The sequence below is a fragment of the Lycium ferocissimum genome, chromosome 4 (genome assembly GCF_029784015.1).
Source record: "Lycium ferocissimum isolate CSIRO_LF1 chromosome 4, AGI_CSIRO_Lferr_CH_V1, whole genome shotgun sequence".
Lineage (NCBI taxonomy): Eukaryota > Viridiplantae > Streptophyta > Magnoliopsida > Solanales > Solanaceae > Lycium > Lycium ferocissimum.
In genome coordinates, this window is record NC_081345.1 from 35,084,254 (window position 1) to 35,156,342 (window position 72,089).

The 72,089-nt window shown below is 35.6% G+C and overlaps 6 protein-coding genes, 1 long non-coding RNA gene and 1 other non-coding gene across 8 annotated transcripts; 4 read left to right on the top strand and 4 right to left on the bottom strand.

Moving 5' to 3' along the window:
• Nucleotides 1-3,537: 3,537 nt before the first annotated feature.
• On the top strand, nt 3,538-5,860 carry LOC132052539 (mitochondrial import inner membrane translocase subunit TIM8). The gene is made up of 2 exons (XM_059444128.1): nt 3,538-3,696; nt 5,426-5,860. The coding sequence occupies exons 1-2, from the start codon at nt 3,649-3,651 to the stop codon at nt 5,612-5,614; spliced, it is 237 nt and encodes a 78-aa protein (XP_059300111.1). The 5' UTR covers nt 3,538-3,648; the 3' UTR covers nt 5,615-5,860.
• Nucleotides 5,861-6,149: 289 nt separating this feature from the next.
• On the bottom strand, nt 6,150-12,832 carry LOC132052540 (probable protein S-acyltransferase 7). Its single transcript, XM_059444129.1, has 5 exons — nt 12,510-12,832; nt 10,373-10,555; nt 8,462-8,758; nt 7,101-7,334; nt 6,150-6,943 (listed from the first exon to the last, which is right to left on the bottom strand). Exons 1-5 carry the CDS (start codon nt 12,606-12,608, stop codon nt 6,431-6,433), a joined length of 1,326 nt encoding a protein of 441 aa, XP_059300112.1. The 5' UTR covers nt 12,609-12,832; the 3' UTR covers nt 6,150-6,430.
• Nucleotides 12,833-17,377: 4,545 nt separating this feature from the next.
• On the bottom strand, nt 17,378-17,449 carry TRNAQ-UUG (transfer RNA glutamine (anticodon UUG)). Its single transcript has one exon. It is a non-coding gene; the product is annotated as a tRNA-Gln (tRNA).
• Nucleotides 17,450-19,668: 2,219 nt separating this feature from the next.
• LOC132052542 (bidirectional sugar transporter N3-like) lies at nt 19,669-21,704 on the top strand. Its single transcript, XM_059444130.1, has 6 exons — nt 19,669-19,834; nt 19,997-20,033; nt 20,155-20,365; nt 20,455-20,616; nt 21,020-21,139; nt 21,246-21,704. Exons 1-6 carry the CDS (start codon nt 19,789-19,791, stop codon nt 21,534-21,536), a joined length of 867 nt encoding a protein of 288 aa, XP_059300113.1. The 5' UTR covers nt 19,669-19,788; the 3' UTR covers nt 21,537-21,704.
• A 17,962-nt stretch (nt 21,705-39,666) lies between these two features.
• LOC132053985 (uncharacterized) lies at nt 39,667-41,467 on the top strand. Its single transcript, XM_059446072.1, has 2 exons — nt 39,667-40,554; nt 40,706-41,467. Exons 1-2 carry the CDS (start codon nt 39,667-39,669, stop codon nt 41,465-41,467), a joined length of 1,650 nt encoding a protein of 549 aa, XP_059302055.1.
• A 1,298-nt stretch (nt 41,468-42,765) lies between these two features.
• Nucleotides 42,766-45,120, bottom strand: LOC132052541 (uncharacterized). The gene is made up of 2 exons (XR_009414005.1): nt 44,149-45,120; nt 42,766-43,054 (listed from the first exon to the last, which is right to left on the bottom strand). It is a non-coding gene; the product is annotated as an uncharacterized LOC132052541 (long non-coding RNA).
• A 1,442-nt stretch (nt 45,121-46,562) lies between these two features.
• Nucleotides 46,563-47,577, top strand: LOC132053986 (bidirectional sugar transporter SWEET12-like; the record flags this gene model as incomplete). The annotated part of the gene is made up of 3 exons (XM_059446073.1): nt 46,563-46,745; nt 46,847-46,966; nt 47,078-47,577. Coding segments are annotated over 3 exons (591 nt in total), but the record flags the coding sequence as incomplete, so codon positions are not given.
• A 19,947-nt stretch (nt 47,578-67,524) lies between these two features.
• LOC132053987 (uncharacterized) lies at nt 67,525-68,139 on the bottom strand. The gene is made up of 2 exons (XM_059446074.1): nt 67,816-68,139; nt 67,525-67,671 (listed from the first exon to the last, which is right to left on the bottom strand). The coding sequence occupies exons 1-2, from the start codon at nt 68,137-68,139 to the stop codon at nt 67,525-67,527; spliced, it is 471 nt and encodes a 156-aa protein (XP_059302057.1).
• Nucleotides 68,140-72,089: the final 3,950 nt, after the last annotated feature.

The following is a 72,089-nucleotide window of genomic DNA, read 5'->3' on the forward strand; positions in this document are numbered from 1 at the left end:
CAGTGAATTTTGGATACAGCTAAATATCCCTGTATTTTTTTTTTGCATTTATGTTGTTTGAATACAACCGAATTTAAATACAATAAGTTGAATACAATGTAAAAGTTTTTATGAATGAATACAGCCAAATTGAATAGATCCGAATTGAATACGGCGAAATACAACCGAATTTGAATACACGTTACTGTAGTTATGAAATGTAATTAGCAAAAGTATAGCTATGCCTAAAAGTATAGTCATTTGTGTAAGTTCCCCTTAAAAAAAATGGATTCTTCCGTCTTGTGTCCTGCTTGCACACTATGATGTCTGAGTTTTTGTCCTTTAAACTGTGTTAGTCTAGGAGTGGCAAAATTTTCGATAAAAACATGAACCGCACGAGTTTGAGAGGATCAATAGACCTGCCCATTTATCAACTAAGTCCATTTATATTCGCTTATTTCAGTTTATTTAAATATTGAGTTGATATATAGCTCAAATTGATTCGTAAGAAATTTGTCAAAATATTGTCAAAAAGACTTACTTCGTTTTGACATGTTATAGGACAACAAACAAATGAATTAAAACTTGGTAAGAGATGAGCAGGTTGGGTTACCCATCATAAAGAATTGACATAAATAGCCGCCCATCAAAATAATAGCCAGCGAATGTATACATTTAGCCAACAAATGTTTATTTTTTGTTATTCAATTTTTATTTTGATATTTACTTTCTAGTTTGATTTGTTACTTTTATTTTGATAATTCCAAGAATCTATTTGTTGTTCAAACTAACTTGTTTTTGAGTCCTTTAATTATTCATCGAGATATCTTGGTATATGATCTATAATTTACTGCACAAAAACAAATTCATCGTAAGAACTCTTTTTTTATTCTTTTATTTTGTATGTTCCTTGAAAATGGCTAAATTCTCAGATGATGTATACAAAATTTTGGAGAAAGTAATATAACTTGATTAGGTTTATATTTCTTTATTTTCTCATATAAGAGTAATTGATTTGGAAGTGCTATGCTAGAAAATAGTCAATTTAATATGTGCTTGGACGTATATTGTCATATATTTAAATAAAAATCGAAAAAATAGACAAAAACTGAAGCAATGAAAAATTGACTTAATTGATTTGATTTGATTCTAACATTTGAAAAACCTACTAAGTTAATTTGATCATCTTTTAGATGGTACCGATTCAAACCGAACTATAAACACCCTAGTTCGACATAACGAATTAATAGAGATGGCAAATAGTAACTCTTATTTTGTGGCCCATGAAGAACTAAAGAGCCAGCCCTAGTTGGAGGAAGTTTTTGCGTGGAATTTTACATAAATGACTACACTTTGGGGGTTTAAAATTTTTGGCCATACCTAGATTAATCGCTTTTAATATTGTAGATAGGCGTATAAACTTACAAGGTGACCGGATGCACGTATTCAAAAAATGCTTTTCAAGTTTTCATAAAACAAAAACTATATTTTTCAAACACTCACAATTTTCATGGCCAAACAAAAAATTATCACAAAATTCTTTTTTAAAATCAAAAGTCATATGTATTCAACGCTTATAGACATATAAATGTATTAAACCAATGTATTCATCTATAGCTTTTACATTGTATTCATTTTTTTTTATTGTAGTTAAAAAACAATAACTTGGTATTCAAAAAACATAAAAAAAAAAAAATTGTATTCAACTTGTTGTTTTCTTAATTTGAAATTTTTTTTTAGTGATTTTTATTGGTTAAAGTTATTACACTAAAAATTGAATACATAAAAAAACATAGATGCACTAAAAATTAACAAAAAACTCCAAAAAAGCGAATACAAAATAATAAAATGATTTTTGAACGCATTTATTATATTGTGAAAATTTTCTATGTACTCCATTTTCCATTTGCATTTTACAAAAAAATATTTTGTGATCACACAAAATTAAAAACACACGGTTACACTTTTTTTTTGTCACACTTTGTTTTTGTGAGTTGGGTTATTAGTGGCGGCACCGATTTTGGAATTTCTACCTCATTTCGAAAGGTAATCGCTATGGGAAGGGAAATGAGCCTTAATTTTTGTTTTATGTTTTATTTTTGTCCTTGCAGCTTAAGAGAGAGAAAATATCCAGAATCCACTTCACACGGTATAAGTTTTGAAGAACTTTGAATATTTTTCATGGCAAGAGAGAGCTGAAGGGAGGGAGAAGGTGTAGGGAGGAGAGTGAGAAAAATGGAGTTATGCCTTTTGGGGCATATGTTCTTTATATTTTGTAGATATTTTACCATTTTTATGTTGAGTTTTGAAAATTTTATCGTACACATCGAATTTATGCTTAGCGAAAATGAAGTGTAAATTAATTAATGGGGACATTTGTGCGAATGACTAAATAAAAATAAGATCAATGTTCCAAAACTTCGTTTTTTTTCGGGGATTGCCACTTTGCAGATTTCCCAAGTTTTTGTCCTTCGGATTTGCGGAAGTGCCCTTCTTTTAAAGTGGTCTTTAATTTTTGCATCTCATATTTGTAGTCTTTATTTTTTGTCCCTTCTGCTCATTTAGTGAAAATATCCAAATCCGCTTCACACGGTATAAGTTTTGTAACGGTTATCTTTGGAAACTGAACCTTTGCTTCATTCGGCATAAGTTCTGTAGGAATTATGTTATCCGACATAAGTTGTGTATTATTTTTAGAATTTATTGTAGTGTTCGAAAAATGGAGTTATGCCTTTTGGGGCATATGTTCTTTATCCTTTTTCGCAGAGCTTAATGTGCTTTTGACCATTTTTTGTTGAATTTTCAAAAGTTTTTGTCGGGGGCATACTTTTAATGGGCAAAAGTCTTAAAGTGCAAAAATTAAAGACCACCCCAAAATGGGGACATTTGTGCGAATGACCCACTCTTGAGGGGCCGTCAACTTACGGAGATCAATGGGCTTAGAAGTCCAAAACTTCATTTTTTTTTGGGGATTGCCATTCTTTCGCACTTGGGTTTATCAAAATTTAAAGATTTCCAAATATGGTCTTTAAATTTGTCCTTCAAATTGCTAGTCTTTAATTTTTGCCCTTCGCTTAAAAAGGTGGCCGAAAATACCTTGAGGTTCTGAGTTCAAACCGCCGCTCAGTAAAAAAAAAAAATTTCAAGGCAAAGGCATAACTAAAAGTTTAAAAGTCCTCATTATAAGGCAAAGTCTGCCTCCTCCGGCAGACTTTTAGTTATGCCTTAACTAAAGTCTGCCGCATAAGGTAGACTTTTCCTTAAGACATAACTAAAAGTTTGCCTTATATGGTAAAGTCTGTCGTATCCGGCAGACTTTTAGTTATGCCTTAAGGCAAAGTCTGCCGCATAAGGCAAATTTTTTGTAAAAGCTTGCCTTGCGAATTTTTATTTTATTTTTATGACTAAGTCGGGATTCGAACCAAAAAACGTCGGAATATTTTAGGCGAAGGACCAAAAATTTAAAAAGCAGCAATTTGAGGGTCAAAAATTAAAGACCACCCCCAACGAGTGACAATCGTGCAAATTGCCCTTTGTTAAAACTTATGGGCCAATCCAACACAAGTGTCTATCTAATTCTTGTTCATCTTCCGATTGAATCAGTTAGGGTTTTGTATAAGGTTGCAGTCAATAAAACATCCGTAAAATTAGATTTGAGTGAAAGTTTGGATGGATCCTTCAGCTCTTCAGTCCCCAGAATTGCAGAATTTTCTCAATGTGAGTTTCTTCTGATTATTTCTATGACTTTATTAGTCCATTCAGCTTTGTACTCAACTCATGAACCATTTGTATACTTTTTTTTTTTTTCCGATGTGATGTAGTTTTAGCTATTATGATGCGGCTTCTGAGTTTGTTTTTATATGCTTTACCTTTAATTGTACTAGCATCGAACTAAGTCTTCTAAAATTTCTTTTGGATATTCAGTTTTGAGGCCATAGGAGAAAGCTGTCTCCTGTATTAATGGTATTATAGATTAAGGTAGGTCACTTTCAGAAAGGAACCAATCTTGATATTTTCCACTTTGTGGGATTTCAGTCTTGTTGTAAAGGATTTGAATGAGTACTTGATTTTTTTTTCCTTCTTTTCGAATTAAGCTTTTATGCCAATTTCTAAACTGATGCATTCAGACTTGGAAGTGGCTAAATACTTGAGTCTCGGACAAGTGCTTTTTTTTTTTTTTTTGGGTGCTCCACTATTCCACCGAGTAATTACTATTTCCCATCGGCAGAGGTATCAGATAATTCTAGTCACCAAGGCTTAGGTAGATGGAAAGAAATCACCTAGTGTTTTTTTTTTTTTTGGTCTCTGTTGGGAGTTGAACCCTCGTCTCCAAAGTTTGTGCCCACTAAATTGACTGGTAGGCTTTTCTTTGCACTTCTACTTGTCACCCTTTGAGATGCTTGGAGCTTTAAATGGAATTCCATTGTGTTCGGACGACACTTGACTGATTTAGTCAAATGGTTTAAAGAACACAAAAGTGTCGTTTTTGTTTTTTTTATTTTGAATCTTATTACTCTAATATTAGAAATGTGCTGGTAGCTCTGGTTAGAGTATTGTTGTTAACTCACATGGATCTCTCATCCTGAAACAATTTTTATACTGGCAAGATAACTGAAAACTAATTGTGGCATTCTAACTGTTAAAGCAAGATACTATGGACAAAGAGATCAAATAATTTAACACAGCATTGTTTTAAAATGGTGCAGTGCTCAATAATCTATAAATATTGGTCTAGTTAGTTGAGAAATTGTTTCCTAGTTTTGTGGAACTGAAGATAAGGCACTAGCAATCACCAGGAAAACCCTCTAAGCTCTAACATGAGGTGGTACTGTAGAATAATCATCTATTTCAGAACATACAAAGATGATTTGATACTTGTCTAACTTGACTGCTCACTACCGTATTTACATGCATGCACAATAAGATTGGATGAGGTGAACCATTATTTGACTCAGTTAAATTTGTGATTTTGATGCCACGTTTCTTTTGGACCTTAGCAAAGCTTAAAGAAGACTGGAAGACTGTATGTGTGGCCTATGTTACTCGGACTCCTCAAAAATGGACATAGGTGCGGATCCTTCATCATTTTTGAGATCCGAGCAATATGGCATCATTTTTGTGGCAAATTCTTAAATGGACAGGATTACTGAAACCACCCAAAAGTTTCCTATGAAGCTATTTGAATAAATTTTGAGCTCATTTATCTTATGAAGCTCTTTGAATAAATTTGCAGCTTTTAAGCTAGTGATAAGATAACTTTTGAGCTCATTTATCTTTATCATAGTTTGATCGTACTATAGCTACATGCAAATTTCATTTGAGCAACTTATAAATATCAGTTCTCCAGTAACTGTTGGGTTTTGCTTTTCTTAGTAGCCCTAGTGTTCTGATATGGTCAGTGTCTTCATCTCACTAATATTTGCTCCTCAATTTTTAATTTCTACAGCAAGAGAAGGAAAGGGCCATGATCAATGAAATGGTTGGAAAGCTTACAAGTGCTTGCTGGGATAAATGTATCACTGGAACACCTGGAAGCAAGTTCAGCTCCAGTGAAACTAATTGTCTAACCAACTGTGCACAACGCTATATGGAAATGAGCCTCATGATTGTCAAACGGTTTCAGAACATGCAGTGAAGAGCAATTAGCTGCATAATACGCACACTTTCCCATTCCTTTGTGCCAATGAAACTAAAATGTACTTCCATTTTAGGTGGTAGCAATTACAATTCTCACAAAGAACTATTCTCAATACACTTGTTGTGCGATTTATGGATGTTTTCTGTTCCGAGATGGTTAATTTACTAACAGCAGATGGATGGCATCTCTCTTTTGGGAATTTGAAGTGTAGATTAATAAATTGATTAGTTCAGTTTTTTTGGAGCTTACGTGCAAATCTGCTAGGTTTTTTCGCAAATTCTCTATTTGAAGTTAAATAACCTATCTTTATTCCTCTGGCAGTCTGAAAATAATCTAAAATTCATTGTACCCCTTCATTCTATAACCTTGCTGATGGAGGGCGTTGAAGGAAAACGGAAGACGTAAAGTATAATTCTTTTCCTTCCTAATATTGCCTTCTTATCGAAGACAAACACGGTCAAGGAGAGTGCACATCTGGAGCACAATGGTGATAACTTAAGACAATTACCCAAAAGAGAAAGAAGGGACAAAGTAGAATAGAATTTGAATCTTCACAATATATCACATATAACAGTTGGAAGCCATTACTGGTAAGAATATTTTTTTTTCTCTCTTTGCAGATTAAGCACATTCCAAATAACTTTCCAACAAAAGAAAACTAAAAGTAGAAGAAAAATAGAATTATACACACAACAGCACACCTCCTCAAGGATAACCTGATCCCGTGCATTTACGGAATCATCCTTATGGCTTAAGATCTCTACTTGTCAGTTCGGTTCTTCTACAATAATTTAACAGCATACAGCCCAACTACTATAGCTGGTTTTCAATCCGGTAAGCACTATCACTGACAGTAGTCCGATTAGACTCTCCAATTTCCGATGCCATGGCAATTACATCAGGTGGTATATTCAAAGTTCCACTTCTTCTTCCCCAACTAGAGCGCCTGGGATGTAGGATACTACGTCCCTCAGCCAAGGTGGTGTTGTTTAGCTCTGGGGATGCAGCCGAGACCTCTTCATCCTTATCTAATTGATTATCGTATCTCGGTTGTCCTTCAAAATCACCGGTTGCTGCTGCAGTCTCATGCCAACCTGGCTTCCTTCCCATTTCTAAGTCGCTCATTGTTTTCTCCAAGTTTGGACTAACAAAACCACCAGCCACTTCACGAGCTGGTATCCCAGGTTCTCTCTGCACTTTGGCCCTGAATCTGTTCTTGGAAGGAGGAATACTGGTGCAGAATATCTCTAAGAAGTTCTGGAATACACCTTTGTCAAAGGGATTGATCCGCCGATCATATCGATATCTGAAGTTCTCATATGTCGACTGCAAGTAGATAGAATACATCGTCAAAAACATCAAGTAATCAAATCCTTGAAAATTGAAGGCCTTCACGAGTTTGAATCATTTAGAGAACTGAAGAAAAAAAGAAAAAGAAGGGAAAACATCTGAAACACTCCAGCTGTCAAGAAGAATATATTACCTGGTTTGTGCCAATAAGATAAAGATGGAAGACAGTCAGGCCACCAACAAACCAGACTGATATGAATGTATAAACAATTAACACAATGGAGGCAGGAGTTTTGCCCATTGCTTTCCAGACGTTGGTCTGCTCACCATCCATGATCCTTCTAATATAGACCCAGCAGAAGCCATGGACGTATAAGCAAAGAAGAGTTGTTGAAAAGACAAACATGAAGAAGAAACGGTAATTCCTCTGCACCACCAAACAGAATATAGTTACAAATATGAAGGCTAAAGCATTTCAGTTGGAAATTTGCATGAAGGCGCTTAAAAAGTAGAACCTTTGTTCAGACTAGCAAAATAGTTTCCTGCCAAAATTCGGAATGAGTTCTAGCAACATATTTCAGAACATACAGACCAAGATGTCCTCTATCGCAAAAAGGGAGAAGCAAGATTTTCTACCAGGATCAAGCGAGAAGAAGATGTGCAGATGGCAATCAGAAATATTTTACATAAAATATTATGTAGAGAAAAATAAAAGAATAAAAAACAAGAGCAGTGCCCACCCAAATCACTCATTCTGTAATCTCAAATTAGCAGTTAGACAATTTTAAGTTGATACACTTGATCATTGCAAGGCTTCTTCTTGTCTGACAAGAAAACTATCAAATATCTTTTTTGTTAATAGAAAAAGAATCCTATATTATAGAACTAACTTGGCTATGAACTGGCCAGTACGGTTACCCTCAAGAGTGCATGGATTGAAAAAGTTCATTACAGATTGACAGCTCGGTCAAGTACCATTCTAGCTTGAAACTTTTGAAGAGAAGAATTTTATGACCCAAAACATGTTCTTGAGGCTTTATGGATTCAGGCAGAACAAAGAGGAGAAAAATGACTTGAGAGAAATACTTTTGGGACATAGGCAAACCCACCAATGAAGGATACTGTTACTCATGAATATAAAATTAACTGTGTATGTTTGCAGATATCAAATCACTCCGAACTCAGAATCCAAGGCAACTTTTGGGCAACAATCATAGTATTATCCGCAAAAGGGAGAATTATAAAACCAATTATTCACAAATAAAATGATGAATAATCATCACAAATTGTTCAAAATGCCAACAATCGGACTTAAAGAAATTTTTGGAATACTGCCTGCTGAGAAGTTAAAGTTATGAAACTAATAAAGAAAATAAGAATTTGAAGTGTGTTTATTACTGCACTAAGAAAAACGAGGGGCAAGACATCAACAACCATCCATGCAATGCAAAGATATGTTTTTTTAGAGGAAAATAAACTGCAAAGACATGAACATATTGTAGGGTGCAACAGTAAGGCGGAAAATATCTTCAGACACTAGGATAAAGTGCTCACCAATCCAATACATTGCCCGACCCAGGGACAGTGATGGTCAAATCGTTCCACGCAGTTATTGCAAATTGAACAGTGAGAACAGCGTGGAGGCCTGTACAGCATGCAGGTATCACAATATTTGACTTTTACAGTTATTCCATTGACATTCACGTCCTTCATACGGGGCAAATGTAATTGTGGAGTTCGACCAGGTCCAGCTGGAATACTTCCTTCAAAGTTTTCTAGCTCTGGAGGGTGAGAATGGCGAGGAACTATACCAGGATCTCTTCCAGATGTCACTAGAAGCAGGACTAAGACCTTTTAAGAAGAAGAAAAAAAACCTTTATTACATTCTATTTTAACTCACGAATCTATATTCCCTCTTGGCCATAAAATAAAGGTTAAGGAAACAACCCAATTAATAGTTCCTTTCTGTTATAGAAATTAGCAAGAAACATCAGAAATCCTTTTTCATACGAAGAATTCAGAAGGTCGTCTGTATTAACATGATATACTTAGTAAAACAAGAAAACAGGCCATCCACTTTTTTATGATATCTAGGAAATGAACATAAACCTGCAAGAAACTAGAGTCATTCTCTAGTGCAGAAGAAAATAAAGGAATATCCCAACTTCCATCACCACCCAACTCACTATCAAGTGTCCCAAATACCAGTACTAAGTAAAAAGAACCAGTATAATAAAAGTTAAAGAGTTTTTTTTTTTTTTTTTTTTTTTTTGGATTAGGTAAATAATTTTATTGAATAATAAAAGTTAATTAAATCCACCAACACAGTAAAGAGGGAAGGAATAAACGCCAAAAATTTGCAATTAATAGAAATTATGCAAGTAGTGAAGGCAAGAACAAATCTGGCAAATTAGTAAAAGTTTTCTGTCTTTCTTTTATTAGCCTCTTGAGAATAGATGAAACCACCCTGCTCTCCATGCAAAGACTTTCACTTTTGTTTTTGAAATAGACTGCAGGACATCTTCCACTTGTTATGCATTACTTAGTGCCTCTTCTTTGTTCAGTAGATTCTCAAAAGTTGATCCACACTGCATCGGATCAGGTAATTTATGAAACAAATCCATCTTTGTTTAGTAGCAACAATTCATTTAGTTCAACTACAAAAAATTGGGAGAAGACGGACTTGGTCTTTGAACCCAATAGCATCTTCAAAATATTATCTGCATCGTACAAAAAAGTACCTAACCTCTTGTTTAACTAACTAAGCATGCTATGGCCTTTTTTTTCTTCACAACGGTGGTGTACGGGATGCTCTGACGATTTTATATGTTTGACATAATTATTCATGAAATCTACATATTATGGAAGATGATACCTGCTGCAGCATCTGGAATGAAAGGAATAGGAGATCCATATGGAATATCCTCACATTAAACGGAATCAATACTTGTCCCCAATAGATTCCTGTTACCTTTATGAACTTTATCAAGACAAGAGGCTTGATGCCAGCAATGTACTTTATCAAAAAAAAAATCTAAACAGACTAGAACTAGTATGTAAAGCCAAAAAGTTAAGCAATGGCAGATGATCTTGCGATTAGTTCACAGTTAATATATCATAAATACCTAGGCTTTTTTGACACGTTTTCAACAGTTATAATTATTGTGCAAAGGAAACCTGTTTTCATTCATAAATCACCAGACTGACTTAAGTGCCCAAATTGAATGCATTTGCAAGAAACAAAAGGAACGGCTAAGTAAATGACACAGTATTTACATAATTAGATAGAAAGATAGACAAGTGATCAGGAGAGACTTGCATTATCTGAAAATGATCAAAAGGCATAACACTTGCTTTAATTCAACCAGCTAAGACGACCAATGTAACCATAAAATACAAGAGGTATATTATTTTATTTTATTTTTGATGACACATTTTTCAAGGAAACAGAATATAAGCACTTACATATATTGTAAAAACAACAGCTACGACCATGATAGACCACCCCCAGTGACCAGCAAAATCATCTACAAGTTTCCTTGCAACAAAGATGCAAAACACAGCAACTGGGGCAACTATAAGGAAGATAGTCATAAAGAGCGACCTCACATCAGGCCCAAATATGAACCTTCCTTGAAGACAAAATTTCTGCACAATCAAAAGGCAGTACTTAAATTTAGAAAGAGTAAGCAAATCATGAGATGTGCTAATTAAGACAACCAGAAATGCAAAAAGAAAAGAATGTCAAAATTTTAGCAACAAACAACAATATAGCTAACTGGGATAACATGCCAACTATACATGCTGCTCTTTATGGCAAAAGGCAATGTCAGTAAAGTTCTGTTAGCAGTAAAATTTTCGACTTAATGTATTTGTATGTACCTAATTGGTTTTGCACAAGGTTCTGGAAATAGATAGTATAGTACTTCCCTTTTTTGGGGTAGCTTATGGTTTTTTCCCTTTCTTTGATAAGTTGGGATAGCTTATGTTTTTTCTTCTTTTCCTTTCCTTTCCTTCAAGTTATTTGATTTTGTATAGTACTGTAGTATTTATTCTGGATGAGGAGAAGATTTTGGGGTCTACAAGTATTACCTCACTGTTTATTCTTTTTTTCTCTTTAGAGAGTCGGAATACAGAATTTTGCTGCAATTATGCTTTTTGGACTCTCGTACTTACTTCTGATTCCCAGAGAGATACCTAAGGTTACTAAACGACTCTTGCAACTTTTTTTCCCTTTTGTTTTGATCTTCAGCTTATGGAAACCTCAATTATTCCATTAGGTACCTGCTACCTAACAGCACAGGTACAGGGTAACTCTCGCCACCAAGTCTTAGGCAAAAGAAAAGAAATCACATAACATTTTTGTCTTACTCGCATTTTCACCCTAAACTTCCATGGTTTTCATCCCACTTCATTCACCGCTAGACCACATCCTCGGATGCAAGCTCAATCATATACTAACTCTTTACCTACGTTGAAACCTTACCACTTAATAATTCACTACCCTAGCTGCAGGAGATCTTTCCTCAACTAATGCACAACCGAGCAACATCACTTTCCCACCTGATAATGATTCTGAGAGCATATTATAATTGCATACCATTTTATTTCTTATTTGAAGGGGAGCTTGGAGCAACGGCAAAGTTGTCTCTATGTGCCCTATAGGTGACAGGTTCGAGCCGTGGAAGCAGCCACTAATGCTTGCATTAGGTTAGGCTGTCTACATCACACCCCTTGGGATGCGGCCCTTACTTGGACCTTGCTAACGCGGGATGCTTTGTGCACCGGGCTGCCCTCTTTTTTTTATTTCTTATTTCTATTTCTGGATGAGCTTAATTAGCTCAAACACACTCTTATCTCCAATCTAAATGACATGTCATCACAAACCTCTGCTGAACCTCCAAAATAAATTGAAACAAGGAAACCAACAAGGAAACCAAATACTATCTCCTGACTACTGTGTATTCTTACAGGCCAAAACTCGATAAAACAGATGTTATAATACAAAACTGCTATCAAAAACTTATTTTTTAAAGCTAAAATCTACCACGTGAATTACAAAAGTAATTCCATAATATGGACTATGAAGTTCAAATAATCTGAAAATGAGGGAAATAATGAGTTCAATAATATCGTGATTTCAACTATCTCAAACAGTTAGAGATCCAAAATAATAAATCCATTCCACTGAAATAATCAAAACTCCTACAAAAAATTTTAAGCAGAAAAAATACAAAATCAGAGTAATAATCATTATAAAACCTAAAATATGCTTAAAGTAGGTGGAAATAATGAGTTCAATAATATCGTTGATTTCAACTATCTCTAGCAGCTAGAGATCAAAATAACAAATCGATTCCACTGAAATTATCAGACTTGTACAAAAGGTAGTTGGAGAAAAACTTACGCAGGAAATACAAAATCACACTAATTATCATTACAAAACCTAAAATATGCTTAAAGTAGGAGAAGCAGAAATAAATCGATTCCACTAAAACCGAGAATTCAATTGAAAAAAATTTAAGCAGAAAAATACAAAATCACACTAATAATAATTATAAAACCTAAATATGCTTAAAATAGTTAAAAATCGATTACTTACATTACTGCCTTTCCAGGTCTGATAGGCTCTGAGAAGCGCCGTATTATCGACACCGCCGCCGTCGGAACCGGAACTCCTCGGCGGAGCAACTCCATTCATATCTTTTTTTCTCTCTCTTTCTCTCTCTAATTAGGGAAGAAAAAAGCTGTACAAATTGAATCGGGAAAAGGTCAATGAAAAGAAAGCACTAAAGGAAAAAAGGCGGCTTTTTATTTGTTTATTTTTGTCTATAACTTTTATTATTGCAATTAGTACTGCTCCAGTATCTCTTCTATTTTGCAATTTGACTGAAAATCTGGGAATCACGTTGACTGTGTTAGCCACGAGGGAGATGGCGTCACATCACGGTGATACTCCCGTGTTATAAAAAGGGAGTGAATTTTTTTTTTTTACTAAATGGGCGGTGGCGGCGTTAATTATATATTATACAGTAGATTTGAATGGAATACTTTCCAAGTTGGTTTTAGATTTAATGGTGTGTTTGGTAGAAAACTTTTTCAGAAAAAACTTGTTTCTATTAAAAAACATACCTAATGTGGTGCTACAAGTGGGGCAGGGAGGGTGAGTCTACGCAAATCTTACCCTTTAGCCGATTGATTTCCAATATGTTAGTTTGAATAATTTTCGATCTCGTTGTTTTCCGTGCCTCTAATGAATTAGAGATAGAGTTCGAAAAGGCCAAATACCTTTGTGGGTAAAGAGGTTGTTTGGATAGACCTTGGATTGAAAATAAATTCTTTAAAAATAGAAAAATGATTTTTTGTTACACAAGGAAACCAAGTCTCACGAGTGATGTGGATTGTGTTGTTTCTAGTTTCCACCCCCACCAAACCTCAATACTCCATCCACCCCAACCCGACTTCACATCCATCTCAATTACATTCTTATAGTGTTTGTTTAAATTATACATTAAAAATTTAAAAGAATATTCTTATTTACTTATTAAATATACAAAATAAGTGAACAGTCATTTATTTTTCGAAATAAAAAAATGATTCGTTCCAAACACACCCTAAAATTTTAGCCTGAGGAATGAGTGGCTATTGTAATGATTGAAGGCAAGTATTTTGGATTGCGGAAGTGGAGGACAAATTATGGAATTCCCGACCCTTTCTCTTTCCAAAGTTCCAAATTACCCATCTTTTACTGTGGTGTAGCACTGGTGAAACAAAAAAATTCCAACTAAAGATGATTATTTGTGTGAAAGTCATTGTTATAAATTGTCACAACATTAACCCACATGTAATAAAAAATAAATTCAACTGTAAATTACCACAACTACTCAATAAGGTATGTCAGCATAATAGAACATCAAATGGTGGATGGTCCACTAATATATCTAGTACAAACGACATCAATTAGGAGTTAATAAACAATTGGAATCGATAATGAATTTAACCAATATCGCAATAGAATTCGAAATCCCCCGATTTATATTTTATGTATCAAAACGTAACTTAGTCATAAACTAAAAATAACACTAACTTGTCACGATTTCAGGTACTTACAATAAGATCAAACTTAAATACTATCAAAGATTTTGATATAGGTAAATCGAGTTCTTCTCCAAATATACAATTTGGATATGCAAAGGCGAAAAACAAATAAAGATATTCACTAGTTGTTCGGGGTAAGTTAATATCCTCTTTAATTTATATATCCATCAATTTTAAGACATAAATATTTAATCGGAAATTCAGATTCTATAATACTAAAAAGTTAAACATTGACCTTAATTATACATTACGAAATCAAATGATATGAAAACTTCATGTCTTTAAAATCAATAGGAAAAAACTTTTAATTATGCATTAAAACCCATTTATGATTCAATGACGCCTAAAAACAGTTGCCACCATTCTTCTTGTAAAAAAAAAAAAAGGTACTCCGAAACGTCAATTATACAACTGACTACGGCCAGATGGCCTCAAGCCCTCAGCCATGCTCTAACAAATTAGTAAGTCTAATTCAATAAGGTTTTAACGAAACGTCAATTATACAACTGACTACGGCCAGATGGCCTCAAGCCCTCAGCCATGCTCTAACAAATTAGTAAGTCTAATTCAACAAGGTTTTAACAAAGTAGATGGTTCATAATCAAGTATTAAAAGATACATAATCAAGTATTAAAAGATACAAATCTTTATGGCTTGACATCTAATTAAAATCACGTAAAAGGTCGAGATTATTATATAAATGCAAACATCAATTACCACGATCTCTTGATTGTGATCTGTTTATGAATACATACTTTGCAGCCTGGATTGGAAATTTTCAATACAGCCACACACTCTACACATTTGAGGATAACTGGTAGTTTACCAACTAATTCGGTATTTGAGTTGACCCAGAAACGCAAAGGTGTCCCAAGAAAAACTAAAATAGTACTATTAAACAATACACTTGTATTAGTAATTGATTGGAATTATTATAATAGGTATTAATGTGCGATGCCAACTGCCAACAACCAATGTCAAGTGCCAACTATACAGTTGCATTCTACTTATTCGTTGTCTTTTTCATTATTTCTTTTAAGATAATAACAGAAAGCATTTCAATCGAACGTCTTTCTATAATTTTGCGTACCACGTCCATGGCAAAAAATGCCAAGTAGTCTTCAGGTTTTCTTGCAAGTAATTGCACGGTTTGCCCTTCAAATGGACTAGTCTTTAATTTTGCCCTTCAAATGAGCTGGTCTTTAATTTTTGTCTTTCAAAATCGAACTTACGCTGGGCGCAAGTTTTTTTCTTTAAAGCGTATCATGTTAAAAAATTAAGACCAGCACAAAATAGGTACAAAAGTGCAAATGATCTGTTTTCTTGCCAAGGGATCGTTTGAAATTGGCCCTATTTTGTGTTGTTCTATTTTTATCCTTCAAATGGGATGTTTTTAATTTTTAGCCTTCAAACTCGAACTTATGCTTAGAATGACATAACTTACGAATCATAATATTAACAAGTTATGCCAGATCCCTTAAAGAATTTATACCCTGTTACACATAAGTTCGATTTTGAAGGGGGGAAATTAAAGACCAGCCCATTTGAAGAACAAAAATTAAAGACCAGTTCATTTGAAGGATTTGCCGTGCAATTACTTCTTTTGCCAAACGACTCGTGACTTCAATGATAAATAAGCCCATACAAATGCCAATGCCCCTGTGAACAGAAGTTTGTTGGCCCAATTAATCACTAGACTCTTTTCTGGCGCATGATTTTGGCCTAGTTAATCATACCTGATACAATCACCACTTTTGGGCCTTAGATTAACATGGGACTGGACCTATCTAAAACCATAGGGAAACTAACTAAATACCTTCCAAAAATAAAATAGGCAAATTTACAGTAATAACTACCTTAAAGGTGGCACTTACAAACCGTAGCTACCATTTCATAATTTCAGCTCGTTGCTAACATACAGCAGAATACGTGTGAATTCGCGTGTATTTGAGAAGCTGTGTATTTCGCATGTATTTGGACGAGGCTCTTTCCTTGCCCGCCCAGGTTCGAACCCAGCCAACAACATTACTTTACTTACATATTTTTCCTGGCTTCTTCTCCTTGTATTTTGAGTGTATTTGTATTTGGCTCATATGGTATCTCATATGTATTTGATGTCACATGTATCTGATGTCACGTGTATTTGAACTTTATTTGAATGTATGTCATATGTCTTGTATCCTATATGTATTTGAGCTTTTTGTCTTGTACATTTAGATACAAATCACTCAGGCCAAATACATATGAAAAAATACACTCAAGCCAAATACATATAGATACAAATATGAGCCAAATACATATGCCGAAATACACTCAAATACAAGAAAAAGAAGCTAGGGAAAATATTGAAGAAAAGAAATGTTGTTGGTCAGGTTTGAACCTGGGCGGGCAGGGGGAGAGCCTCGCCCAATAACCACTTCAGCCACTCCAATTCTATGTATTTTGGTGTAGCTACGAATGGTAATTTACAAAATCCCTATAGCTATTAATTATAATTAAATGAAAGAGTAATTATTATTAATAATTAGGTCTTAAAAGAAGCTACTACAAGTAAAAATTCCAATAAAATAATTACCGGACCCATGCCCCTTCTAAACTAATTACCCGCCGTACCCCCTCGCCCAAAACTATTTACACGACGTGCCCCCCTCTCCGAAACCCCTTCCTCCATGATATCATTGCGGTATATTTATATACCATGATGGTATCATAGAGGACTAAGAGAACTACTGAAGCAGTCCTATATGATACCGTCTCAGTATATTTATATACCACGAGGGTATCATAGTATTGAGAGGTGTCTCATTAAAGGACTGAGGCAGTCCTCCATGATACAATCATAGTATATGTATATACAGCGATAATATCATAGAGGAGTGTTTCATTGAAGGACTGAAGTAGTTCTTTATGATACCATCACGGTATATGAATATGATCATCCATAATACCATCTTAGTATATTTTATATACCATGATGGTATCATGGAGGACTAAGAGAAGGACTGAAGCATTTTTCACAACACTATCTCAGTATATTTATATACCATGATGGTATCATGGAGGACTAAGAGAAGGATTGAAACATTTTGCATAATACCATCTTAGTATATTTATATACCATGTTGGTATCATTACTGAGGGTAACTGGGGGGCATCTCAGGTAAATATTTTTAATTTTTTCTGGGAATACATAAGTAATGGGGGTATGGGCGGGTAATTTTTTTTGTTTGAGGAGGCATCCATGATCTTTTCCCAAAACCATTTCAAGGTTACTTTGTGAATGAGAGCAACAACAACATACCCCCATGCCTTATCTCTACCTTTATGGGATAGAGGAGACAAAAAGAAAAAAAGGAGAACTTGTCAGAAAAAAGGTCCTACCGGGAGTCGAACCCAGGTCGCTGGATTCAAAGTCCAGAGTGCTAACCACTACACCATAGAACCTGACGTCCTCTATTCCTCCAGTCTTAGGATCATATAATTGGTTTCAAGTCATGATCAGAACGATGATCTTTTTTGCTTTAGAAAAGAACAATTTGCAAACATCATTTAGGTGGAAATCGGCTCGTTATAGTAGGAGTTTAGGGCAAAGCAAGTTAAAAGGAAAGACACGTTTGGTACATATATTTGATTTAGGTTCTGTTGCAATTACTAGATTGTGATTTCATTCAGTCTCGAGGCATGTATTAATGGATGGGGTGTTAGGTTGTCCTACATAATTAATTGGGAGAACGAGCTATTGTCTCCTTCAATAGGCTTGGATAATTTTCACCTCATATTTAAATAACATGTCAAAAGAAAAAGAGAACTTAGATAGAAGAAAGGAAAGGAAAAGGAGAGGAATGAAATATTTGTGTGTATATTCATTTTGTATGGGGCTGAGGATAAATTAGCCACGTCCTTCATGGCTTCAAAGATAGGAAAGTAAAGTAATTCGAAGGGATTAGTGGCTGCTGAAATTGGAGGATTACACCATCCACAAAATCCTAAAGTTTCGTCCTCTTGTTGTCTCCCATTATTTTCCTTTTCTAATCATAAAGGTGGATTGAAGATGAACCTTATCCAAGAAAAATTATCTCACTTCAACCTCAAACATGAACTGGAATTAATACGTACCCAAAAAAAAAAGAAAAAAAGAAGTGGAATTGGTGATAATAATGAAAATTTTGGTTTCAATATTAATTGATGATAAGGCACGGGAAAAAAAAAAAACTACATTTTTAATGAATAGCTGTTTGTGAGGTTTAGTTCGATTTGTCGTGCTGAGACTTACATGTTTATCTAGTAAAAGACAACTCAAAAGGTAATATGATTTTGAATCTTTTTATGTTTAAAATGACTTCTTATTTCAGTCTTCGCCCTTAACTCTCAAGTAGGACCACGTTTTGTAATCGGCAGATATAGTAAAGTTAATATACGTATTTGATAGCAAAAGTAGCATACCTTTTAATTGCAATTATCCAGAGATAGAAGGGATAGTGAACCTGAGTACCTGACTAAGACTCATTTTCTTTAATGTATACTGGAAAGTCTCTGTATTACTGTCGGCATATACAGTGGTGGATCTAGGATTTTCATTCAGGGTATTCGGAAAAAACAACTGAATCACTTGAGCTAGTCTTTTGTATTTGTTCAGGGTGTTCAAAAGTTAATATATGTACATAAACACGTAAAATTTACTCTAAATATACACTGTAATTTTTTTGGTTTCGGGTATATGTACATAAACATGTAGAAAATTTACTCTAAATATACATCGATTTTGCCCGTGGTGTTCACCCGGGCAATGGCCGCACCCGCCCCGGTCATATAACCCGAACACCCCGGTCATATACTATATACTAGGTGATTTCTTTTGTGTGCGCGCGCTCAAAATGTCATGGCATGATATTGTAACAAAGTTTGCTTTCCTAATATGGAGGGTTTCCCCTTTAATGAGTCAAATTACTATGCCTAATAAATACACCAAATGGTGATACCCAAAAGAGAAACAATTTTTAATTTAGTGGAGTTGCAAAATAAATTGTTTGCCCAGAATTACATTTATAATTTCTCGTATATATAGTTGCCAAAGTAGATGAGGCCCGTCTTCCAGTGAAACCCAACTTTACATAGAAAAGAACCTGGCCAATCATGCTCCACAGTCCACATTATCAGTATTTCCAAAGAAATTGGTTCAATTGCACAATCCACCAAGTCAAGATAAGCCTATAACAGAGCTTCCAAAGCAGTTTATACTCTGATGATTTGCATCATCCATGGCGTAGTAATTGATGACACTATTATAGCCCCGGCCACTTTGTATTATTGATGCCAAATTGCAAACATTGGTGGGTCTTTGATTTCCGTCACTTTACGATCTATTCTTTCTGCTGAATAAGAGCACATTTTTGTACAGAAAAAAAAAGGGAATCTAACGTACCCCTCAACCAATTTAATGCATGAATTTTAAGCTTAGTGCCTATATGATTGGGAGATGACATAACAAAAGTTCCATATGGGGCCCCTTTCTTTTAGGATATGAAACCCTGCCACTTAACCAAAAAAGAAAAGGTTAGCCAATGTTGAAAGTGCTTTGGTGTTTATACAAATTATAAAAAGAAAGCAATAAAGGAGACATCTCCAATAATGACCCTACTTTCCTACTCTTGCTATATAAATCTGTCAATATGAGCCCTCTTCATTTCATTGTCAAGTAGAAATATTAAGTTCTTGCAATTGTTAGCGACTAACAGAACAAGCCAAGGCATTTCTTACTTCTGAAAAAAAAAAAAAAAAAAAGAATGGCTGATTATTCTGGTGACTGGGCTTTTTCATTTGGTGTCCTAGGTAAATCCCTTTCAGTTTTGTTAGTATTAAAATAGAATTATACACGAATAAATTATATGCATTATGTAATAATTTAAATCATGGATAATTATGTGGATTTATATCTTCCTGTTATTTCGCACTTTTGATTTTTAACCCTCTTTTGCTTCCACTTTCTTTCAGGAAATATTGTCTCCTTTTTTGTTTTCCTTTCTCCGCTGTAAGTCTCTAGTTCATTATATTCTTTTTTTCCCTCTTTCTAGGTGTGCATTTTTTTTTTTTTTGTGTTACAACTTGCACGATCGATCAATTAATTTACATACTTATATATGGTCCTGCAGGCCGACCTTTTGTAACATTTACAAGAAGAAATCAACAGAAGGCTATCAAGTAATTCCATATGTGATTGCTCTATTCAGTGCAATGCTTTGGATTTACTATGCATTTCTCAAGAGCAATACCACCCTTATCATCACTATAAACTCATTTGGGTGCTTCATTGAAACTATATATGTCGGCTTCTACCTTTTCTATGCACCAAAGGAAGCCCGGGTAATTAAATTCATTCAAGAAAATTCAACACCAATTATTTCTAAAAAGTCCTATAGAAAGAAAATTAAAATTCGGACCTCCAAATGCAGGTCCAAACTGTAAAGCTACTACTTTTATCAGTGATTGGTGCCTTTGGAGCTATTGTCCTTGTCACTCAATTTCTATTCGAAGGAGTAGTTCGTGTGCAAGTGGTTGGATCCATTTGCCTTGTGTCTTCATTATGTGTGCTTGCAGCACCATTATGCATAGTGGTAAGTTTTTATTCATGCAAGAATCAACATATAAATTACTGAAAAACCTCTTTGTTTTCCTTAATTCTTTTATGAGGTATCTATATAGGCGATATCTATTAGTTGAAAATATAATTTTACCATGTTAGCACTTTTACTTTATGTCTTACCTTTAAGAGATTTATAGGTTGGCAAAAAATATAATGAAATTTAAGTAATTTTTATTTTGTTTATATATTCATTTCTATTTTATATAGTATCTGCCTGACATGAATTTATATGAAGTAATTAACATGATCAGTGAAGATTCATATAATCGATCTCAACTTATTTGCGACTGAGACGTAGTTATCGTTGTTTGTATCTTTTGGTTTTCTTTGTTCATGAATGAAAATAATGGTATCCATTTTCTCCTTTCATGCAGAGACAAGTAATTAACACAAAGAGTGTGGAGTCCATGTCACTTCTCCTCTCTGTTTTCCTCACTCTAAGTGCTGTAATGTGGTTCTTCTATGGTCTTCTATTAAATGACTTCAACATTGCTGTAAGCTTTTCTTTTGGCTTAATTCACTTCCAACTCTTAATTTTCATGCATATATTTCTTGAACTTTGATGCTAATATTTTTCCTTCATTTCTTTTCAATGAATAGATTCCAAATGTTATGGGATTCATCTTTGGTGTCCTCCAAATGGTGCTCTATGTGATGTACAACAAGAAAGAGGAAGTCTATGTAAAGGAGCAGAAACTTCCTGAGCTAAAAAACCATGTCATAATGTTACACAATGACAAGAATTTCCCAGAACTAAGTGAAGAGCAAATTATTGAAATTGTGAAACTTGGTTCACTGATTTCATGTACACACAAGTTTGATTTGGCCTTATGCCTGCAAGAAAATGTAGTTGAAGATCATAAGAAGTGGCGGCAAGCACTGAAAATCTGAGATTATGCTAGTAAATCATTCGCTAATTGAGCGTATCACAAAATGCACATAGATTTAAATTATATATATTGACGTGTAATGTATTTATGATGATGCTTTAAGTATCAAATGTATTTAAGTTTTTCCGACAATTCAAGCTCTGTTGTGCGCTCCTGCTCTTGTACACAAGTTCAAGTGTTAATTTTGTGTCATCTCTAATTTTACAATTATGGTGCTTTCTTACATTAGAAGCATGCCAATTATGGTCACGAACAACTTCACCACACTACACTATATACTTCAACATAAGATCAGAAGAGGACAAAGCATAGTATTATAAGTATATTTTTGGGATAGGAATTGACGGTTTCTGTAATATAGGAGAACTTCAATTTAATACTCATTAATCATTAGATGATATAAGAAGCGCCGTGTTAATCTTTCCCAAATAAGGATTAATTGCTCATACTGGTGATCTGCCTCTCCAATTGTGTATATATCAATTGAAAGATATGACATCTCAACCAATACTATATTTAAACTTCGACGGGAATAGAGATTTGATGTTATACCCATCAATTATGTTATTTGAGTAGTATTCTTTTTCTTATTTCCGTTTACAACGGATAAATATCATTCCGCGCATTCTAATTTCTACATGGATGTATCCGGAGATTTTTTTTTTTTTTTTATTAAGCATCCACTAAGTAATACTTACCGGAGATATTTATTAACATCATAATAAACTTCAAAAAAAAGATTAGTCAAAAGTTGTTTAAATTTGTAAACAATGAATGCAAACATATTATCTCAAACCACATAATACTCTATATTCTCCACCGGAATCATCCAATCCACCATAAAGCAAAGAAACATGGTTTTCCGACATGACTTTATTTTCGCACCACAAAGTCCGGTGCAAGTTAAAAAAAATAATAGTTCATAGAAACCTATCTCTTATTTAAAAATAATTCAACTATAAATCTTGTGTAACCTTGAAGATTGAGTTACACTTGTGATCTAGAAGATTTACATCAACACAAATATCTATGACATTTTAGACTCTCTAGTTTCAAAAGTATTCTTGGAGGATTAATCCTTATAATTAACTAGTTTATTTTGTCCAAGAACTATTGTCCATTTAAAACCTTTAAATTAACCAAAATATGGCTAATCTGCAGATTAAAATGATAAAGGTTTTGCACAAGATAATCTAGTCAATTAAAATATTTAAAAAAAAACAAAATCTAGAGATCCATAATATCATTTTTGCTCTCATTTAACCACAATAACTAACTAACATATTAGAAGTTGCGTGGAGTCACAAAGTCATGTTTGTACATCAAAATGGCCTTACCAGCTAAATCCTCCTTCGCACAGGCTAAATGAATTAAAACATAGCCCGCAAAATCTAGGTTTTGTTTGCACGTATACATGTTGTATAATCACATTAAAACCATCCAAACCTCTCGTGACTATACACCATTATCCCAAACTCCATCAACAACATTCTTCAAAAAAAATTACCTTAGGGGTACTCCAAAATTAAATATCTTACTTCATGATTCACAGTAAGATAGGTTCAAATACCCGCTTAATTCCCACCACATTAAAATGGCCCAAATAAACAATCAAATCTCCAATCCAATCTATTGTACAAAAACCATAGGAACTAGACCAGGATTGCCTTTAGAAGCACCATCGTTATTACACTTATACCAATTCTAAATGCCGCATTATGTGACAATCTTAGAATCAAAATGTTTTAAATAGGCTTGTATCCTCTAAGAAAGTAACCAAAAGGCCATTATGTCTTATAAGTATTTACATAGATTATATTAATGATAATCAATTATTAACATCATGTAAACTTGAGATTAGGCAAAAAGTTTGAATAAACAATGAATGCAAATATAATATCTAAAAAATAATTTTTTTCTTCGTCAAGTTCTTTTACTGTGACACTTTCATTTAAATTTTAATAGCATGTCCCAAAAAGAATAATACATTTCTAATTTAATAAATAACAACTTAAATCTTCACCTTTTTTTTGATTTACATCAACACAAATATCTATGACCATTTTAGACCACAAGTGAAAAAAACCTCATTTAACACTTTTTTAAATGCTACTCCATTAGGCAAATTGGTAAAAATTAAAGACAATAGAGATATAAATTTTGAATCACAAAATTAAAGACCACCCCCCGAGCAAGGACAATCGTGCATTTTTGTCCACGTCCTTCAAACGACGATATTTAATTGTCATCATATTTTTCATTCAATCTTAAAAAAACGATTTTAAAATTTACAGGGCAAAAATATCGAGGTTCTAGGTTCAAATGCCCTAAAAAAATATTTTGGGGTGGTCTTTAATTTTTGCCCATCAAAATGATAAGACATATTTAATTTTGCCCTTCTCCTCCACAAAAGTTGTGGTCCAAATTAAGTGCGACTATGACTTTTTTCTTACTGATGGTTCATGTAATAGGGCTCAAAACTTCATGGCTCATTCTACATTTTTTTTTTCTCGTGGATTAAGAACCAAAACCTCGCGAAATTTTAGGATTCGAATGGTAAAAAATTAAAGAAAAAAAAATTCAGAACAAGACATAGAGAAACTTTATCAAATTGTCTTTTATATTTTTTGTTTGATATATTATATATAGATAATAAAGAAAAAAATCATTTTGCCTAGAAAAACACAACAAAAATGCCCATTGGTCTTTAATTTTTGCCCATCAAAATGAACCTATTTAATAGTTTGCTTGCTAAAACCTAACTATAGTAAAAAATGGATTTCGGTGGCATCGACACAAACACCAAGAGTCACCCTAAATTGTAGATATGACACTAAAAAAATCGAGGAGAAGAGCGGATTATTTTTTAAACTATTAGATATACCGTTCTTTCCCTAAATTATACACTGGGCATTTTGCACGATTTCAAAATGCAACCAATTGCCTATGCAAACTGAAGTGTATAGCGTTTTGCCCGCAAACGAGTTATGCCTTAGCAAACTTACATACGAGAAAATAATATGCTTCTTTGTTATTTTGATTCATAAGTTATCGCAGATGATAAGGCATAGTTTGCAAGAAACTTTGCCCCATACCGTGGAATCTTGAAATGCAAACTTTGCCCCATTAGTATAAGTGGTAGTTTGCAATCATCTGTCATAATCCCATAGTAGTCCTCTTCAAAATTCTGCCTTGGGAATCCAAACATCTGCCTTGCGATTTTTTTTTTTTAAAGCTATTTATTGTATTTTTAAATACAAATATATAGGAATATTACTATTAGGGTTCGAACTCACAACCTGATAGTGATGCCAACTTGTCCAATAAAAGGGAAAAGAATTATGGAGAAAAAGACGAAAGAAGGCAAAACTTAAAGACCATCAATTTGAAGGACAAAAATTAAAGACCACCCCAAATGAAGGACAATCCGCGCCAAAAAAAGTCATTTGAAGGGCCTTCAAAACACTAGCCCAACTCAGCCTAGCCCATGGACGAATTAATTAATATTTTCAAATGTAAATGATTACCAAATGTTATTTTAAAATATTCGCTACCAACTGATGATCGGCTATTAGCTCAAGAAGTTGATTCGGTTGGATTTTTAATCTAATAACCTTCATTATATACGGAAATTTAAATTCACCAATTCCGATTAAATCAGGTAAGTAATCTAATCAAACATTATATCAGTAATTAATCAAACCATAGGCTTACAATGAATCTACATTTGCTACAAGTTCAAAATGTATGTATTACCTTAGGGTACTTGATAAACTCTTACTTTTGCCAGTTCTTACTTCTTATGTGATGTACAGTAAGAGAGAGAATTTTTGCGCCTTTAGTTCACTCTAGGATTAGTAAGGTTAGGTTGGATTGTACTTATTCACATTACACTGTTCAGATATATTAATAAATAAATTTAAGTTGGAATAGAGGTGGTTCAAAAAAAAAAAAAAAAGGCTTATGCTTGTACGCGTGTAATTAGTATCTTATAATTATTGTAAAATAATTTACAAGAAAATAAAAACGTTCATATGTCATCATCATTACCTTCATGTTGCAGCTAATCATCAATTTTCAGTGTTAGCGTTATCGAACATGAAAAACTTTATAAGAGATTCAATAGACTATGCCTTAATTCTAAATTAGTTTGTGTAAATAATTCACCATAGTAAAATGTCAAGCTATGGTGACAGAGTTTTAAATAGTAGATTATACCTTGAAACATCCTTCAGCAAACAGCTGTGAAAATGTCGAAAATCACGAATATTTGGGTAGACCAATTACTTGAATCTCTAATTGGAAGATGTGGAGAAACGGGTCAATAAAACTATACATGTTTTATGCTGCACAAAAACACATGGAAGACGCGTATAGGTGATCTTTTCAAGTCTAAATAACTTAATTTGATATTTAACACTTCGTTCCTTAACTCCATCTAATATGTAATACGCTTAATGATTTGTAATTCAATTATTTCAATTTTTTAATTTGTTTTTCCAATAGATAAGTGGAATCGATTCACCATGCAGAAAGATCAATGGTTATGAATAAACAACTAATTGAATTTTTTTTCCTCAAATTTGGGGTCGTGGAGCAACCTAATTCTATGTAGCACCAGACTAGGTACGAGACCAGGGAGCTAATACTCATTTAAATTTATAATAATTGATATGGTCAAAAAGGAAGAAAAATATTATTGCGATTGGGAAAAATATTGAATATATTAATTGGAAGAGTCCGAGAAATTGCCAAAAATGCTGCTCATATTAAACAATGGGAAATATATCCTATCATAACATAAATAAATAAATAAATAAACTATTCTTAATGGACCGGGGTGAGTCTTGCACTAATTAAATTCGGACAAAGTGACATGCATGATTATGTGTTAAACACCTGAAAAAGTGAAAAAAGTGATAATATTAAACAATTTCCTAACACTTTTTATAAGAAATGCATATACTCCATTACTTTAATATCTTCTTTCAGTACTACTAGTATAACATATAATAAGACAATTTAATGTCTTAAACTTATTTCCAATCAAATATTATCAAGTAAAATAGAACAGATATTGTGTATATATATGTGTTTATGTATATGTACGCACTCAATTAGTCCGACACCTCCAACTATTGTAGCTATCAAGGGGCATATATTTGAGCCAAATTCTTAGTTTTTATTTCTTAATTTAGGGGGAAAAAAAAAAACTTAACCTCAAGGACTGTAGCATTATTGCCCTTTTTGCTTAAATGATCCTCATATAAAGTAAGGCAACTTTGTTTTTTTCTTTTTTACTCTTGCGCACCTTCGTATGACTTTAAATTCATTGATGACTTTCTTTTTAACTTTTCGGGTGATATATATAATTGTCATCATATTAAATTTAGGTACGATTTTTGAGAGAAATATATAATTCAATCATTCAACTTCAATATGTTTTAGTGCCACACTTCAGACAACAAATATGGATCAAATCAATTTCGATTTTAAAATACTTACAGAAAAAAGGAGCATAATAATTATTGCATGATTTCCTAGTCTTGCTTCACTTGTGACTTGAGAATACCTAAGATCAGTTTGTTGATAACTCACTAGTGATGCTACGTTCTTTTCTTGTTAGTATATGGATCCTCTGTCCACTAAGACTTAGACATGCAGATATGAGAAAATCACTTACGTTTTTTTTACCTCTTGAGATATAATTCTGATCTTCTATGATTTTTACCCACTTCATTTAACGTTGAAGCATACCTTTTAAGTTCGATGTACTTATTAAGCGTGCAAAATGTATGCTTTCCGATTCCACACGAACACCTACTGTGGTCCAAATTAAGTGCGACTATGACTTGTTAATTATTGGACTGATGTATAAGTTAAGGTTCGTCGGTATCATGTAACTAAAACGTTGTAAACGTTTGAATATTCCAATTCTCTTCATGGTGATGTAATATTCTTATACGTAAATAAAATGTCTTGTATTACATTCTACATTTTTTTTTCTCGTGGTTAAGAAAAGAGAAAGAAGTGGTGTCGCGAAATTATGACATGTGATTCGAATTGTGGGTATTCTACTTAAAGATACATTTAATTAGACTTCGATTTGTAAGAAAATCGTCTTTCGGGAGACCAGAAATACCGGCCCATAAAAGTGGATTAATTTAGCCTAATTACGTAGTCTAGATTGACATATGAGAAACTTTATCAAAATATAGTTCTTTTATATTTTTTGTTTGATATATTATATATAGAGATAATAAAGAAAAAAAGGTTCTGTTAATTTAGTTCGGTAATTAGGCAAATTAAGAAAACACAACAAAAATAAAAATTAAAACTTGATAAGAGTTTGGCGAGTTGCGATATGACTCGTTGTTTACCTTGTTTGACCCAATTCATCTCAATCCAAGTAACTTTTAGTGGGATTAATGACCCACCTATTTATTAACTTAGTGTTTCTTGACTCGGTCAAATTCAATCCGACCCGCTCATTTAACACTAACTAACTATAGTAAAAAATGGATTGATCGGGGTGTCATCAATTAGACTTGGACACAAACACCAAGAGTCACCCTAAATTGTAGATATGACACTAAATTGTAGATTGACACCAATAACTGAGGAGAAGAGATGATTATTTTTTAAACTATTAGATATATTTCAGTTTCGAGCTCTTTCTACTCTAAATTATACACTGTGTGCCTATTTGAGCCGTCACGATTTCAAAATGGTCCAATATGTATATAATTTTCTAAGTTATAAAAGTTATTAAAGTAGAGAAAATAATATGCTTCCAAGTTCCATGTGTGGCCAGTGATCATCAGTTATTTTCACCTATTCATAAGTTTTACAATACGAGTTTTCCACGCAATTTTATTTGGGTGATCTCAGATCGATTCATCTTTGTGTCGCAATATCGCAGATGTATAATCTAACTTTTAGAAACACGCTAAGTCCCTTTTTCCAATAATAATGTCTTTCTCTAGTCCTTTGCATGAAATAATCATAACCAAACAAATACTGTTCAATTAGCATACGATGTACCAATATTAAAGCGTGGAATCTTGAAAGTGGCACTAATATACCTTTATCGTAAATATCCACCGTCTATTTAGATCATCAAGCAACGTGTTTGCTTTTATCGGAGTCAGAATCAGGAATTCAACTTTATAAGTTATGAATTTTAGAATGACTACTTCACGTGCTAATAACAGAATCCTAAATATATACGCATACTTAATGATTTTTTGACACAAATATTATTGGATTCGGCCGTAACGTAACTAGCTAGGCTTCTACCTCTGTCTCTGGCTTTCATGATTGTCGTCATAACCAAAACATTTTTGAATTTCATGTTTTCTGATTTCTCGTCGAACTCATAGCTCCCATTTTAGTTACCATAACTAAGTGTACAATTAATTATTTAAAGCTATTTATTGTATTTTTAAATACAAATATATAGGCTAAATAAATATTACTATTAGGTTTGTTCTAACCCGAGCTTAATATTATAGGTCTGTTCCTGATAGTGATGCATTCAACTTGTCCAATAAAAGGGAAAAGAATTATGGAGAAAAAGAGAAAGAAGGTACGAAACATCTTTGAGGGTTCAATCATTGGAACATGCCTAATACATGACCATATGGAAGAACAGTATCCACAAAACCCAAAAGACTAGCAAATTGTTAAAGGCTAAAGAAATTAAATCTTATCCCAGAATTAAAAAGGGGTAAAAAAAAAAAAAAAAAAAGCGAAGACTAAGTATGATAAATAATCGTCTCTATATTGCGCTGCCATATATGTGTATTAATATATGTAAATAAAAGTCTCTATTGCGCTGTCATGTGTTTTAATTTATGTTTAGTTTCTGATATAAAACTTTTGGTAACAGCGTAAAATATCAATATACGCAAACAATTGATGGAGCCAGCTCCCCTCCAGTACACGAACTGCCCAGTTCGTTCAGTGCAGGACTGATCAGCTTACACCTGTCCAATTAGAGATCTAAGGGTCATTAATTATTTAACCAAAAAAGCCTCTTAAACCATGATTAAATCCAGACAAAAGAGGTATCCGAGAATCCCGCTTCAAAATTTTCTGAGCTGGTTGCAAAATATCCGAAAAAATTGTTGTAGGAATTTCCTTTTGTTGGAAAAAAGATTTTCTTACCATGGAAAATATATGCCCAAGAGAAGAGACGATGCAAGACTCAACAAGCAGAGAAAATTAAATCATTTGCAAGGCACAACAATAGAAGATCCGAAAGGGAAAAAAAACCAATTGAGGAACAATTTTTTTTTTCTTGAGAAGAAGTGACGACACAAAAGCAGGTTATTCATTGCTCTTCCACTCCTCTTCTTGTTGCAATTGTCAATGTGAAAACCTTTTACTTCTTGTTGGTGCAATTGTCAATGTGAAAAAGTGTGTCTACAATATGTTTGATAAAATGTCTCAACTGGAACCTTTAGAGAATATTAGTAAAAATGAATAACAAAAATGTGGGAATTTTTTGAAGTGACATGTTACTGCTGCTATGTAGTTTGGTTGTTTATATATATATATATATATATATATATATATATATGTGTGTGTGTGTGTGTGTCTACAATATGTTTGATAAAATGTCTCAACTGGAACCTTTAGAGAATATTAGTAAAAATGAATAACAAAAATGTGGGAACTTTTTGAAGTGACATGTTACTGCTGCTATGTATTTTGTAGGTATATATATATATATATATATATATATATATATATATATATATATATATAATGAACTAGTAAGACTTTCTGTACATTACTCTGGATATTTTTCTTAGTTGGGTTCACTCCATCCAACAGCGAAGCAACAACATATAACGTTGAAACTGCGTTCAGTCATTAACAATCTTTTGATTTGATTACTAATTTGATCAACTAGTAAAATTCCCTATTCAAGTTTTCAGTCTCTTTTGGTTGCTTGTTCCTGGTGATACTCTGAGCTGCTACTAGTCAAGAAAGAGAAGCTAAAAAGCAAGTCAACCATCTATGGCCTTTTCACCAACACAAGGTTCAAAAAAGACTTCATCTCATAAGTACCATAGAGAATCACTAGAGCAATAAAATTCCTTTTTTCCTCTGTACTTTTGTCTCCAACTTTCTTTTCATAATTTATTTCATTCATAGCCAAGTCGGGTTAAACAATTACAACCCAGATCATTAAAAAGTTTCAATCTTTTATCTGCAAATTTGTTGTCACTTGAAAATTAAAATCACTGTATTCTCATCTCATGTATTATTCCCCCACTATGTTAGGTAATTCTTATTCGAACTTGTTTTATAATGAATTATCTAAAATTTAAGATTACATTTTTTTGAAACTTTAAGATTACTGATTAGTTATCTTATTTATATTCTTTGTCTTTTAGATTTATGGAGATTGAATCTAGTCAGTCTCAAAGTGGATGTAATGTGCTCATAAAATTCGGGATGGAATTTGATTCGGATGGGCATGCATATGAATATTGCGATGAATATGCTGGTGTAATTGGTTTTAGCATGAGGAAAGAATATGCTAAAAAAAATAAAGTCCTCGGGTATGTGACTTCAAGAAAATTGGTATGTTTTAAAAAAGGTTATAGAGACAAACACAAACGAGATACGATGGTTCAAAAACATAGAAATGAAACTAGGACGGGGTGCTTAGCTCATGTTACTGTTAGTCGTCAATCAAATGGAATGTTTCGCATTACTTCATTTGAAGAAAAACATAATCATCCTCATGTTAATATTAGCCTCTGTGAATTGAGGTTTTTTCTTTTTTTCGTGTCAATACTGTAACTATCTCAGCTCTGGTGAAAATTTTACACTTGAATTATGCTTCATTCACTTGTTTATTTTTCAATGGAGAGTAATTAAAAAGAAAAATTTCCAGCGGATGAGCTATTCTGCAAGTTATGTATGGAGTTATTCTACAGGATCGTTGTGCATAGCCAGATAGGGACACACTGTCCGCGATTCTATCATGAGATTTACCCTATAAATAATTTGACTATGTAAATATTTTTATATACCGTGCACAAAATTAATCTCATAAAGTAATTTGTAATTTAATTCGATGTTACCCTTATAGAAGTAATGTTTGTGATGCTTATCTGGTTGTGCAACTGCATGGAATCATCTGTTGGATGATATTTACCCTGTTTTTGGTAGTAAGAGAAAAGGCCATTGCCAATGTAATCAAGACAAACATATTTGAAAACAAAAAGGTGCTAGTATTTGTGTGCTCGGATTTCATCAGCAAGATTAGTCTAGCTGAAGTGTGGATATGCTTCTTTTAAGTTGCAAAAGATTTCTAAACATGAAGGCAAGCACTCAGTAGTGAACTGGGTATTCGACTGGATGGAAGAAGTCACTGCATCGACGAATTCGCGATAGCAAGTGATGATTATGCTGATTTTTCACGATGGCACTGGGACGAGGCTCCCCTCCAGTGGACCTTTGATCTACTGACATCTGGACAGTTAAAGATCTAAGGACCAATAATTATTCAACGAAAACAGTCTTCGTAAACCATAGTTAGACCACACAATAATTAATATTTAATATGTCCTTATTGGCAGCACTATTATAGGCGAGAATCTTGCTCGTTTTCAGTTTTCTGATTTTCTTTATCCCCAACAAAACTTGAAGATATCTCATTTTTCATTTTCATGGTTTTATTTTTTATTAGTTTTTATTTTCATGGTCTTTCTTTAAGTTTCTGTTATTTTCACTGCCAGGTCTCCAATTATTGTTAAATTTCCACCTCAAATTCCAACCTCTTTCAAATTTAATGCGGCATTATTTTCATAGATTGTTCAGAACTCATAAACTAAAAATACTGGCTCCGATTAGTCTAGTTGAAGTGTGGATATGCTTCTTTTAAGTTGCTAAAGATTTCTAAACATGAAGGAAAGCACTCAGTAGTGAATTGGGTATTCGACTGGATCGAAGAAGTCACTGCATCGACGAATTCGCGATGGCAAGTGATGATTATGCTGATTTTAGAGGTGGGATTTTTTATTCCATGGGAATTCTGACAGCAAATACAGTTGAAATTAAACAAGGTGATTGCATTCTTGATTTTTATTTCCATGCTTTAGTAATTTCAAGATGTTTAACCAAAGAAGATTATGTTAACACATAAGTAGATGATGCATGATAACTAGAGTTGTTTTTAAAATTCTATGGTAGAGACAACAACGAAGCATGGATTTCTTACGCTTAAGAAGTGAAGAGCCCGAAAGGTTACTAAAATCAGTAGCTATAATGAGATACAGGAGAAATTTCTATAGTGCAGTTGACAGAGGTCAGGACTTCACTAGGTATATTTGTAATAAATGTATTAACAAAATATGTGAATACACCTGGACAAATCATCCATAAAAATGTGTCAATAATAACACCAATAGAGTAATACATCATGGTTATGTTTGAATATTTGCTGGTTTAAACTACATCATGATTTAGTATTCTTTTGGTATATTTCTTGGCTTTTTTGGTTGCTGCTGCAGGAAGTGAAGTGTTAAACTAAATTAAGTTATTTAGACAAGTCTAGAGGGCAAAAGTTATCACTTTACAGATATGTTTTTGACTATTTCTATCTCAACTTACAATGACCTCTTCCATGTGTTTCTCAGAGGACATTAAGTACTATACAAATGTGAATAGCCACTACATAAATCATTAATTTTCTGATTAAACACTTGAAAGGGTCTTAGTCCTGCCGATTAATACTAATCTTTCCAGATTATATGCCTCAAATTTTTCATCAGAACAATCTTAAGATTATATTAGCATCCAATAAGTGTAGCAGACATATTGAAAGAGGTTGGAATTTGGGGTGCAAATTTAACAATAATTGGAGACCTGGCAGTGAAAATAACAGAAACTTAAAGAAAGACCATGAAAATAAAAACTAATAAAAAATAAAACCATGAAAATGAAAAGTGAGATATCTTCAAGTTTTGTTGGGGATAAAGAAAATCAGAAAACTGAAAACGAGCAAGATTCTCGCCTATAATAGTGCTGCCGATAAGGAAATATTAAATATTAATTATTGTGTGGTCTAACCATGGTTTAAGAGCACCGTTTTCGTTGAACAATTATTGGTCCTTAGATCTTTAACTGTCCAGATGTCAGTAGATCAAAGGTCCACTGGAGGGGAGCCTCGTTCCAGTGCCTTCGCGAAAAATCAGCATAATCATCACTTGCTATCGCGAATTCGTCGATGTAGTGACTTCTTCCATCCAGTCGAATACCCAATTCACTACTGAGTGCTTGCCTTCATGTTTAGAAATTTTTAGCAACTTAAAAGAAGCATACCCACACTTCAGCTAGACTAATCTTGCTGATGAAATCCAAGCACGCAAATACTAGCACCTTTTTGTTTCCAAATATGTTTGTCTTGATTACATTGGCAATGGCCTTTTCTCTTACTACCAAAAACAGGGTAAATATCATCCGACAGATGATTCCATGCAGTTGCACAACCAGATAAGCATTACAAACATTACTTCATAAGGGTAACATCGAATTAAATTACAGATTACTTTATGAGATAAATTTTGTGCATGGTATATAAAAATATTTACATAGTCAGAATATTTATAGGGTAAATCTCATGATAGAATTGCAGACAGTGTGTCCCTGTGTGGCTATGCACAACGATCTTGCAGAATAACTCCATACATAACTTGCAGAATAGCTCATCCGCTGGAAATTTTCCTTTTTTAATTACTCTCCATTGAAAAATAAACAAGTGAATGAAGCATAATTCAAGTGTAAAATTTTCACCAGAGCTGAGATAGTTACAGACTTGACACGAAAAAAAGAAAAAAACTCAATTCACAGAGGCTAATATTAACATGAGGATGATTATGTTTTTCTTCAAATGAAGTAATGCGAAACATTCCATTTGATTGACGACTAACAGTAACATGAGCTAAGCACCCAGTGCTAGTTTCATTTTTATGCTTTTGAACCATCGTATTTCGTTTGTGTTTGTCTCTGTTCATCAACTGGTTTTTTTTCCCTTTCGGATCTTCTGTTGCTATGCCTTGCAAATGATTTAATTTTCTCTGCTTGTTGAGTCTTGCATCGTCTCTTCTCTTGGGAATATATTTTTCATGGTAAGAAATTTTTTTTCCAACAAAAGGAAATTCCTACAGTAATTTTTTCGGATATTTTACAACTAGCTCAGAAAATTTTGAAGTGGGATTCTCGGATACCTCTTTTGTGTGGATTTAACCATGGTTTAAGAGGCTTTTTTGGTTAAATAATTAATGACCCTTAGATCTCTAATTAGACAGGTGTAAGCTGATCAGCCCTTCACTGAATGAACTGGACAGTTCGTGTACTGGAGGGGAGCCAGCTCCACAATGGATCTCCTAATCATTAATAACGTTATCGAGCCAAACAATCTTAGGTGGATATCTTGTTGATTGTAGGTTGGGCAGGTATGACAATTGAAGCCTAATCCATGTATAATAACGAATATAAAATGGGAAAATTTCAGAAATGTACAATTCACTGACTTATGCAAAAATATAGCCCCAAACTTAAATTGCAAAAAATATAGCCCAAAAACACTTTTATACACTTATATACAAAAGGCAGGTACATTATGTATATAAGTGTATGAAATTATATAATGTGTAGGTATATACACCAAAAGATATAATTATACAATATTATATACGAAGATACACAATTATACAATATTGTATAAGTGGGTATAAACATAGATCTGGACTGGTTTGGAATAAGAATTGTACTTTATACAAGACAGATACATCATATATATAGGTGTATAAAAATGTATAATAGTGTATAAGAGGTGTGTATATGGGTGTATACACACCTCTTATAGTCTATTATACAATATTTTACACTATTATACAGAAAACTAACTTCAGCACCACCAACGACAAAGCAGCAGCAGATCTGAGTGGATTTTTCGGTGACCACGCCACCAACGACAGGACACCACCAAATCTGAGTGGATTTCCGGTGATCCAGAGAGAGCGAGAGAGAGGAGGCAAAAGAGCGAGGTAGAGCGAGAGAGGGAGGAGGCAGTGGGTCATTTTTTTTGTAAGATTTAAAAAGGTGGGTCAATTTTGAATGCATTGTTATCCTAATTAACATACAATGTAATTATTCCATATAAAATCATATTAGCAATTATACTCAACAAATTATCCGCAAATTTTCGAAGAACTTAAGTTCTAGTTATTGACTGTGCATACACTTTTACATTATCAGGTCAAGTTGATTTACAATAACATGCAATTTTTTATAAAATACTAAATACGTAATAATATGCTATAATTATTTAAATTATACTAATGATATATAAATTATTAATGTGTTTTTTCAATATATATGAACTTAAGGATTTGGCTCCTCTCCATTACACTTTCTCTCAATTTCCTCAATTGCATCCTTAGATGATTGACACTTATTTATTTTAGATTTTAAAGGCCTAGATTAAATTAACTTAACTAGCATATTAACCATAGTTAATGAGATAAATTAGAAATGCACTCCCTAACTTTAGTCAGGAAATTCTCTTCTCCCTCAAAATTGGCAACCGTTAACATTAATATTACATTCATTTTATTATCAGTATTCCATTTTATGTCATTTAAATTCAAATACAAATTATTTAACGGAATTAATCTATGTATTCAATTTCAGCTAGACATATCATCTTCTTTTTCTCTCCTCTATACAACTGGTTTTGATTACTCTTTTTTTTTTTTTAAAAGGATGTAAGGAATAATCCTGAAACACAGGAAAACATTTAAGATTAATAAATATCCCTCAAATAACTACCCTCTAATTTAAAAGTACAAAGACAATTTACAGAAAGAAATTTGTGAGAGAAAATATTCTTCATATTGTTAAATGTAAAGAATATATTGCTCTTTCCGTACAAAATCTCATTTATTGAGATGAATCTTAAATCTTGATGTAAAAAATAAGATATTAATGAGTTCCTAAATTTATGGAAGTTCAGATTTTTCTTAGAGTAATTTTCCAAAATAAACTCTTAACTATAGTTATGATGCTTGTTAAGTCAATTTAATCTAGGCTATTAAAATCTAAAATAAACAAGTGTCAATCATCATCTCTCAGCGCATGTTAAACTAACGTGCGCACCCATGGGGAAGAGGGCACGAATCCCTACGCGTAAAAGCCCTAGAAGCTCAGGCGAATTCCAATCCAGTGAATGCACAGATGACAAAGAAAGGAAATCAGGGAAAACAAGGTACACACAGTGGAGAACTATCAACTGAAAGTGTAACCCAGACGAAAGAGAAACAATCGGCGAAAAGAGTTGAACTACCATCCCAATCGGAGATAGAAGTACCAATTACAGAGGGAGCAAGTGAAATTGCACCGATAAATGAGAATAAAGAGCCAGAATCGAGAAAAGGGAACCACCGTATCATGCAGGAATGGGAAGAAGCTATGGAAAAGTCGAGTGGATCTGGGAAAAAGTCGTGGGCAGATGAAGTAGAAGTTGAATCAGAGGTAAGGAAACAACCGTCGATTTGGGATAATTTCGATTTATCCAGAATCTCTAATGCTGGATTTAAGCTAGACTATGTTTCCCCAAACAAACAAGGAGAAACCTTAACATGCGAAATAGAGTATGAAGATATTACATCTGAAATAGCGTATTGGCAGCACTCTGTAGTTTGCTATGTTTTAGGGGCACACCCTCCTTTTTCTGTGTTGAATAGCTATATTCGCAGACAATGGGGGAAACTGGGGATAAACAAGGTGTCTATGATGAAGAATGGAATCGTCTTGGTTAGGTTTGACTCGGCCGAAGGGAAGAATGAAGTATTACAGGGGAGGATTTTCCATTTTGATAACAAACCTTTCATTGTAAAGGCTTGGGATGAGGACATGGAATTCACAAAAGAAGAGTTATACACAGTTCCAATATGGGTAAAGATGCCTGGCCTGGATTTTAAGTACTGGGGTCCTAAAGGGCTGAGTAAGATAGGTAGTTTAATTAGGAAACCATTGATGGCGGACAGGAACACTGAAAGGAAAATTGGGCTGAACTTTGCTAGGTTACTTATTGAGGTGGATGTGGATTCCCCTCTGCCTGAGAAGGTGTTCTTCAGAAATGAAAGGGGAACTCTCACTGAACAAAGAATTATGTATGATCGGAAACCAGTTTTGTGCAAGTTCTGTCACAAATATGGCCATTCTGAAGAAGACTGTAGAAAGAAGAAACAGCCGAAACCCAAACCTGCTGAACCTCAGATGGGGGAAAGCTCTACACCTACAAAAATAGTGCCATAAGGAGGACACAAGAATGATATCCAAGAGAAACCAACAGGCAGTACTAGTACTAGTGAGGTACAGAAAGGGCAGACTGCTGCAACAACACAAGGGGTAAATCAGCAAGGACAAAACAAAGGTAATCAGGCCCGGGGGGGGGGGGGGGCATCTGTAGGAGGCCAACAACAGTATATGGAGAAACAAAAACAACCAAACAGTGCAGGATGGGTAACACCATTAGCTGCAAGCAGGTCACCAAGGAGGCAGGATCAACAGTAGATGATGAGTACTCAGAACCCTTTCAAAATTCTGAGTATAGGTACTACGGATGGTACAAAACAAGAATGTTCAGTTCAACATGTGGGAGGGCATACCCATTCTCCTAAGGGGAATGGATAATATTCTTTCTTTGGAATGTTAGGGGTCTAAATGCCCCTAACAAACAAAAGAAGGTAATACTCCTATGTAATGAAGAGAAGGTTGGACTAGTATGTTTGTTAGAGACTAAAATAAAAGATAGTAAAATAGACTATGTGGCCTAGAGTATGTTTGGACGATGGAATTATCTCACAAATCATGATCACCACCATAATGGTAGAGTGTATGTGTCATGGAGACCAAATTACTATCAGATCAACCTTGTCAACAGTACTGCTCAACAGTAGTTTATGCTTTCAATACTAGAGAAGGCAGAAGAGACCTATGGAGTCATATGGAAGACATTGCTATAGGGATTACTACACCCTGGCTAGTACTGGGGGTTTTCAACTCAGTCCTACATGCAGATGATAGGATTGGAGGGGCACCAGTAAGTTTGGGAGAAGTTACAGAGTTTCAGGGATGTATTGAGGCTTGTGAATTGATTAAGCTACCATGTGGGGGGAGTAGATACACATGGAACGACAAACATGGAGATAGTAGATTTTTTTCAAAACTAGATTGGGCATTTGTAAATAAGAAGTGGCTGGACAGCATGCCAGTAACTAATGCAAAATTCTTAGCGGAAGGAATAAGTGACCATTGTCCTTTGAAGATTGCAAAAGAGGAAAATTTGGCAAGTACCAAGAAGCCTTTCAAATATTGCAATGTGTGAAACATCCTGAGTTTCTGGAGAAGGTGAAACAAATCTGGCAAATTCCCATTGAAGGCTACAATATGTGGAAAGTGGTAAAGAAACTCAAGCTCTTAAAGAGGAAACTCAAGGAGCTCAATAGGCAACATTTCAGGAATATAGTGTCTGAGGCAGAAAAGGATAGGGCAGCATTGAAGCAAGTACAACATGCTCTAAACAATAATCCTATTGATGCAATACTTCAAGAACAGGAGAAACTGAAATCCCAACAGTTCAGGAAATCCTCATACCTGGCAGAAGTTTTCCTACAACAAAGGAGCAAAGCGAACTGGATAAGGTTAGGGGACGACAACACCAGATACTTCCACTCTATAATCAAGCATAAAAGACTGCAACTAGCAATAACTCAAATTAAAGATAAGGAGGGAATTGTGCAAACAGATGGAGAATCCATTGCAAAGGTGTTTGTAGAATATTATAAGAACATCTTTGGGGAAGAAGGAAAGGGAGAGAGCAAGTGCAAGTACTGATTTTCTGCAAAATGGTCATGTACTCTCACTAACTGAACAACTGGAACTAATCGAGCCCTTCTCAGCTGCAGAGGTGGAAAAAGCAATGTTCAGTATGGATATCAATAAAAGCCCAGGTCCAAATGGGTATGGGAGTGGTTTTCTTAAAGAAGCTTGGAGTGTGATTGGTACGGATATTACTCAAGCAATCCTCCAATTCATGGAAAATGGTAAAATCTTTGAAACAAATAAACTCCACAGTAATTTCATTAATTCCTAAAGTCACAGCGCCTGAGTGGGCAAGCCAATTCAGACCTATATCATGTTGCAACATCATCTACAAGTGTATAGCAAAACTATTGTGCTTGAGAATGAAAAAGGCTTTAAATAGTATAGTAGCTGAAAATCAGGCAGCTTTTGTGGAAGGCAGATCTTTAATACAGAATGTATTGATCTGCCATGACCTTCTAAGGCACTGCAACAGGAAAACATCCTCTAGGTGTTTGATGAAGATTGACTTGAGGAAAGCGTATGACATAGTAAGTTGGGATTTCATCGAGGAAGCTTTAAAGGGGTTTGGATTCCCTGATTCCTTTAGGAAATTGATTATGGTATGTGTTACCACAACAAAATTCTCAGTAAAAGTAAATGGGGTAGGACATGGTTATTTTGAAGGGAAGAGGGGCCTGAGGCAAGGTGATCCTATATCCCCTCTCCTGTTTGTCTTGGTAATGGAATATTTGTCAAGGGTACTCAGTAAGATGAGTGAACTGCCTGATTTCCGATATCACCCCATGTGTAAAGCTACAAAATTGACACATTTGATATTTGCAGATGATCTTATGATCTTCTGCAAAGGGAACCTAAAGTCAGTATCAAGAGTCATGGAAGCCTTGAGTCCCTTTAGCAAAGTGACAGGATTAGTGGCAAATTTGGATAAATCAAACATTTTTCTAGCTGGAGTAGATGATAATACTCAGCAAGAGATTCTGAATAGGACTAGATTTTTTATTGGGTCCCTGCCCATTAAATATTTGGGACTTCCACTTACATCAAAGAAGTGGAACAGTATGGATTGTCAACAGTTAGTGGACCAGATTACTAGCAGAATAAAGGTAGCTTACACAAAACATCTGTCCTATGCTGGGAGGCTACAAATAATCTTGGCAGTTCTGTTCTCAATATATAATTTCTGGGGGGCAGTGTTTATTTTGCCCCAGAGTGTCTTTGAAGGAAATAGATAGGAAATGTAGGGATTTTTTATAGGGTGCATCAGAGGAGAAGAGGAAAGTAGCGATGGTGGCATGGGATAAAGTTTGTGTACCAAAGAAGAATGGTGGTTTAAATATAAAAAGGTGCAACAACTGGAACATTGCATCGGTTGGCAAGCTACTTTGGCAATTAGCAGGCAAGAAAGACATTCTTTGGGTTAAATGGGTTAATGGTATCTACATGAAAGCTGATGTGGACATCTGGGTACATACACCACCAGGGGACTGCAGCTGGTACTGGAAAAAATTGAATTCTTTAAAGTCACAAATGCAGGGCTGGTATCAAAACAACAGATATACTTTAACTACAACAGGTGACTACTCTGTTTCCAGTAGCTATCAGGCATTGCTGGGTCCAAGGCCAAGACTAAGCGAGGCTGATATCATATGGAACTCAGTAATGCTTCCAAAGCAAAGAATGATAGTGTGGTTGGCATGCAAAGAGAGACTACTCACTAAAGAAAGATTAACAAAGTTGAATATACATGTTGTGGACCAAAAATGCTGCTTGTGTGATGGGACTAGGGATGAAACACCAAGACATCTATTTGCTGACTGTAGCTGGATCACTAATGTTAGGGTAGCACTGAGCACCTGGTTGGGGATTACGATACAAAGCAAAGATGTGTACAATACAATCAAGTGGATCAAGAGAAGGAGATGGAGGCGGGTAAAGAAAGAAACGGTAAGCGAGTATGGGGAGCAATGCTATACTACACGTGGAAAGCTAGGAATTGGAAGATTTTCAAACAAGTAAATGTAAATAAGGAGTATGTTATAGCATTTATCGTAAGGAGATCAAGGAAAGACTAGATATGCTAAGGTGTTCTAGAAAGGCACAAAAATGCCAAGTTTTGATTCAAAAGCTATGTAATTAGGTGTGTGTCCTGTTTGAGATCTAGTGGTCTGAGACAACCTTCCTAGAAGGTGGTCAAAGGCTCTAGAGGCTCCTTAGTTTGTAAATATGGATTTTGTCGGTATGGTAATATTTTCACAGTTGTTACCAAAAAAAAAAAAAATCATCATCTAAGGGTGCACTTGAGGAAATGGAGAGAAAGTGTAATGGAGAGGAGTCAAATCCATGAACTTAAATCATTTAAGAAGCACATAAATTGATCCATTTCATTTCATCGTCCAAAACATATGACATAGCCCACCCCAGACAAGATAAGCCTAATAAAGCAAAGCAATGCGAAGCATATTATCCTCGAATGATTTTTCATCAGCCATTTCAGCAAATTGATCTCCCAGCAGTAGAAATGAATGGATCCACTCAACTATTTTTGCCAAATGGCATGCAATAATTGGTCACCCCATCATTTCTTGATTGTTGTTTTGCTGATTTGGAACTCATCTGAACAAAAAATTAAAAAGAAACCGACCCCTCCTAAAATTAAAGCATGAAATGTAAGCCTTAGTGCCCTTTAATATTGGAGGATCAGATGACATTATGAGAGAGCAACGTGGGACCCTTTAACTTTGAGGGTATTGTCAATTTACCCCCTCAAACACCAACTAATCGAGTTTAAATTTTATATACCAATACTGTAAAATAATTTTACACAATCACTTCACATAAAAAGTGAATATAAGCAAAAACTCGTAATAATTAAGTAAGATGAGTAATCTAAAAAGCAGTAGATAAATTATGGGATCTTTACATATGTAGTCGGGTGATTCATTGGTTATTTTACGAAGCCAGTATTTACATAGATTATACATTAATTATATATTTACACATATATTATATATTTACCGGTTATTTTTAGTTTAAGCGACTGGATGAATGGCTATTTAAATTAGTTCTTTAAAAATAATTATCTTCTATAATAAGTTACAAATATACAAATAAATAGTATAATATTTTTTGATGTTAATGTATCTAAATTAAATTCCAAAGAAATTAGCAATTATAGTGGGGTTTCGTTTTCCTTGTACATGTGTCCAAATACAACAGAAACCAAAATACCTTTTTGGTGTTCCACCTACTTTCCCACCCTTGTCTATATACTAGGGAGAATGGCCCGTGAGAGCACGGACCCAATATTGGGATAGTTGAAACTGACATTGACATGCGAATATAATAATTCATGTTCATATAATAAAAATTGCTACATCTAAGTTAATCAAAGTTAACATCTATGCAACATCGCATGCTAATTCTAGATACACTTTACATGCATTTTGAAACAAAATTCCACTCGTCATTCTTTACATCCATGGCAGCATCATACTATTAGATGCTAGTGTGGCATTTTATACTGGTGATGCATCCATGACGTGTTTAGTCTTTTTTTTTAAGCCTCCACAATTTTTGACTCAAAAAAAAAAAAAAAAAGAACACCTGTAAAGTTATTAAGGGATGATCATTAGTACTCACATTTCAAACAAAACAGATAAGATATAGAATAGACATCCTTGGCAATGGGTGAAGAACAACAAAGAACAGATGGAACCCTCTCGGTATATTTCAACATCCAAAAAACTCAGTTTGTGTACTTGAACACGAAAACATGATAGATGACCACAAACTCGACAGGTTTAATGATTTCTCTTCTTTATCTTCTAATCATGGGAGCATAGTTTCTTTAAGACTTTTACATGTAACAAGTACTTCAAGATTCTATGTTTTCTATCAAGAATTATTTCCATGGCGAAATGATTACACTTATCAGGACACCAGCATGGATGCTCCATTTCTGGTAACAAAGTGGTGTAGTAAAACTTCTCACTGCATTCGAGAAGCGACCATATTGCAGCTCATCATCCAATTGAAAGTGTAATTAAAGTGTAATTTCTTGATTCTAGTAGTCGTGCAATCCTACAACATTCTATCGAACTTGTGGACACTACTAATAAAGCAGAAGCAAAACCTTAAAGTAAGCTGGACTTGATTAATATGATTTTCATTGTTTAGGCACTGCATCCACCGAGCAAAATATCTTGCTGATGAGCCTAATTATGGGGCTTATATTGATTTTGACTTCTGAGGATAACAATTATACAAGCATGAGATAGTAATTCACATCATTCAAAATTGAACATCTGTTATGCAGTACTGAAAAACGAACTATATTCCAAAATGACTGCACAGAAAAATGAAGGGAATGGGAAAATAAAAAAAGAGGGGTGGAACATCACATAGCTACTGCTTATGTGTTTGTGATTGAATTCCGAGAAAGAGACATATCACACATAAAAAAGACCAAAAGATAACACCAACTGATCAGTATAACAAGTTTATTATAACAGAACTTTCTGACAAAGACATATAAACATTCTTGCATCAATTGGTTGTCAAGAACATGATACATGATTCATGTGGAAGCTATGGTGATACAAGTACGTGCTTGAAGGATGGTCAGTGAAAGAGTTACTTTCCACGACCATTTAGTAATAAATCCATGTAAGGAAACGAAGAATAGAGTTGCAAATTACCCGACTATTAATATGTTGGGCTTTATGATGAGCCAGTGGTGGTAACGTAAAACCAATCACAAGCCTTAGCGTAGAAATAGCACCAGTTGTATGAGATCAAGGAGGAGAGGAAAGGACTCGAGCAGGCAGCTATAACCATTAACCACTGTGGTGGTTCTAGAGATGTTCTTACTGTCACAATCATTAATCAGCCACATGTAAGGTATTCTGATAAATCAAGTGACTAAGATATGAAGAAACTATTGTATCATCAGATTACCTAAGCAACTTTCAAGACTACAACTAAATATAAGCAATAGACTGCAGGGCAGAAAAGAAAACAGTTGAAACAAAATTCATCCAGATTAAAGGAGCACCTGCCAGTTACACACAACGTGTAGACTTGCGTGTTTTGACGCAGAACCAAAACATAACATACCAAATCACTTTCTTTCAAGAATTTGTACGGTATTTCATCACTCTTCGGTCAGTTTAATTGACAAAAAGGCTCTCTTGTAGAGAGCTATTTGAGATCATAAAAACAGTTTAAAATTAAATCTTAAATTCATAAAAAGCTACAACCTAACAACGGCTGCTACATTGTGGTGAAGCATTACAGAAATTGAGTGGGAAAAAAAAGAATCATATAGTAGCATTCTGCTTTCTGCCCTCAAACACATGAGAGAATAAATTGCCATAGTTTTAATTTTATTGTCAAACAATGTTCACTATAAAGGTTCAGATGATGTATTGTTAGAAGATCGAGGGCTATTCAAGAATAGTATTTTCTATCTTTAAAGAAAAGGGGAAAAACATGGAGTACCTAACAACAACTCAAGCCAAATACCTAAAAGAATGAGCATCAATCTTCATAAAACCCACTTGAATGTCACACCTAATTTTCTAGCAAATATTATCATTATATCACGATATTTCCTATTCTTTTTCCTCCTTTCGTCAACAAATTTTTGAAATCATTCTCAAATCTTTTTGTGGCATTCAAATAGAAAATAAAAAGCTGAAGAACTTGACACGAATATACAATTATAAAAGCATTAAAGAATGGATATTTGTGAAAATAATCTGGATTAAAGACAAATTTCGGATACTCGACAAGATTTCGATTACGGTTTTGATAGAAGAAATTGGGCAAAATTATGAATAGAAGGTTGTCGGCACTTCAACAGAAACTCCCTCACTTGCATTTCTCTTTGGGTTCGACGGACTGATAGGAAGCGCCAGGAATTGCACCAGAAGCTGCCCACAGATCTGCAATGACATAGAGAAAGTAATAAGTGAAATAAAAAACTATAATGAAATAAGGAAGATAACAAAAACAGAGAATATGGCTGGATGAAGAAAGAGAATTGCGATGAACACAGTGAGAAAAAGAGAAGAAGGAACTCTCTAATGCCACGTATTATAATGACTATCCCGTTTTCAGACACGTAAAGATAGTAGGATACCCACAAAAGTTAGGAGCTACATTGACTGAAATGCCCTCAATTAAATATTAATTGACTAAAAACTAACACGTTGAAACCAGCATGCATTTCTTATATAGAGAAATATGTCAACCAAACTCTCCTACTTCCATTGTCAAGTAAAACTTGCAACTCTTGAAGCTCTTTGTGAGTTCGAGAGTTAAGAGAAATACGTGCTAGAGATTTGCACACTTCTTCGTTCACGAAAAAGAACTAAAAACCATGGCTGACATTAGTTACCTGGCTAATATTTTTTGTACCCTTGGTAAGCTATTCCTATTAAATTCAATTATCAAATACCTAATTATAAATGTCATAATTACATATATTAGTTATAGAGCCTACTAAATATTTCATGGATGTGACATTTCATCATACTAGCATATCTTCAATCACCTACGCATCATTTGTTTAATCATTTTCATGCTCTTTTCTTGTAGTTACATTATTCCAAAAACAAAAATAAAAACAAAAATAGAAAAAATTCAAAAGTTCATATCTCACTCGTTTTTTCTTTCTTTCTCAATTTTCAGGTAGCATCATCTCGTTCATTGTGTTCCTTTCTCCACTGTGAGTCTCAGTACTCGAATCTTCATCATTTGTTTTACGATCGATGATTAAAATAAATTAGTACTTAAATTATACTATATATAATCTACACATTGTCAGGCCAACATTTTATAATATTTACAAGAAGAAATCAACAGAAGGTTATCAATCAATTCCATACGTGGTTACTCTATTCAGTGCAATGCTTACGACATACTACGCTCTTCTCAAAGGCAACATGATTCGCGTTATCATCATAAACGTCCTTGGTTCTTTATTGAAACAATTTACGTTGATTTCTATCTTTTCTATGCACCAAAGAAAGCCAGGGTAAGCTTTTCTATACACTAACAACGTAAACGAAGTACGTTTAACATATCAGATCATCTAAAAGATAATTAATTTCTGACGTTGCAAGGACATGTCCAAACCATAAAGGTTTTTCTTTTATTAGTGGTGGGTGGCTATGGAGCAATTCTCCTCGTCGGTCAATTTCTATTCCAAGGAGTGCTCCGTGCCAAAATTGTAGGATGGATCTGCACTGTGTATTCTGTATGTACGTATGTAGCACCATTATGCATAGTGGTAAGTCTACCAATGCGATAAGCCGATAACTTTCAATCTTGTGAATTTCCATTTTATTCATGCATGAAAATGCTGATATTTGATTTTCTAATATTTTGCAGAGAAAAGTTATCAAAACCAAGAGCGTGGAATACATGCCATTTCTCCTATCACTTTTCCTCACATTAGGTGCTGTCATGTGGTTCTTCTACGGCTTTCTTATAAAAGACCCCGTCATTTATGTAAGTTTTATTTTAAATTTTGACTTCGCCTCTGTTATCTATGTTCCGTTCAGAGCTCTTTCATCTTTAGCTATATTATTAATTTTAACTCTCAACTCTTTGTTTGAATAGTCACCAAACATATTGGGATTCATCTTCGGTATTCTACAAATGGTGCTTTACGCCATTTACAACAAGAAAGAGAAGAACATCGTGAAGGAGCAGAAACTTCCAGAGCTACTACAAAATCATGTCATAATTTTAGATGATCAGAAAAAGCTTCCTCATTTAACTGAAGAGCAGATTATTGACATTTGGAAGCTTGGTTCACTGGTTTACTGTGAGAAACTTAATGCACGTGGTGCTGAAGCAGCAGCTAATGTTGAGAATATGCCAAAGCTGCAAACTGTGCATACCTAAGACCTATGATTAATTATCAAACCTAAAGTAATCTAAGATTGGAATTGGCAGTTTCCTTTCGTTTGCTTTTTCCTAATTATCCTAACGTGTTTTGTTTGTATACACAAGTGAATTCTCAGCTCATCAATGTAATAATATTTCTCTTGTCATGGACCTAGAACAAGAAAATGCTTGTATGTATTTTCTTTGTTACTAATAAAATACACTTTTTTGTATATTAAGGTTGTTTAATTGCATTTTGCATGCATGCGCTTGATTTTTATCTTTCGTCCTATTTTTGACACTTCTTAATTAAAATTCTATTTCGATATCGGTGTTATGCTCTAGCTTCCGTAAATCTATAATTTTTACTCAGTTTTTTTATTCATCACATTTGAGAGAGCAAATGCCCTTCTACAAGACTACAACCACTCGCCATTCAATAATGTGTAATACAGTACTCCCTCATGTTAAAAAAGAATCTTCTGCTTTTCTGTTTCAATTGGGAGTTTGGGACATTACTTTTTAATCTTTGTATTATTAAATTTAATTAATTGAAACTATATAAAAGTACTATAAATTATATATTCGTTACTTAAAAATATACAAACAATGTAAAAAATTATAGTCAAAACAAAATTATAGAAAAGTGCTTTGGTATTTATAGAAATTATAAAAAGAAAGCAATAAAGGAAACATCTCCACTAATGCACCTACTTTCCTACTCTTGCTATATAAATATGTCAATCAGCCCTCTTCGTTTCATTGTCAAATAGAAATATTAAGTTCTTGCAATTTGTTAGCGAGTAACAGAGCAAGCTAAGGCATTTCTTACTTTTGAAAAAAAAAAAAAAAAAAAAAAGGCTGATTTTTCTGGTCACTGGCCTTTTGCATTTGGTGCCCTAGGTAAATCCCTTTTCGTTTAGTTAGTATTAAAATAGAACTATACACGAATAAATTAAATACGCTATGTAATAATTTAAATCATGGATAATTGTGAGGATTTATACCTTCCTGTTATTTCACACTTAATGATTTTTAACCCTCTTTTGCTTCCATTTTTTTCAGGAAACTTTTTCTCCTTTTTCGTTTTCCTTTCTCCACTGTATGTCTCTTGCTCCTTATCATCCTTTTTTATACACCATAAGTGTACTCTTCTTTTTTTTTTTTTTTTTTTTTTTTTTTGTGTTACAACTTGCGCGATTGATCAATTAAAACTTATATATGGTCCTGCAGGCCAACCTTCTATAAAGTCTACATGCAAGAAGAAATTAACAGAAGGCTATCAATCAATTTCGTACACCGTTGCTCTATTCAGCGCAATGCTTTGGATTTACTATGCATTTCTCAAGAAAACATGACCCTTCTCATCACTATAAACTCATTTGAGTGCTTCATTGAAATTATATATGTTGGCTTCTACCTTTTTTATGCACCAAAGGAAGCCCAGGTAATTAATTTCTTACAAAAAAATCCGATACTGATTATTTTCTTAATATTTCTATAGAAGGAAAATAAATATTTGGACCTCTAAATGCAGGTCCAAACTGTAAAGCTACTGCTTTTATCAGTTGTTGGTGGCTCTGGAGCTGTTGTCCTAGTCACTCAATTTCTATTCGAAGGATTAGTAGTTCGAGTGCAAGTGGTTGGATCCATTTGCCTTATGTCATCATTATGTGTGCTTGCAGCACCATTATGCATGGTGGTAAGATTTTATTCATGCAAGAATCAACATATAAATTGCTGAAAAGCCTCTCTGTTTTGCTTTATTATTTTTTGAAGTATCTATACAGGTGATATCTATTAGTTGAAAATATATTTTTGCCATGTTAGCGGTTCTACTTTATGTCTTACCTTTCAGAGGTTTATAGCTTGGTAAAAAATATATATACTCATGAAATTCTAGTAATATTATTTTATTTATATTTTAATTTCTATTTTATATAGTATTGGCCTGAGATGAATTTACATGGAGTAATTAACATGACCAGTGAGGATTCATATAACCGATCTCAACTTATTTGCGACTGAGACATAGTTATCGTTGTATGTATCTTTTGATTTTCTTTGTTCATGAATGAAAATATTGGTATCCATTTTCTCATTTCATGCAGAGACAAGTAACTAAAACAAAGAGTGCGGAACACATGTCATTTCTCCTCTCTGTTTTCCTAAGTGCTGTTATGTGGTTCTTATATGGTCTTCTATTAAAAGACTTCAACATTGCTGTAAGCTTTTCTTTTGACTTAATTCACTTCCAACTCTTAATTTTCATGCATATATTTCTTGAATTACTTTTCCTTCATTTCTTTTCAATGAATAGATTCCAAATGTAATGGGATTCATCTTTGGTGTCCTCCAAATGGTGCTCTATCAGCAGAAGCGGAGCCAGGATTCGAAGCTTGTGGGTTCGGGGTTCTAATTCTTTAAAGTTATTGGGTTCTTAATTAATAATTTATACATATTTGAAAAAAAAAATTAATAAAAATATATGATTCGGACAAAAGCTACTGGGTTCGGCCGAACCCACACCCGAAGCGCTGGCTTCACCCTTGGCTCTATGTGATGTACAACAAGAAAGAGGAAGTCTATGTAAAGGAGCAGAAACTTGCTAAGCTAAAAAACCATGTCATAATGTTACACAATGACAAGAATTTCCCAGAACTAAGTGTATACGGCAAAAACCGGGTCAATGTATGACCGGTGAGTCCGGAGCCGAGGGTAAGTCCAAATGAGCACGAGCATGTTCGGTCTTTTCGTCACACCAGAGTATCGTACAGGATGCAGTTGACCCGAGACAAGAAAAGTGTGTCCGTTGGTCCGGGTACACCGATCCACAATCAACGTGTCCGTTGGTCTAGTTAATCGGTTGCGATGTTGCCACGGGTCAGGAAACCGTTCTGACAACTGTACGGGTGTCAGACCGTACAGTCCTACCTTATCTATTTTAGGGTTTCTTTATTCATAAGGGCTTTACATTGTATTCAAGGCCCATAAGGCATATCTATAAATAGAGGACATTCTCCCCCTTTTAGGGGTTAGCTTTTTTCAGATCTCAACATTGTAATAGTCAAATATACTGAAGCTCTCTCTCTCTCTGTTATTGGTCCGGATTTGTGGTGTTCTTTAGCTTTACGTATTCATTTAATACAACGCATTACCTAATATATATATTTGGTATAAATCACCTAACACAATTCACGTTCTCACAACAATAACACACATCTATACATATATTGCAACAAACAAATCCATAGACATTTCATACCAAACAAATAGATTAAAATTCATCCACATATCCTATATCTCACTTACAAATTTAATGGTTACTGAAATCCGGGGTAAATAGTTTGGCGCCCACTGTGGAGCTAGGATAATAGTGGTTTTTTAATCTTTGCTTCTTCCTTCTTTTTCTCATTGACTGAAGAATCTGCTAATTTTCGCAAAAAACGGACGAAATGGCAAGCAGCGGACATTCCGGTCATGTGATCAACAACGAGATTGTGGCAAAAAATGAGAACAACAGCGGGTTGTGAAACTTACCATCAGATCCAGTCGACCCAAATTCTGTCGAATCGAGAGAAGGCCTCAACCGGCAGAATACCGTGAATCAAGAAAATGCCGCCTTGCCGGCTACCGATCCCTTGAATACTCATAACTCAATTACTTTGTCCCGGGCTCAAGGCCGGAAAGCACCGGATACTCCGAATGAGATTAACTTACGTTTAATATTTGAAATGTTACAGGAACAGGGGACCACCATAGCTAAACAGGGAATTGCTATAGCTCAGCTTCAGAGACAAAATGACAAGGCAGCTTCGGTAAGGTCAAAAGGGGTCACCCAACCAAGGAGGAAGGAAACACAGATAGTCGAAAGCAATGGATCCGGAGCAGGTTTTGTTACACCTCGGCAATTTCATATCGTTGCGTCGTAAATAGACTAACGTCAGCTAAGTCGAACACGAGGCCTTCATGACTACAAGAGGGCAATTGGCAACATTAATGTACATACGAGGAGATTTTTAAGTTATGCGACCTGGCGGAATTAGGTTCACCAAGGGAAGCAAAGTATAAGCTATGTTTTGGAAGGATTTCATGGGTGTTGAACTAATGAATATTTAGTAAGGTCTTGAGGATAAGTTATAATGCCCGTTAGATCGTTAAGGATGCGTTACACAAGTACCAAGAAGGTTTCATAAAGGTTTGAGATCAAACGAAGCGACGAGAACAAAATCAGAAAAACTGGGGATTATACGATCATATATATGAACCGTATATTTTATACGGCCCGTATACCTGACCGTAGAACCCTTCCAGTGAAGGGTGGCTTTCTGGAGGAAACATACGGTCCAATATACGGACCGTATAAATTGTACGGTCCGTATAGTGAACCGTAGGTTTCGGGTCGGGTCCGAACTCTATTTTTATATATGCACGGTTTTCTCTTCTTTTTCTCATTTCCCACTTCTCAAATACTCTCTAAACCTCTAGAACTTTCTCCATATCACATTAATACATATCCAAGAAGGGAAATCAAGGATCAAACACCAAAAGTTGGAAGAATCAAGGGTGTGAATGCTTCCTAAGGATTGATAGAAGTTGGGAATCTCTTTGGTATTGAAGTGGAGTTCTTCTCAAGTGGAGTATTCTCATCTAAAGATCACTTCTACATAAACAAAGGTGAGTTTTATAATTATTTTATGTTAGTAATGGTGTCGAGTAGTTGAAGAACTTGAATTAGAAACAAGTATGGAATATGAGCTTAAGTATGCAAATAATGGTATGTTGGTTTGAAAGGTAGTTGAGTTATGATTCATGGTATGATATAAGTATAATCTTATTATGAACGGCGCTAATGATGTCGGGAAAGTGTTATGTGAACGATAGACATGAAGCTGTATTATAGTTATGGTCATGGAGGATCTCGAAATGAATTTGGAAGTTGAATAATGTTTAACTTGAGAAAATTTACGTATTATGATATTACGGGTGTTGTTGTGTTGTTTGGGAGCTGTTTTATTATTTGAGGGGAAGTTGTTGAAACAAACGAAATGCTGCCCAATTTTCGTTAGCCTTATTCGCGTTAGTTCAGGCGTAAGTATACCTTCAATAATCTAACCTTCGTACGAACCCCTTTGTATGTAGAATTGTAAGCCGGAAGGAGAGCTCTTAGTTGACATCGTTAAGGAGATACAAAGGTATGTAAGGCTATCCCCTTTTTCTTTCAAGGCATGATTCCTATGTTTTGTCTATAATCTTCTTACTCCTAGAAATGTCAGAAGGTTATAGTCTCTAAAGAATCTCACGATGACTCCAATCCTCGAGATTTTCGAGCCTAAGTTTCTAAATGATTTCATGACGTGACTGAGTGAGCTATAAAGCATATGGCCTCAGCTTATGTCTGAGTGAGCTATATAACATATGGCCCCAGTTCATGTCAGGGATCATTCAAGGTGAGACCTAACATTGATAATGATGCCATAATGTACTCGGAGGTTTACGACCTTGTGTCACTCCGAGAGAGAGCACTTTTATTTGGGCTCTCATGCATACTACGTATATTATATGTATATATGATATGTATATGTATATATACAATACGTATATGTATATAGGGTATATGGGGAAAGGTGAGGCGCTATAGACGCATAGCCACCTGATCAGCTGGTATCTTATGATATCATTCCGGACACGGGATGCCCGGACGCGGGCTATATGGGTAATGGATGGGGCCATTCGTTCCGCGGTAAAATATATTGATATATGGATCGGGCTGCACGTTCCGCAGCAATACATGATATGATATTTCACGAGTATGTATGCATGACTCCGCCGTAAGAAGCAAGCAGTCACTGGTTACCTTCTTATCTTTACTTTATCTTCTTGTTCCCTTGTTATTTCATGACGCATGCCTTACATACTCAGTACATTGTTCGTACTGACATCCTTTTCTTTTTGGATGTTGTGCTCATGCCCACAGGTAGACAGGGAGACGACCCAGCTTCCTAGGAGCCAGACCAGCTTGTGCAGGAGCACTTCCATAGACCGGAGGTGCAGTCTCTGATATATTCTTTTGTGTACATACTCGGGCACGGCGGGGTCTTGTCCCGTCTTTATGATTCCAGTATTCCAGTTAGAGGCTCGTAGATACTTGTATGTGGGTAGCAGTTGTCATGTGCCCCTCGATGTATATTCTGTATATTATTCTTTTGCTGCCACAAGGGGCTTATATATGTGTGTGTGCATATATGCTTTATGGAGTTTGCATGTGTACAGGTTAAGATGTTAGCAGTATGATATGTGGTGCTCGGTAGTCAGTTCCGGGTGCCCGTCATGGCCCACTAGGCAGGTCGTGACAGGTTCGTCTATTGAAGTTTTGAAGATGCTCGAGACCTTGGCAAAATGGGTCGATTCAACGGAGAAGAGGGTAGAAACGTATAACTGGTGTGGATCGGTTCGTGAGCTCCAGCCATTCTAAAGGGCCAGATTCAAAGAGGTACATTCAAAGGCCTTTCCCCCCTAGTGCGGCTCCAAAGTTAATCCCGAAGAGGTTCAAGATGCCAGATATCCCGAAATATGATGGTACAACGGACCCACAGGAATACGTGACTTCGTACACCTGTGCCATAAAAGGCAATGATGTCGAAGAGGATGAAATTGAGTCTGCTTTGTTGAAAATATTTAGAGAAACACTATCGAAAGGAGCATTGACCTGGTATGACCATCTGCCCGAGCATTCCATCACATCCTTCGAAATGCTCGCAGATGCGTTCATCAAGGCCCATGCTGGAGCCAAAAAGGTACAGGCCTGGAAGGCGGACATCTTCTGAATAGCTCAAAGGGACGATGAGTTGTTACGAGAATTTGTGAACAGTTTCTAAAGGGAACGGATGGAGCTCCCTCCGGTTCCGGAAGAATGGGCTGCGCAAGCTTTCACCAAAGGGCTTAACCCTCGAAGCTCGACTGCTTTCTTCAAACTGAAGGAGAACTTGTTGGAGTATGAGACTGTAACCTGGGCAGATGTCCATAATAGGTATGAATTAAAGATTCGGGTAGAGGATGACCAGCTCGAACTTCTCCCGGGACCTATAAATATGAGCAAAAGCTCTGAGAGGTTAAGAAAAAATTACGAGCCGGAGATACGACCATCGAGGGAAAGGTACCGACCATACTCTCAATCGGAAAAACCAGGCTTCAGGTTGGAAAAATCGAGGATCGGCCCTAATCACTTCTCGAGTGGGGGCGATAAACGAGCTGAATGCCCGTCAAATAGTCGAGGCCTGTCATTTAGAAGTGACGCCGAGAGCTCGGTCAACAATAAAGACATACCGAGGATATCGGAATACAACTTCAACATCAATACCTCGGACCTGGTCTTGGTAATCGGGCGTATCACGGAGGCTAGATGGCCTAGGCCATTAAGATCCGACCCGGGTCAATGGGACCCGAATGTGGTGTGTGAGTATCATGAGACACGGGCACAGAACTGAAGATTGTCATCAATTAAGGGAGGAGGTGGCTTGTTTATTGAAAAATGGCCACCTTCGAGAATTTCTGAGTGAACGGGCCAAAAGCCATTACAAAGAAAGGGAGAGTCACAAACGAGCCGAGCCGGTGGAGCCCCAACATATGATCAATATGATAATAGGGGGAACGGATGGACCACAGGAACCGGTGATTAAAAGAACAAAGGTCTCAATTGTGCAAGAAAAGCGAACCCGGGACTACGTACCCGAGGGCTCCATCTCCTTCAGTAACGAGGATACAGAAGGCATCATTCAACCGCATAATGATGCATTCGTAATTTCTATCCTTATTTTTAAATCACAAGTTAAACGTATTTTGATTGACCCAGGTAGTTAAGCCAATATTATCTGATAGAGAGTGGTGGAGCAATTGAAGTTACTGGATCAGATTATCCCGGTTGCCCGGGTACTCAGCGGGTTCAATATGGCAAGTGAGACTACGAAGGGCGAAATTTCTTTACCGGTCAACATTGATGGCACCATACAGCAGACGATGTTCGATGTCATCGAGGGAGATATGAAGTATAATGCTTTACTCGGCAGACCATGGATTCATAGCATGAGAGCAGTGTCATCGACCCTACATTAGTTGCTGAAGTTACCAACCCCGGAAGGGATAAAAACTATCCGAGGCGAACAGCCCGCAGCAAGGGAAATGTTCGCGGTCGAGGAAGCACCCCTCTTTCAAAAGAAACTGGATCAAAGAGATGATGAATCAATCGAAGGCAAGGACACCAAATAGCAATTAAAGAATACGGGTTCGAAAGCGGAGCAGAAGGAAACGAGACTTTATGAGTGAAGAGGACGATTTCGGCATGCCTAGGTCGTTTGTATTACCGGATGATTCGGATGAAACATAATCTACCGTGGAGGAACTGGAGCAAATCATCTTGTTCGTACATCTGCCGGATAGAAAGGTATACCTGGGCACGGGGTTAACCTCGGAGCTCAGGAACAAGTTAATTAAATTTCTTCAAGCTAATGCCGATTGTTTTGCGTGGTCCCATATAGACATGACAGGTGTACCACCAGAAGTCACAACTCATAAGCTCAGCCTCGATAGAAAATTTCCCCCGGTGAAGCAGAAAAGGAGGCCAATGGCCGAGTCAAAACATGCTTTTGTAAAAAATGAGGTAACAAAGCTCTTAAAAATAGGCTCTATCCGGTAGGTAAAATACCCGGACTGGCTAGCTAATGTAGTTGTGGTGCCAAAGGAAGGTAATAAGTTTAGAATGTGTGTTAATTATAAAGATCTGAACAAAGCATGCCCGAAGGATTCGTTTTCAATGCCTCATATCGATCGAATCATCGACTTGACGGCCGGGCATGAGATGTTAAGTTTTCTCGATGCTTACTCCGGGTACAATCAGATTCGGATGCACCCGGAAGATCAAGAGAAAATCTCCTTTATTACCCGATACAGGACTTACTGTTATAATGTCATGCCACACAGGTTAAAAAATGCCGGAGCAACTTACCAACGCCTAGTTAATGGAATGTTCGAAGAACATATAGGGAAAACAATGGATGTTTATATTGATGACATGCTAGTCAAGTCCCTGAAAATAGAGGACCATTTGAAACATTTACAGGATACCTTTGATGTACTTCGCAAATACAACATGAAGCTTAACCCGGAGAAATGTGCCTTCGGTGTCCGATCAGGAAAATTTTTAGGCTTCATGGTGTCGAACCGAGGAATTAAAATTAACCCGAACAAGATCAAAGCCATCGAGGATATTGAGGTGGTGAACAACGTCAAGTCCGTGCAGAGGCTCACCGGAAGGATAGCAGCATTGAGTCGTTTCATTTCGAGATCTTCGAATAAGAGTCACCGTTTCTTCTCACTACTGAGAAAGAAGAATGACTTTGTCTGGACACCGGAATGTCAAAAGGCTTTGCAGGAATTAAAAAGATACTTATCGAGCCCACCTCTGCTGCACACACCAAAGGCAGACGAACAGTTGTTTCTATACCTTGCCGTAAGGTAGCGGTAAGCGGTGTTTTGGTTCGAGAAAAAGCAGGTACGCAATTCCCAATATATGATGTGAGTAGGACTTTAGGGGATGCGGAGAATCGTTATCCACACCTCGAAAAGTTGGCTTTAGCATTGATAAGTGCGTCAAGAAAGCTGAAACCTTACTTTCAATGCCATCCGATATGTGTAGTAACTACTTATCCGCTAAAAAATGTCATGCATAAATTGGAGTTATCAGGTAGACTGACTAAATGGGTCGTAGAGATTAGTGGATATGATATCGAATATAAGCCTAGAACAGCCATTGAGTCTCAAATCTTAGCCGATTTTGTAGCAGACTTTACCCCCGCCATGATCCCCGAGGTCGAAAAAAAACTTTTTGTAACCTCGGGAAAGGCTTCGGGTATCTGGTCTTTACACACAGACGGGGCTTCGAACCTAAAAGGTTCCGGGTTGGGCATTGTTCTTAAGACCCCCGCCGGTGATGCCATTAGACAGTCGATTAGAACTATTAAATTGACTAACAATGAAGCCGAGTATGAGGCTATGATTGCAGATTTGGAATTGGTTCAGAGTCTGGGAGTCGATATAGTCAAAGCAAAATGCGACTCTCTCTTGGTCGTTAACCAGGTAAATGGCGTCTTCGAGGTCAAGGATGAGCGTATGCAAAGATACTTGGAAAAAACTCAGGTGATATTACATCGGTTTAAAGAATGGACCATGCAACATGTACCCAGGGAGCAGAATAACGAAGCCGATGCATTGGCCAATTTGGGCTCTTCAATTGAGGCTGAGGAAATCAACCTCGGTGCCGTAGTACAATTGATGAATTCGGCGGTATAAAACGGACAGCCCGAGATAAACACAATGGGTCTAACTGGGATTGGCGTAACAGATACATCGACTACTTGCAAGATGGGAAGCTCCCGAGTGACCCGAAAGAATCACGATTGCTCCAGACCAAAGCAGCTCGGTTCTGCTTAATGGACGGTCAATTGTATCGACGGTCTTTCTTCGGACCTCTGGCTAAGTGTTTGGGTCCCGGAGAAACAGATTATGTGATGAGAGAAGTCCACGAGGGTACCTGCGGTAATCACTGAGGCGCGGAGGCCTTGGTTCAAAAAATTATCGCAGCTTGTTATTACCGGAACCGGATAGAGATGATGCGAAGAATGTTATCCGAAAATGCGACGGTGTCAAAGGCATGTCCCGATGATTCATCAACGGGGAGTTCACGCACCTCGGTGATATCACCTTGGCCGATCATGAAGCCGGGCACGGACATCGTCGGTCCTTTGCCATGGGCACCAGTGTAAGGCTCGTTTCATTCGTTTATGACCGACTATTTCTGCGGGGTTCAAGCGCAGGCCTTCGAAAAGATTAGAGAAAAGGAGGTTATTAGCTTCATATGGGACCATATTATCTGTCGTTTCGGCATCCCGGCTGAAATAACTTGTGATAACGGCCCTCAGTTCGTTGGCAGCAAGGTCAATAATTTCCTCGAAGGGTTAAAGATCAAGAAGATAGTATCGACTCCGTATCACCCGAGTGCAAACGGACAAGCGGAATCCACGAACAAAACAATAATTTAAAATCTAAGGAAAAGGCTTGAAACATCAAAACATAAATGGAGGAACCGCCGGGAGGTATTATGGGCTTACATTTTAACTACGTCAAAATCAAGCACGGGAGAAACACCTTTCTCGTTGGTCTACGGGGCCGAAGCTCTGATTCCCGTAGAAGTTGGTGAACCTAGCCTCCGGTTCAATACGTCACTAGCGGGTCAAACGAGGAGGCTATGGTCGTAAAACTTGACCTGGCGGACGAACTACGCGAAAATGCGCCGATCCGTTTAGCAGCATAAAAACAGAGAATGGAGAGGCATTACAACCGAAGGACCAATTTTTGGCATTTCCAAGTTAGGGACTTGGTACTTCAGAAAGTTACTTTGAACACCAAGAATCCCAATAACGGAAAGTTGGGCCCGAACTGGGAAGGGCCGTATAAGATAACCGGAGTGACGGGTAAAGGATCGTACCAACTGGAATCCGTGGACGGACAAAGGTTGCGCAATAACTGGAATGTGGCTCATTTGAAGAGATACTATTGCTAAGGTATGGATGCCTACCCTAGTGATCATCTTTTATTAACCTATCCTTTTTTGCAGAAGTAGTACCGAATGAAGTTAGGTCTGAAAACACGTGTTGCACTCTTTTTCTTAGTACGATTTTGTCCCGAAGTGGGTTTTCATATAAGGTTTTTAATGAGGCAACAAGTACAATGTGTTACTTCATGAAAACAAGGCAAAGTACCCGAAAATGGAGGGTCTGCCCCTTGAGTGGGGACTTAATAGTACTTACCCGATCATGCATCTCGGATAAACACTAGGGGACTATCATACCCAAATCGAGGCCTATCTCGGAAAGGTAGAATGAGTTCAACTCACCAAAGCGGATGAAGAAACACTGTTAAGTGCTACCCCGGAAAGGTCCTCGAAATTTTATGTTTCTTATTTTTGTGTAAACCCGAACCTTCTGTATTAGGTTTCGATGTAAGGACCAAACGATCAAAAACGAATCGTTTCCACTTAGTATTTGCTACGACAAAAAACAGAAAGAAATGGATGAAATCCTTATATTATGTACGTGCAAACACTTGCAATATAAAGAAGCGTTATGAAAAAATACGTCTCGGACATATCTTTATTAAATGCCCTATACCGGAGACTATCGTTGAAATTCGGCAAAGGCAACAAGGTCACATTAAACCGAGCCAAAATCTTTTAACACCTCGAATGGGGACTGCCGTCTCAAAATTTGACAAAAGGCAGGGATTCAGGTATTCGAACCTAATCTATTATAAGTAAACGGTCGGAAAAGGTTTAAACAATTTAAAAACCTCGACCCAAAATGACCAACGTGATTCGGATACGTCTGAATTAACGAAGCATAAATAAGCCCCGCAGGCAAACCATTCGATAAAATCCTCGGTCAAAAATGTACCGAACGAAGAAAAAGCCAATACTTAATGGTTAAGATAGGCTCAATTCAGACAAAAAAAGGTGGCTCCGAACCTTTGATTATCCCTTACTGGATAAACGATCAAGGCAAATATCATAACGTACATTCGAATAAAAGAATGAAAAAAACAATAGCCAAAAGGGAAATACGCATTTCATATATAAAACCAAGTCTTTACATTTAGACTTTTCACACAAGTCAAAAACAAAAACAAAATAAAGGCTTGTACAGGCCCTAATCTACCGTTTGCTCAGTATTGTTGGAACCGGAGTTCTCGGAAACCGTTTGCTCAGAATCTTTAGACTCAGCATCGAGAGCTTTCTTGGCCCTCTCCTTGATTTCTTTGGCTTCGAGTATCCGGGCCTGGAGGTCCCCTAACCCTTTTTCAACCTGTTCAAGGGTAACCCTCCGGGATTTTCACCGCTCATACTCAACCAGAATCGTAGAACGAGCCTCGGCAGACTCCGTGTCTTTAAGGGACTCTTCTAGGTTGGCCTCGGCTTTTTTAAATTTTACCTCTAGTTCGGATCTCTCTTCAAGAAGAACTATTTGAATTTGATTAGCCGACTCAAGCTCGGCCTGAAGCACATCATTGGCCTCTACAGCTTCCTCGAGCTTGCTCTTGAGCTCGTCACTAATCCGGGCTCGAATCTCGACTTTCTGTTCGTGTTAATCTTTTCCAAATAAGGATTAATTGCTCATACTTGAGATCTGCCTCTCCAATTGAGTATATATCAATTGAAAGATATGACATCTCAACGAACACTCCATTTAAACTTCGACGGGAATAGAGATTTGATGTTATACCCATCAATTATGTTATTTGAGTGGTATTCTTTTTCTTATTTCCGTTTACAACGGATAAATATCACTAGTGAATAGGTCCGCGCTTTGCGCGGTAATAAAGGACCTCACTAAATTTATAAGCTAATTATTTTTTGTAATTATGGAGTATTACGATTTATTTTAAATTTCACAAATTTGAAATGCTTTATTATTTTTCCTATTCAAATGGATTAGATTAGTTGCTATTAGTTGCATGCATTTCTCTAATTTGATTTTTGTATTAATAAAATAGAGGTACAGATAAAGACTTATCTTCGTTAAAAACTATGTAAACGATGAAATGAAATTGAAGAAGAATTGATGTTTAAATTTTTATATAAATTTATGTAACTTTTCCCTTCATCGTAGTGTTAAATTTGGTAATTTTATATCATTTCTCTTTGTTTAAAGTCTAAATCGAAGTGTAAAAGATTCGTCTCAAATAACTATTCGTTTTGCCGTACTTCTCTCTATTTTGGAGTACCTTTATTTTTTTATATTCTTATTATTTCCAGCTCTCATACTTCGCTACTTAATTATTTTTAGTGTCTTTTTTCCACGTATTTCATTTCTTTATTTATCGTTTTTTCTCAAAAGCATCAAAACATACTAAATTGCACAAAATCCTTAAAAATATGTTCATTCATTTTCAAAATTTCTCTCATAGATCCAAAATACAACTTTATAGAAAAGGAATGGCCTTGGATAGATAATCTATAAAAGCTTAGAACAAAACTCTAACAAATTGTTTGGATGGTTGTTACCTATTGTATTGTCTTGAATTGTTACTTTAAATACAATGTTCGTTTTGATCGTTACTGAATTTTACTGTATTAAATTGTTAAACGTTACCTAACAACTAAAAGTCTCATTTTATGTAATGACCGATTTGGTGTTATCATTTACCATACTTTTTAATAATAGCTCTACACTGTAACCTATTTTTCTTGTACGTTTATCCTTCAAATTGTTGATGTCTAACATTATATAACGATGAAAAAATACAATCCATCCAAACGTTATATTCATCAAAATAATACAATACAACACTAACAATACATAAGAATCATCCAAAGCTCCATTCTCCTTGGAAAATAAAGGGCTACAAAAGGAGCAAAGGAAAAGCAATAGGTTTTGCATGTAAGTCCATATACAAAGTAGGGGAGAAAATCATACAAGGTCCATTTTTACTCCCTGGTTTGAAATTATTCTTTCTCCTCTTTGCTATCTTCCTCGCTCTTATTTCATTTTCTTCCATTCATAAAACAAAATAGATTAACATGTCATGATCAATAAAGAAGTAAGATAATTATCCGAAAAAAGAAAAGAGACATGCGAGAAAGAAGAGGAGAGGAGCTAGGACAATAAAAGGTGCATTAGAAGAACTGTAAAAATGAACTTTATGCTTCAAAATCTCAAAAAGGAAACATAAGGGGTTACCGACAAAACACCACAAGGATGACATGCACCAAGCTGTATATAAGTCTTATCTAGATTATATGGAAGTATTTCATTTCTTTTGGAAGGAAGAAAACTGATGGTAGTAGACTAATGAATTTATATCCAAGATCCTATTTATGTAACAAAAAATCATGCACGTTGTGGAGGGTTTAGGGTAAAACCCCCATCTTTTACCAAAGAAAGTAGAAATTAAGATACTCTACTCCACTATGGGTACCCAAAATTAACTCGCACACTCTAAATAATCTCAAAATATACAAAGAGAAAAATACTCAACTTTGTGAAAAACATCTATATCTCATGTATAATCTCAAAATAAAAATAAAAATAATACAATGAAAGAACGAAAATTGTACAATAAAAACTATAAATTTGGAGAGAATTTTACACTCCATAGAAACTTTGGAGAGGAAGAGTTCCTCCGATAAAGATGCTCCTAATATAGATGAGCAAACTAATGTGACGTTTGGGTAGAAAAATTGTCAATTTGAATTTTCTTAAATTAAATAGCATTTCTCAAAAGAAAACAACAGCACGTTTGCAACTTATTTATGATAATCATTTAAAAGGTTGTAACAATTACAATATTATTAAAAGGTTCTAAGCGTTCCAATGTTTCAGTTATACGATATGGCAACGTTTCTTTCTTTCTTTCTTTTGGAAGGAAATTAGTTTTTAACAAAAAAAAAAAAATGATTATAATAGATTAAAAAATAAAAATAAAAGGATAAATGTCTTTCCAAGTCTAAGAGAATTAACAGGTGTAATTTATAGAATTAAAAGAGTGACTATTTTTGCTTTTTAATATACAACACTTTAATACTAAAATTCAAAAAATTCAAAAAAAGGAGAAAAAAGATAAATAACATTTTAGGCCATAGAGAAGTGCCGCATCACCTTGTCTATGCCTAGTTTTATGTTTATTATATATTGATTAAGCTGTACCGAGGCTATTTATCATTCATAAGTACCATCAATTTAAAGAAATTAAGCAGAAATTTATAAGAATATGAATATGAAAAGTTGAAAATAAAAATTTATAATTACTGCAACGTGGGTTGGCTTAGATAAACAGTTACTTTGGCTTTATTGCACTACAATATACAACACTTTAATACTAAAATTCAAAAAACGGAGAAAAAAGATAAATAGCCTTTTAGGCCATAAAGAAGTGCCGCATCACCTTGTCTATGCCTAGCTTTATGTTTATTAAATATTGATTAAGCTGTACCGAGGCTATTTATCATTCATAAGTACCATCAATTTAAAGAAATTAAGTAGAAATTTATAAGAATATGAATATGAAAAGTTGGAAATAAAAATTTATAATTACTGCAACGCGGGTTGGCTTAGATAAACAGTTACTTTGGCTTTATTGCTTTACATGGACTCATACAAACAGTTAATGGTATTATTAAAAATGAATATTTACTTTAAAAGGTTTATTAATCCATTTAGTTAGTAAATTATGAAGAGAAATTAAAGAAAAAAGTCAAAAAAAGGAGAAAAAAGATAAATACCAATGGAGGCCATAGAGAGGTGCCACATCACCTTGTCTATGCCTAGCTTTATATTATATATAGATATAGATTCCGTGCATTCTGATTTCTACATGGATGTATACGGGTATATTTACAGTATACCGGAGATTATTAACATCATGTAAACTTGAGATTAGTCAAGTTGTTAAATTTGTAAACAATGAATGCAAATATATTATCTTGTAAAATAATACTCCTTTTATCCCAATTTATATGTTATACACTTTTCTTTTTAGCATGTTCCAAAAAGAATAATATATTTCTATATTTAAAAATAATTCAACTTAAATCTTCACCTTTTATACTTAATGAAATGATTTACATCAACACAAATATCTACGATATTTTAAACCATAAGTTTCAAAAGTCTTCATTTCTTTTTAAAACTCCATGTCTAGTAAAACTATGTCACATAAATTGGGACTGAGGAAGTATAGTAGAGATATAATATCTTTTGTAACCACAATAACTAACTAACCCAGCGTGAAGCTGTCAAAATGGCCTGACCAACTCAATCTTCGCTGGCTAAAAAATTCAACATCCAATTCAGATCCCTTTGTTTGCACGGATTTCCCTTCAAAGGCGATGGTCTTTAATTTTTGGCCTTCGCTTACAAAAGTGGCTGAAAATATCCCGAGGTTCTGGGTTCAAACCCCCGCTCAGTGAAAAAAATAAACAATTTCGAAAGGCAAGGCTTCACGAAATTTTGTTGCCTTAAAAGTCTGCCTTAAGGCAGAATTTAATTATGCCTTATAAGACATAATTTTTAGTTATGACTTATAAGACATAATTTTAAGGCAAATTCTGCCTTAAAGCAAAAATTTGCAAGGCGGTTTTTTTTTTTTTTTTTTTTACTCTGCTGGAATTCTATTGCCGGAATAGGCCTAGTTTTGCTACGAAACTCTGTCTTGCAATTTTACTTTTTACTGAGTTAGAGGTCGAACCCAGAACCTCGGAGTATTTTAGGCAAATGGTAAAAATTAAAGAACAGAAATTTGAGGGACAAAAATTAAAGACCACCCCACGAATAAGGACAATCGTCCAAATTGTCCATTCAGAACAACCCATCATTTGAAGGGCCTTCAAAACAGTAGCCCAACTCAGCCTAGCCCGTGGAATTAATTACAACATTTTCAAATGTGGGTGAAAATCATTTACACACCCCAACTTTGCTTTAAAAGTCAAACTCTCCCTTCAACTTTGAACAATAGACATTTTTCCCCATTTATCCTAATTGACTTTCTTAAATACTTATATTATCCTTACATTATCAACTTTGTAAATTATTTTTAAAAAATTCTAAAAATAAAAAAAATATTTTCTTGAAAAAACTACGAAATACTAATTAAGTATATAAGTTAATGATGTTCTATTATGAAATAAATTGGTAGAATAAAAAAAATCACCAATAATAATCAAAACTCTAATATCTATTTGTGCAAGTAAAAATAACAGGTAATAATACAACAACAACAACAACAAGAAGCCCAGTATAATCCCACCATGTGGGGTCTGGGGAGGGTAGAGTGTACGCAGACCTAACCCCCACCTTAAAAGGTAGGGCGGCTGTTTCCGAAAGACGCTCAGCTCAAGAGAGGAAAAGAGAGGAAGACAAGACAAAAGGTCAAATAGGCCCAAGCATATCGAAAACAATATGATAACACGAATACCAAAAGCGAGAAAGTCATGGTAGAACAGTCCGAAAGAAAGGTGCATTAACTACTATAGATAAATAAAATAATCAAAGTATAACGACCCAACAAATATAAGCAGCAATCAAATGCATAAACCAAAAGGCAATAAACAAATGAGCAAAACTGCAACTACTATGGTGAAAGGGTAAGCCACCTAGCCTTCTATCCTAATCTGAATCCTCCACAACCTCCTATCTAAGGTCATGTCCTCGGTAAGCTGGAACTGTGCCATATCCTGTCTAATCACCTCTCCCCAATACTTCTTCGGCCTCCCTTTACCTCTCCTGAAACCATTCATAGCCAACCTCTCACACCTCCGCATTGGAGCATCTGTGTCTCTCCTCTTCACATGCCCAAACCATCTCAGCCTCGCTTCCCGCATCTTGTCCTCCACCGATGCCACTCCCACCTTGTCTCGGATATCTTCATTCCTAATTCTATCCCTCCTAGTGTGTCCACACATCCACCGCAGCATTCGCATTTCCGCGACTTTCATCTTCTGAATGTGACATTTCTTAACTGGCCAACACTCCGCTCCGTACAATAAAGTCGGTCTAACCACCACTTTGTAGAACTTGCCTTTAAGTTTTGGAGGCACTTTCTTATCACACAAAGACCCCGGAGGCGAGTCTCCATTTCATCCACCCTGCACCAATACGATGTGAAACATCGTCGTCGATATCCCCATCTCCCTGTATAATAGACCCAAGATACTTGAAACTTCCTTTCTTTTGAATGGCCTGGGTACCAAGCCTCACTTCCTCATCAATCTGTCTTGGTACGCCACTGAACCTGCACTCCAAGTATTCTGTCTTGGTCCTACTCAATTTAAATCCTTTAGACTCCAACGTCTGTCTCCAACCCTCCAGCTTATCGTTAACTCCGTTGCGAGTCTCGTCAATCAGGACTATGTCATCTGCGAACAACATACACCAAGGCACCTCACCTTGTATTTGTCGCGTCAATTCATCCATCATCAAGGCGAATAGAAACGGCAAGAGCCGATCCACGATGCAACCCTATCGTAACGGGAAGTGCTCTGAGTCTCCTCCTACCGTCCTTACCCTGGTCTTAGCACCATCATACATGTCCTTTATCGCTCTAATATACACCACAGGTACACCTTTAGCCTCCAAGAATCTCCATAGGACCTCTCTTGGTACCTTGTCGTAGGCCTTTTCTAGGTCAATGAAAACCATGTGCAAGTCCCTCTTCCGCTCCCTATACTGCTCCACCAATCTCCTTACAATATGAATGGCTTCTGTAGTCGAGCGCCCGGCATGAATCCAAAGCGGTTCTCTCGAAATAGACACACCTCTCCTCACCCTCATTTCCACCACCCTTTCCCACACTTTCATAGTGTGACTTAGCGACTGATACCTCTATAATTGTTCGTAGCTTTGAATGTCTCCCTTGTTCTTGTACACGGGAATCATTGTACTCCATCTCCATTCTTCCGCATCTTCGCCGTCTTGAAAATGACATTAAACAACCCGATCGACCACTTCAAGCCTACCCGCCCGCATTCTTCCAAAATTCTCCAGAATCTCGTCGAGGTCCGGTCGCTCTTCCCCTGCGTATCCTACAAACGCCCTCCCTTAACCTCCTCCACCTTTATACTCCTATAATAACCAAAGTCGCGATGCCTATCGAGTGCTCCAAGTCTCCCAACACTATGTCTCCGCTCGCTCCTTCGTTCAAGAGTTCATGAAAGTATGACTGCCATCTCTGTCTAATGCGGGCTTCCTGTACCAACACTTGGCCATCCTCGTCCTTGATGCACTTCACTTGATCCAAGTCGCGTGCCTTCCTCTCTCTCGCCTTGGCGAGCTTAAATAGCTTCTTATCCCCACCTCTGTCCTCTAGTTCTGTATAAAAGCGTTCAAAGGCTGTCGTTTTAGCTGTCGAAACTGCCAACTTCGCCTCCTTTCTCGCCATTTTATACTTTTCCCTGTTCGTCCGCTTCTCTTCATCATCCTTGCTATCTACCAGCTTCATATATGCCTGCTTCTTTGCTTCTACCTTTTCTTGGACTTCTCCATTTCACCACCAATCCCCTCGGTGCCCACCACGGCGGCCTCTTGAGACCCCAATACCTCTCTAGCTGCTTCCCGAATGCAGCTGGCCGTCCTATCCTACATACTGCTCGCATCCCCCCTACTATCCCTCGCTCCCATAGCCATCAACTTCTCCCCCATTTCTAGGGCACTAGACGGAGTCAAACTCCCCCACCTAATCCTCGGTCGGTCATCCACAACCTTCTTCTTCTTCTTCCTTCTTATCTCCAAATCCATCACCAATAGCTTATGTTGGGTCGTAAGATTCTCACTCGGTATGACCTTGGGTCCTTACAGAGGCCTTTATCATCTTTTCTAAGAAGCAAGAAGTCTATTTGCGTCGCGACCTACGTAGCTACGAAAGGTTACCAAGTGCTCCTCCTTCTTCGGAAAACACGAGTTAGCTATCACCAATCCAAAAGCTTTTGGGAAATCTAGGAGTGAGACTCCTCCACCATTCCTGTCCCCGAAGCCAAATCCCCCATGCACCTCGTCATAACCCCTCGAAACAGACCCAATGTGCCCATTGAAATCTCCTCCTATGAGTAACTTCTCAGTAGGCGGTATACTTACCACCACTTCGTCCAAGTCCTCCCAAAAGCGCCTTTTCACCTCCTCGTCTAAACCCACTTGTGGCGCGTAGGCACTAATAATGTTCAAGGTGAACCCTCCAACGACTAACTTAATCGCCATCATCCTGTCGTTGATCCTCCTAACCTCTACCACCTGGTCTCTAAGCTCACTATCTACTAAGCTCCCTACCCCATTCCTATACGTCGACTTGCCCGAAAACCAAAGCTTGTACCCGTCCACATCCTTAGCTTTAGGTCCTACCCATTTAGTCTCTTGGACACAAGCTATATTAATCCTCCTCTTTTTAAAAATCTTAACTAACAGGTAATAATAACTTCATAAATATATTTCAATGCAGGTGATATAAAAAAAATAGAGACAAATTTTTAAAAATTATTTTTTTTATATTGTAAGTAAATTTTAAATTATAATTTAAGAAATATTCCATTAATGACAACCAAAACTTATTTATTTATAGAAACAACATAGAATAAGAGAGAAGTGAAATTTAAATATACAAATACAGGCATGTACATACATATATACATCCTTAATGCATATAATAGTGAAATAAAAATCATAAAAAATAACATTAGATTTTGTGACAAATTTATAAAAGTAATTCTATTTATAACGTTAATGAACTTAAATAAGAATCTATAAATACCTAGGTTAAAAAATAAATATTATATATAATATAAAAATGTATTACATTAACAGAGGATTGAAAATAACATGGGTGAAATAGACAGTGAATAGGATAAAGGGGGAAGAATGTCTACTGTTCAAAGTTGAGGGAAAAAATTAATTTTTAAAGCAAAGTTGGGGGTGAAAATGATTCTCACCCTTTTCAAATATAAGTGATTACCAAAAGTTATTTTAAAATATTCGCTACCACTGAACTGATGATTGGCAATTAGCTCAAAAAGTTGATTCGGTCGATTTTTTAATCTAATAACCATCATTACATACTGAAATTTAAATTCACCAATTCCGATTAAATTATGTAAGTAATCTAATCAAACATCATATCAGTAATTAATCAAACCATAGGCTTACAATGAATCCACATTTGCTACAAGTTCAAAATGTACCTTAGGTACTTGATAAACTGTTACTTTTGTCAGTTCTTACTTCTTATGTGATGTACAGTAAGAGCGAGAGTTTTTGCGCCTCACTCTGGGATTAGTAAGGTAAGATTGGAACGTACTTATTCACATTACACTGTTAAGATATATTAATAAATAACCAAAATATTTAAGTTGGAATAGGGGTGGTTTTTTTTATAAAAAAAAGCCTTATGCTTGTATGCGTGTAATTAGTACCTCATAATTATTGTAAAAAAAATTACGAGCGAATAAAAATGTTTATATGTCATCATCATTACCTTTATGTTGCCGCTAATCATCAGTTTTCAATGTTAGCGTTATCGAACATGAAAAACTTTATAAGAGATTCAATAGACTATGCCTGAATTCTAAATTAGTTTGTGTAAATAATTCACCATAGTAAAATGTCAAGCTATGGTGGCAGAGTTTTAAATAGTAGATTATACCTTAAAACATCTTGCAGCAAACAACTGTGAAAATTTCGAAAATCACGAATATTTGGGTAGACCAATTACTTGAATGTCTAATTAGAAGTTGTGAAGAAACCGGTCAATAAAACTAGACATGTTTTGCGCGTACGCGTATAGGTGATCTCCAAGTCAACTTGCTCGTTCCTTAACTCCATCTAATATGTAATATGCTTAATGATTTGTAATTCAATTATTTCAATTTTTTAATTTGTTTTTCCAAAAGGTAAGTGGAATCGATTCACCATGCAGAAAGATCAATGATTATGAATAAACAGCTAATTAAATAAATCATTACTCAAGAAAGCAAAGATTCTTCCTCAAATTTGGGGTCGTGCAGCAGCCTAGTTCTATGTAGCACTAGACTAGGTACGAGACCAGGGAGCTAATACTCCTTTAAATTTGTAATAATTGATACGGTCAAAAAGGAAGAAAAATATTATTGCGATTGGGAAAAAATATTGAATATATTAATTGGAAGAGTCCGAGAAGTTGGCAAAAAAGTTGTTCAGATTAAACAATGGGAAATATATCCTATCATAACATAAATAAATAAATAAATAAATAAATAAACTATTCTTAATGGACTGGGGTGAGTCTTGCACTAATTAAATTCGGACAAAGTGACATGCATGATTATGTGTTAAACACCTGAAAAAGTGAAAAAAGTGATAATATAAAACAATTTCCCAACACTTTTTATAAGAACTGCATGCACTGCATTACTTTAATATCTTCTTTCGGTACTACTAGTGTAACATATAATAAGACAAATTGATGTCTTAAATTTATTTCCAATCAAATATTATCAAGTAAAATAGAACAGATATTGTGTATATATATGTGGGTTTATGTATATGTACGCACTCAATTAGTCCGACCCCTCCAACTATTGTAGCTTTCAAGGGGCAGATATTTGAGCCAAATTCTTATTTTTTATTTCTTAATTTGGGGAAAAAAAAATTACTCAAGCTCAAAGACTGTAGCATTATTGGCCTTTTTGCTTTTTTGACTCTTGCGCACCTTCATATGACTTTAAATTCATTGATGACTTTCTTGTTAACTTTTCGGGTGCTGTATATATTTGTCAAAATATTAAATTTAGGTATCATTTTTGAGAGAAATATATAATTCAAACCATTCAACTTCAATATGTTTTAGTGCCACACTTCAGGCAACAAATATGGATCATACCAATTTCGATTTTAAAATCGTTACAGAAAATAGGAGCATAATAAGTAATAATTAACATGAATTTTCGTGGTCTTGCTTCATCTGTGAGACTGTGACTTGAGAATACCTAAGATTAGATTGTTGATACCTCACTAGTGATGCTACATTCTTTTCTTATCAGTATATAGGTCCACTAAGATTTAGACATGCAGGTAGAGGAAAATTAATTAAGTTTCTTTTTTTTTTTTTTTTTTTTTTTTTTTTTTTTTATCTATTGAGATATAATTTTGATCTTCTATTATTTTCACCCCACTTCATTTACCATTGAAGCATGCCTTTTAAGTGCGGCGTACTTATGAAGTGTGCAAAACGTATGCTTTCCGATTCCACACGAACACATACAGTGGTCCAAATTAGGTGCGACTATGACTTGTTAATTATTGGATTGATGTATAAGCTAAGGTTCATCGGTATCATGTAACTAAAACGTTGTAAACGTTTGAATATTCCAATTCCCTTCACGGTGATGTAATATTCTTAAACATATATATAATGTCTTGTGTTACCTTCTACTTGTGTCGCGAAATTATGTACATGTGGTTCGAATTGTGGCTATTCCACTTAGCTCCTCATTTGTTTTAGATCTACTGATGAGGTCAATTTGAATGATTGACCTTGCGTCGTCGTCGCATTGTTTACACAAGATTTAAACATTTATTTGGTCTGAATAGATCTTGAACAAAGTCTTAATATCATCCAGAGGTATTTTTATGGATTATTTTACCACCGCTCTGTCCACAACCACCAGCGCCACCTCCACCTCCACCACCCACCCTACCCCACCCACTCTCCACGCCATACCACCCCGCCTACTACCACTAACTACCTGTGGCATGGCAACCACTGTCAACCACCGCAACCATTGCCACCAACCACCTCTGTCATTACAACCACCACTAGCAACTGCTACAATTTATTGTCAGTCGCTACCATACCTACTACCTCCATCATTATAATTAGATCAGACACCACCACCGCCGTCGTCACCACTATCAGCCACTACCACCACTGCTGTCACTCCTTACTACCAACCACCTCTACCATCGTAACTAGCACCACCGCCAACTACCACCAACACTATTGTCAACCACCACATATTCTTCAGCCGCCACCACCAACACTGTCAATTACTAACATCAACCAAGTACTCCACCTTCACAACCACCATCACCATTACTAGCCACTAGCACCAACCACCACCACTAGCAAACATAAATATTTGATTATTTTTTTTATCAAATAATAATTTTATTTTATTAAA

Excerpts from the sequence above, each read along its gene's own strand:
- LOC132052539 (XM_059444128.1), top strand. The coding sequence starts at position 3,649 with ATGGATCCTTCAGCTCTTCAGTCCCCAGAATTGCAGAATTTTCTCAAT. Across the intron at positions 3,697-5,425 it reads AATTGCAGAATTTTCTCAAT|CAAGAGAAGGAAAGGGCCAT; the intron begins GTGAGTTTCTTC and ends TAATTTCTACAG.
- LOC132052540 (XM_059444129.1), bottom strand. The coding sequence starts at position 12,608 with ATGAATGGAGTTGCTCCGCCGAGGAGTTCCGGTTCCGACGGCGGCGGT. Across the intron at positions 10,556-12,509 it reads AGACCTGGAAAGGCAGTAAT|AAATTTTGTCTTCAAGGAAG; the intron begins GTAAGTAATCGA and ends TTGATTGTGCAG. Across the intron at positions 6,944-7,100 it reads ATCTTATTGGCACAAACCAG|TCGACATATGAGAACTTCAG; the intron begins GTAATATATTCT and ends ATCTACTTGCAG.
- LOC132052542 (XM_059444130.1), top strand. The coding sequence starts at position 19,789 with ATGGCTGATTATTCTGGTGACTGGGCTTTTTCATTTGGTGTCCTAG. Across the intron at positions 20,034-20,154 it reads TTTGTTTTCCTTTCTCCGCT|GCCGACCTTTTGTAACATTT; the intron begins GTAAGTCTCTAG and ends ATGGTCCTGCAG. Across the intron at positions 21,140-21,245 it reads TAAATGACTTCAACATTGCT|ATTCCAAATGTTATGGGATT; the intron begins GTAAGCTTTTCT and ends TTCAATGAATAG.
- LOC132053985 (XM_059446072.1), top strand. The coding sequence starts at position 39,667 with ATGGTAAAATCTTTGAAACAAATAAACTCCACAGTAATTTCATTAATT. Across the intron at positions 40,555-40,705 it reads AGATTACTAGCAGAATAAAG|GGTGCATCAGAGGAGAAGAG; the intron begins GTAGCTTACACA and ends GATTTTTTATAG.
- LOC132053987 (XM_059446074.1), bottom strand. The coding sequence starts at position 68,139 with ATGGCGATTAAGTTAGTCGTTGGAGGGTTCACCTTGAACATTATTAGT. Across the intron at positions 67,672-67,815 it reads CGAAGAAGGAGGAGCACTTG|ATAAGAAGGAAGAAGAAGAA; the intron begins GTAACCTTTCGT and ends ATGGATTTGGAG.